Below are 60,948 nucleotides of genomic sequence, written 5' to 3' on the forward strand. Positions count from 1 at the left end.
AGAGGACAGGAGACACAGTCAGGAACTGACCCAACCACATAATGGCCTGGTCTGTACACACACACAACAGGAGAAAGAGACAGGCACTGACCCAACCACAGATGGGCTTGGTCTATACTCACACAGGACAGGAGACACAGTCAGAAACTGACACAACCACATAATGGCCTGGTCTGTACACATACAGGACAGGACAGAGAGACAGGTACTGGGACTGTGGACTGGGGGGCGTATTCAGACAGTGCCCTCTGTGTCACACACTGGTCAACTCTCAGATGGACACACTGGCGTATTCAGACGGCGCCCTCTGTACCACACCAGCCATCTCACACAGGGAGAAACTGATGTATTCAGACAATCCCCTCTGTACCACACCAGTCATCACACACAAGGACACAATGGTGTATACAGACAATCCCCTCTATACCACACTGGTAAATTTACACAGGGACACACTGGTGTATTCGGACAATCCCCTCTGTACCACACCGGTCACCTCACACAGTGACAAACCGGTGTATTTAAACAGTCCCCTCTGTACCATACATCGGTCACCTCACATAGGGACACTGGTGTATTCAGACAATCCCCTCTGTGTCATACACAGTTAACCTCACATATGGACGCACTGGCGTATTCAAACAGTGCCCTCTGTACCACACCGGTCCTCTGACACAGGAAGAAACTGATGTATTCAGACAGTGCCCTCTGAACCACATTTGTTACCTCACATGGGGACACACTGGTGTATTCAGACGATCCCCTCTGTACCACACCGGTCACCTCACACAGGTAAACACTTGTGTATTTGGAAAATCCCCTCCGTACCACACAGGTCACCTCACACAAGGAGGGACTGTTACAGTATATTCAGACAATCCCCTCTGTGTCACACACCGTTCACCTCTCAGATGGACACACTGGCGTATTCAGACAGTAACCTCTGTACCACACCGGTCATCTCACACAGGGAGAAACTGATGTATTCAGACAATCCCCTCTGTACCACATGGGTAATCACACACAGGGACACAATGGTGTATTCAGACAATCCCCTCTGTACCACACTGGTCACCTCACACAGGGGCAAACTGTTGTATTCGGACAATCCCCTCTGTACCACACCAGTCACCTCACACAGGGGCAAACTGGTGTATTCGGACAATCCCCTCTGTACCACATATAGGACACCTCACACAGGGAGTCACTGGTGGATTCAGACAATCCTCTCTGTGTCATACACCAGTCACCTCACAGATGGACACACTGGTGTATTCAGACAGTGCCCTCTGTACCACACCGGTCACCTCACAAAGGGACACAATGATGTATTCAGACATTCCCCTCTGTACCACTCCGGTCACCTCAGACAGGGAGATACTGATGTATACGGACAATCCCCTCAGTGCCACACTGGTTACCACACACAAGGACACACTAGTGTATTCGGACTATAACCTCTGTACCACACATCAGTCACCACACATAGGGACATACTGGTGTATTCGGACAATCCCCTGTGTAACACACACCGGTCACCTCACAAAGGGAGACACTGGTGTATTCAGACAATCCGCTCTGTGTCACACACCGGTCAAATCACACAGGGAGACACTGGTGTATTCAGACAGTCCCCTCTGTTCCACTCCGGTCACCTCACACATGGACACAGCAGTGTATACAGACAGTGCCCTCTGTACCACACTGGTCACCTCACAGATGGACACACTGGTGTATTCAGACAGTATCCCTCTGTACCACACCGATCATCTTACACAGGGACACACTGGTGTATTCAGACAGTGCCCTCTGTACCATACCGGTCACCTCACAAAAGGACACAATGGTTTATTCAGACATTCCCCTCTGTACCACTCCGGTCACCTCAGGCAGGGAGATACTGATGTATACGGACAATCCCCTTAGTGCCACACTGGTCACCTGACACAAGGACACACCAGTGTATTTGGTCTATAACCTCTGTACCACACTGGTCACCTCACAGATGGACACACTGGTGTATTCAGACAGTATCCCTCTGTACCACACCGGTCATCTTACACAGGGACACACTGGTGTATTTGCACAGTCCCCTCTGTACCACTCCGGTCACCTCACACAGGGACACAGTGGTGTATTCAGAGAATCCCCTTTGTACCACACCGGTCACCTTACTCGGGTTAACACTGGTGTATTCGGACAGTGCCCTCTGTACCACACCGGTCATCTTACACAGGGAGAAACTGATGTATTCGGACAATCCACTCTGTACCACACTGTTCACCTCACATAGGGATGCAGTGGTGAAATCAGACAATCCCCTCTATACCACACCAATTATCTCACAGAGGGAGAAACCAATGTATTCAGACAATCCCCTCTGTACCACACCAGTCACCTCACACAGGGAAACATTGATGTATCCGGACAGTTCCCTCTGTACCACACCGGTCTCCTCACACAGGGAAATATTGATGTATTTGGACAGTGCAATCTGTACCACACAGTGGTTACCTCACACAGGGACACACTGGTGTATTAACACATTTCCCTCTGTACCATACAGCGGTCACCTCACACAGGGACACACTGGTGTATTTACACAGTCCCCTCTGTACCACACCAGTCACCTCACACAGGGAGACACTGGTGAATTCACATAATTCCCTCTGTATCAGACATCTGTCCCATCACACAAGTAGACACTGTTGTATTCAGACAATCCGTTCTGTGCCACACCTGTCACCTCACACAGGGAGACACTGGTCGATTCAATCCCTTCTGTACCATACCGGTCACCTCACAATGGGACACACTGGTGTATTCGGACAATCCCTTGTGTTCCACACACCAGTCACCTCACACAGGGAGACACTGGTGTATTCAGACAATCCCCTCTGTACCACGCCGGTCACCTCACACAGGGAAACACTTGTGTATTCAGACAATCCCCTCAGTACCATACCGGTCACCACACACAGGGAGGCACTGGTGGATTCAGACAATCAACTCACAGATAGACACACTGCCGTATTCAGACAGTGCCCTCTGTACCACACCGGTCACCTCACACAGGGACACACTGGTGTATTCGGACAATCCCCTTTGTACCACACATCGGTCACCTCACACAGGGAGATACTGCTGTATTCGGACGATCCCCTCTGTGCCACACTGGTCACCTCACACAGTTACAAACGTGTGTATTTACACAGTCCCCTCTGTACCACACACTGGTCACCTCACATAGGGAGACACTGGTGTATTCAGACAATCCCCTCTGTGTCACACACAGTTAACCATAGTATGGACACACTGGTGTATTCAGACAATCCCCTCTGTACCACACCCGTCACTTCACACATGGAGAAACCAATGTATTCAGACAAACCCCTCTGTACCACACCGGTCACCTCACATGGGGACACACTGGGTATTCGAACAATCCCCTCTGTACCACACCAGTCACCTCACACAGGGACACACTGGTGTTTTCAGAGAATCCCCTCTGTACCACACCGGTCACCTCTCACAGGGAAACACTGGTGTATTCGAACAATCCCCTCCGTACCACACCGGTCAACTCACACAGGGACACTCTGGTATATTCAGACAATCCCCTCTATGCCACACACCAGTCACATAACACAGGGAGACACTGGTGTATTCAGACAATCCTCTCTGTCCCACACCGGTCAGCTCACAGAAGGACGCACTGGTGTATTCAGACAGTGCCTTCTGTACAACACCGGTCATCTCTCACAGGGAGACACTGGTGTATTCAGACAATCCCCTCTGTAACACATCGGTCACCTCACACAGGGACACACGAGTGTATTCAAAGAGTATTTGGACAATTGTCACGCTTGGGCTGACTGTGGAGGATTGGGATCCAATGCGGTGCTCTAGGAAGGGTAGGCGCAAGACGTAGGCGTAGTCAGAGTAAACAGGCAGGGGTCTGAGTCCAGGAAGGCGTAGAAGAGGAGTAGACGTAGAATCAGAAGGCATAGGCGTAACCGATGAAATAGGCTGGGGTCGGAGTCCGGGAAGGCGTTGAAGAGGCGTCAGAGTGGATTCAGAAAGCGGAGGCCTGATTGAGGAGACTGGCAGGGGTCGGAGTCCGGGAAGGCGTTAAAGAGGTGTTGGCGTGGAATCAGAAGGCGAAGGCAGAATCGAGGAAACAGGCTGGGGTCAGGATCCAAGAGAACATTGTAGAAGCGTAGGTACAAAATCAAGTGGCTAAGGCGTAGTTGAAAAAAGCAGGGTCAAGGTCCAGGAGAAAAACAGTTGTATCGCGAAGGAGTTGGTCGGAAGTAAGCTCAGGGAGAGAATCTCAATCATGAGCACTGACAGGGGGACTAATGAGGGTTTAAATAGAGGACTGAGTGACACGTGCAAGTTTGGTACGGGGAGAGCTCATGGGAATGCGGGAGCGCTTGCCTGCGTGAGGGAGATTCGTGACAACGATCCCCTCTGTACCACAATGGTCACCTCACAATGGGATACAGTGGTGTTTTCGGACTATCCCCTCTGTACCACACCGGTCACCTCAAGCAGGGAGATACTGGTGTATTTGGACAATCCCCTCTATGCCACACTGGTCACCTCACCCACGGACACACTGGTGTGTTCGAACCATCCCCTTTATAACACAAACCAGACAACTCACAAAGGGACACACTGGTGTATTCGGACAATTCCCTCTATGCCACACACCGGTCACCTCACACAGGGAGATTCTAGTGTATTCAGACAATCCCCTCTGTGCTACACCGGTAACATCACAGAGGGACACACTGTTGTATTCAGACAATCCCCTCTGTGCCACACCTGTCACCTCACACAGAGAGACGCTGGTGTATTCAATCAATCCCCTGTGTGCCGAACACCAGTCACTTCACACAGTGAAACACCTGTGTAATCATAAAATCCCCTCTTTACCACACCGGTCACCTCACACAGGGAGACACTGGTGTATTTGGACAATCCCCTCCATACCACACTGGTCACCTCACAATGGGAGACACTGGTGTATTCAGACTATCCCCTCTGTACCACACCGGTCACCTCAAGCAGGGAGATACTGGTGAATTTGGACAATCCCCTCTGTGCCACACCGGTCACCTCACCCGCGGACACACTGGTGTGTCCGAACCATCCCCTTTATACCACACACCGGTCAACTCACAAAGGGACACACTGGTGAATTCGGACAATGCCCTCTATGTCACACACCGGTCACCTCACACAGAGAGACACTGGTGTATTCAGACAATCAACTCACAGATGGACACACTGTGAAACACCTGTGTATTCAGACAATCCCCTCTTTACCACACTGGTCACCTCACACAGGGAAACACTGGTGTATTCAGACAATCCCCTCTGTCCCACATACCAGTCACGTTGTCATGATCGCTAACCCCTCCTCTTAAGGGCACTCCAGCCCTTCCTTGTTTTCTCCCATTGTCTGCACCTGTTCCCTATTCCCGCTCCCCCTTTAAAGCCAGACGCGGACTTCACTCCTGATTCCTCATTGAATCACGTTTCATGAGAGCCCGGGGTCCTGTCGCGTCTGGCTCCGTTATGGTTTTAACCTTCTGTTCCTGATTCCCTGCCCCACCGGTCCCGACCAGGCTCATGCTTTTAACCCTTGGATGGATCTCCTGGCCTTGGACTCTACTCTTCTGTTTGGATTCCCCGTTTGGACTTTGGCTTTGTTTGTTCGCCCGGACTCACTTCCCCAGGACATCTGCTCACCTCAGACACGCCCCCCTGTATCCAGACCCTTTCCTGCATGACTTTCTCCCTAGTGTATCTTCACAATTCCGGATCGCGTCGTCTGCGAAAGGCCAGGAAAGAACTGTTCGTGACACACGTCAGTCAGGGAGACACTGGTGTATTTGTTCAATCCCCTCTGTGCCACACCGGTCATCTCACACAGGGACACACTGGTGTTTGCAGACAATCCCCTATGTACCACACCAGTCACCTCACACAGAGACACAGGGTCACCTCACACAGAGAAAGAAAAGTGTATTTGGACAATCCCCTCTGTGCCACATACCGGTTACGTCACACAGGGAGACACTGGTGTATTTAGACAATTCCCTCTGTACCACACCGGTCATCTCACACAGAGACATACTGGTGTATTCAGACAGTGCCCTCCGTACAACACCGGTCATCTCACACAGGGAGACACTAGTGTATTTAGACAGTCCCCTCTGTATCACACCTGTCACCTCACACAGAGACACACTGGTGTATTCAGACAATCCCCTCTGTGCCACACACCGGTCACCTCACACAGGGAGATCCAGATGTATTTGTTCAATCCCCTCTGTGCCACACCGGTCATCTCACACAGGGATACACTGGTGTATTCAGACAATCCCCTCTATTCCACACACTGGTTGCTTCACTCAGGGAGACACTGGTGTATTCAGACAATCCTCTCTGTCCCACACTGGTCAGCTCACAGAAGGACGCTCTGGTGTATTCAGACAGTGCCCTCTGTACAACACCGGTCATCTCACAGTGACACACTGGTGTTTTCAGACAATCCCCTATGTATCACGCCAGTCACCTCACACAGAGACACACCGGTGTATTCAGACAATCCCCTCTGTACCACATCAATCACCTCACACAGGGACACTGTGGTGTATTCAGACAATCCCCTCTGTACCACACCGGTCACCTCACATAGGGACACACAGGTGTATTCAGACAATCCCCTCTGTGCCATACAGTGAGTTTCATTGTTTGTGCTGTTCGATGAGTGGGTGGGCAACTTCATGAAGCAGGACAAGCAAAAATGTTTGGATCATTACCCTGCAGACTGAAGAAGACTTGACTGCACCTGAAGATCTAACCCAGGCACCCATACTGTGTCTTCAGAGGGCAGGTGTGCATAGTGTATTCATAGTGTATTCTACACCAAGGACTGACCGGAAACACAAAGATGAAAGGACTGTGAGCTCATCGCTTTATGTTTGAGCATAAGATCCATGTAAATACAAACACACGTAAATGACATTTTTATTAAAGAATTCAGATATACATGTATGTTCACTTCTGTTATGTGAAAATAAAAAAATACTGCCGCGGTCCGCAGGTGTGAGATGGTGGACTTTCCAGTCTTGCTTTTCGGATGTGTTATTTACTACCCGCGACAACCTTGTACATAGTGGCCCTTAAAAAACACCCTGGTCCTTTTTCACATTGATGAATGTGCTTTGCATTAAAAGGGCAACAGCGATCTTGTCGTTTGTAAAAGTTGCAAATTCCAATCTTTTTGAATACGTGGCTCGACAGATGGGTCGAATCTACAAAGTATTAAGACTTGCTTGTTAAAGCCTGTTGGTAAGAACATGCAATTGTTTGCTAGTGTTCGCTTTTTGAGACTACACTCGCAACTCTTCTGATTAGGGTATGTGATATTCGTAACAAATTGAATTTTCCTGATCACGCAAATGCACAGAAGACACTGATATTAAATACAAAATCCACCACCGACCCCCACCTGGACAAACAGAGGAACATAATTGTAGAACTATTACTCTCGCACCGGTAACAGATGGTTGAACTCGGCAGACAGGGTCACTGGAGGTCAAAGTCACCGTACATGGTCACGTGATCACCCGATAAACAAGGCACTATATTTCAGGAGTGAAAACCGCACAAACGTTACTTCAAACGAACGAAGCACTAATGAACGAGGGGGGTTACATCACTTGTGCTGTTTGTAGGTTGACAACTTCACAGAGCTGGCACACTGCCCTGAGGAAGAGTCAGATCTTCCTCCCATCACACATACAAGCACATTTTCGCACCACACACTTACAAACAAGCATGACCATGACCATGCAGATGACCTTGTCCTGCTATCACCCACAGAACAGGGGCTGCAGTAAAGCCTGGCACTGCTGGAGCAGTACTGTCAGACCTGGGCACTGCCAGCCCACCTGGACTCAGAACAGGGGCTGCAGCAGAGCCTGGCTAATTTGCGGGGCTTAATTAGGCCAAAACCCACTATTAATAAACATACAGAACAGAGTAATCAAATACTGGTTACACCTGAGAAACAGAGACCACAATTCATACCACCACTATGCCCTGCTGATCCCAGAGTACAGCTGGTCTTGATACCAGCTAGGCTCAGGACAGCACAGCTACAGCAACACCAATCAAAACTATCCAAATCACAACACTACCTTACCCACTGAGATACACACACAAACTTAACAACACTACCTTAACCACTGGAATGCATACACAAACTTAACAACACTACCTTATCCACTGGGATGCACACAATATAAACTGGAGTGCTACAGACAGCTAAAACCACAATACACACTAGGCTAATATTTGACCAACTTAAGTAACAACAAACAGAAACAGACCCTGAGGAAGTACAGGCTCAGTGACTACAGCCTGGCCAGAAAAACTGGACACAGGCAGACATGACTGTCCAGAGAGGACAGGCTCAGTGACCACAGCCTGGCCAGAGAAACTGGACACAGGCAGACACAGGCAGACCTGACTGTCCAGAGAGGACAGGCTCAGTGACCACAACTTGGCTAGATAAACTGGACACAGACAGACCTGGCTGTGCAGAAAGGACAGGCTGTGCTCCCACTGCCAGCGGGGAGAAATAGAGACAGAGGTGCACTTCCTACTGCACTGTGACAAATATTCTGGGATTAGAGAAACATTCTTCCCCAGATTTAGACATCTAATCTCAGAATTTCACACCTGCCAGAATCAGGGTGCCTTGGTCCTGTGTAGAGAGCCATCTAAAGGTGAAAAGTGACATAACATTACAGCAGCAACAATTAAGGTGGAATGAAAAATGTGAATAAGAACACACATTAGATGTGTTCCTCAAGCTCTTTATTGTCACGTACAGTAAACTTAGCAGTCTGGTACAGTATGTGTTCTGTCCTGACGGCAAGTTCAGCAGCCAGAGGAGACCTGATACACAAGACGGAGAGGTAAGACATTGATTTCAACAGAGAGCTTTCACACCATATTACTGACAAGAGGAGGGAATAAGAGATCATCTGAACATCTGACTGAACATTGCTGATAATATCTGACTCTGTATGAAGTTCTGGTAACACTAGTTACAGTTGAATGTAAAACGGTGCACAGTAAAGTTTATTTGAGCTGAAAATGACGATTGTATTATTCTTAACATTTTTGATCATTTCTGACTCTGCATGATACACTGCCAAGCTGTACTCTCATCCTTAGCTCACACGTTAACTCAGCGAAAAGCCACATTTGGTGTTTTACACTCAGTACTTGGGTTACATAGTAGGGAATGGACAAGTGGGATCCCAGGTTGATAAAGTGAGGGTGATCCAAGAAAGGTCAGTACCAAAAAACATACAGGATATTTATCCCCCTATTTGCAGAGAGGGCGGCTCCTCTGATGGATATGACTCTGCACTCTGCCCCCAAAGTAGCACACTGGAGAACAATCTGTTAAGGCCTTTGCAGACCTGAAGGGTGCCCTCTGCCAGGATTCGATTTTAAAGGTGTCTGAATTTAATCAGCATTTCTTCCTACAAGCTGACACACCTGAGAGGGGACTTGGTGCCATTCTGTCTCAGGTGATTGATGACATTGATAATCTTGACCTCTACCTGAGTCACAAGCTCCTGAACCAAACAGTTGTAGAGAAGGAATGTCTGGTCATAAAATGGGCCTTCATTACCACCTACTCAGTAGAGAGTACACCCTGGTGATAGACCATGCCCCTATGATCTGGATTAAAAGTAATAGAGATAAGAATACCCCGGTAAACCACTGGTCTCTTGTCCCCCAGTATTGCTAGCTTTGAGAGGAATGCTTTTGGTACTTCCTGTTGGAGCTCTTCCTTTACAGGTGCATTGTGGAAACCATGTGACGTGCAGCATATTTCGGTGAATAATAAATAAGAAGGGTTTAACAATAACAGTTGGTTATTTTAACACTGCACAACATCCAATCTATAATTACTTATAGTACATAATCACATGGGCCAATACTAAATGGATATTATACAGGACATAAAGGTAGCAGCTCTGTGATAAGCAATGGATCCTCATTCCAAAAATGTTACTTCATTTCAGGATTCAGTGGTTTAAAAGCTCCAAGAGGTTTGGAACTTAATGGAATTGTAATTTGTGCAATACGGCCAGGCATTACCTAATATAAGTATAGATAATACAAGTACCTATATGATAATTTATCATATAAATAGGAAGGAGACTCGGAGACCGCTTCAGAGAACACATCAGAGCTGTGAAGATCTCTCCAAGCCCATTGTTTCTCATTTCACCTCTGACGGCCACAACCACTCTAATCCCTCCGTCTGTGTTCTCAAAGACGGTTTTCCGAACTCATACATCAGAAAGACCACCGAAACCAAAATTATTCTGCAGCTAGGATCACACATTCTCCCTTCTCTTAACGACAGACTACTGTTCTTTTAAATTATCTCCATTCATTGGAAGTTTCATTTCACACCTCTCTGCACCCATTCTGACTTCACACCTTTTGATTGGCCTCTCTTTCTGTCCCCTGCTCCTGCCTCTCACTCCTCCTCCCTCCCAACCTTTGTTCTCCCGCTACTTTACCTTTGCCTACTGCCCTGTCTCTCTCACACCTGAAGAAGGCCCCACGGCCGAAACGTTGTGTTCTCTTTCTTCTTTTGGAATAAACCTATTACTTATTCCTGACGCAGCTACTGACCTGATATGATAATTTATACTTGATATCCACTGGACCAAGCTAAATGAGACACACTATACACATTTGGAAACTATGCCCAGCACATACATTGAGAATTGATGGTGATTCATTCAGTGGTAGGGGGGTTGAGAGAAAGTTAAGTAGACATTACTAGTAAAACATTAGCATATCTGTATAACATTGTACGTGAAACATATATATGTACAGTATATATTTGAGTAATTAGGGACTCATAGGCCTATATAAACTTCTGACAGCCACAAATGGTTAAATTTAAACATTTAACAAATACTTATATTACAATTGCATTTTTTTCCTGTTTGTGGGAAATCTCAGAGCCATGTTGAGCGCAACTAAATATATTTGCCTAATAAAATGTATAAATCATACCAATACTACTAAGTAAAAACTGTTTTCCTTATGAATATACTGTACAAATTTGCACCAACAGATAGACTATATGGGTCAAATTGACTTCTTTTGTTTAGAGCGCATGGACTTGTAGTATGTTTATTAGCACAACTAATAACATTGTTTCCTTCAACAGGAACACGGCTATGAAATTGTCAGCTTTGTGAAGTTGGCACACCTACAAACAGCACAAATGATAAAAGCCATCGCATTTGTTAGTGTTGCATTTTTGCCAGTTTGTTCTGTTGAAAGTAGCGTTAATGAAGCTTTACTTTCCGATATATTATTTTTGGGGGGGCATGACATCACTCATCCTACAACGGCAAAGGAGAACCAAATAATTCTGATTCATTAGTGCTGTGCTTGTGCCAGTTTGTGCCATTGAACATAGCTTCCCAAGTGCTTTTGATATACTGTAGCTCTTTATTTTGGGGGGGGGGGGGGTGTGTGTGATGTCACCCAGCCCCCCTACAATGGTGCAGGAGAACCAAACAGGAGTGAGTAAGTGCTGTGCTTGTGCTGGTTTGTGTCATTGAAAGTAGCATTTGTGCTGCTTTCATTTCCGAGATATAGTGCTTTGTTTTTTTGGAGACGTGATGTCACTCAGATCATGGCAGGAGAATTGAACCAGTCTCATTTATTAGTGCTCCGTTTGTGCTGGTTTGTATCGTTGAAAGTAGCTTCCTGAGACATAGTGACATCTTTTTTGAGTAATCACGTGACCATGTATGGCAACTTTGACCACTAGTAACCCTGTCTGGGAAATTCAAACACTCTATTACTGAATAAACAGCAGTATAAATGCTACTTTTAATGGAACAAACCAGCACAAATGGAGCACTAATGAATGCGGTAGGTTTTGATGTTTGTGAGACAGTAAATTTCCAGTGTTGTTTTGCAGTTGTGTTATGAACTAACTAGGTCGACATAGTACATGGTCCCTTTTAAAGATTTGCATACATGTATTTATTTCAAACAGTGTAATGTAAAGTTACTGAGAAAAGGTGTTTTAACCTAAAAATGTTGTTTACGGACAGAGCTGTGCTGCAGAAGCAGCTGGATACTTAGAACAAAGTGTGATAGCACCCAACTCGTCAAGGGCACGATTAATAACGTTTATCTCTGCTGCTTGAAGAAGGGAGTATGAGAAACTATTAGAATAACTGCTCTTCTTTGCTTTAAGCAAAAACCTATAAGTAATGGAAAATTACTGCTTTGCCTGTCCTTGAAATATTGCATCAGCTTAAAAAAGATATAAAACAAGGGCTCTCCCTGCTTGCTTTTGAATCAGCTTTCACTTCTCTGCACAGACGGGTGATGGCTTTTTCCCATATTGCAATATGAATAAAGACCTTACTGAGTGAATGAGAATACCTCTCCTGGCTCTTCTTCGATAAAATTCCACGACAACAGACACAATGAGAAATCTTCAGATTTAAAAAATATTAACATAGATACGAAGTATTAAGATGTGCTGGTTAAAGTATTTTTAAAGAACATGCAATTGGTTGCTAATGTTTGCTTTTTAAGGCTAAACCCACAACTCTTGTAATTAGAGTGTGATATTGGAGACAATTGTAATTTTCCTGCTCATAGAAACACACAGAAAATAGTTAGCAATGAGGCTCTCTGGGTTCTCTCTCAGCATTTTGTGCTTGTTTGATTTCCTGGGCTGATCAGTCTTGGCTTCCCCAGCATACTGGATTACTCTCTAATTAAAAGGGCAATAAAACTATCAGTGAGCCTTCAGCAGTAGTCTCCAGCCTGTTATTCCCCACATATTCACAGAGCACTGGATCCACCACAGTGCATGTGACTTAAAACCTGAAGTGTGATACACAATCAGAATAAAATGTCTCTTAATAGAAATATCCCTACTAATATATAAAATATAATTGTTTTGTTGTGAAGCTACATAAACATGTTTTGATAAAATGCTCACGGTTGTGTGCCAATGTTAAATGGTCTGTAAGCACATTTGTGCTGAGTACCAGTGCAACCTGCACAATTGAAAGATCTGCAGTTTAGCTGTCAGGTGGCATAACAAGCATACAATTCATGGTCACATCTGACATAAAGAATAGACTCCTATCTGGTGAGAACTAATAATACTTCACAAATATATTATGCTTTCTAAGACTACATGCTTCAAAATGCATAGATGGTATAATATGTTTGCTTTGCAGCTGACAGCATGGTTGGAAATGTTTTAAATATAAACGTGGACAGAAACAGTCTGTGTTGTTTTCTTATTCTGACAATAGATTTATTTTCATTTTAGTTACTGACAAGGGATATATGCTAGTCTTGATTGTTGTGTAATTATGAGCATGTATAATCTAGAAATTGAAACTCATGACTATCTTAATCACATGTTGTTCCAGGTTCAATTAATGTCCATTGCTTGTTCTTTTCAGTATTAGACCCTGACTATGCTCAGTTATTTTAAGTTATTAGAAACACCGGAGGCCAGTGCAAGAGTGCAAACGCTTTGCATCAGTACAGAGATCTATTTTTATTGCATGAAGCCTGTAATCAAGAATACATTTGTGGAGCAAAGTTATATATAGAGTATTGATCTGTTTGTCCTGCTTTTAAAATATACCAAAGGAGGAATTGCCAATACAGTGGACATTTAATGATGATTCAAATGCATTGTCATGTTACAGTGATCATCATTATGATAAGAGTACATTGTAATACTCAAATGTATTTTGTCTTTAATGCTGCAGAGATAAGATGAAAAATCTTAATCACATAATATCAAAGCATGTTCTTTAAAGGCAATATAATCTATTATAATTTGTTTACAGCAAAGACAATTCTGACTGTACCTACTGTCATGAGACCGTATGGTATGAAACTAGTGAAACACAAAGGGATTTCAATGGCATCCACTTCTCCGACTCTAATATCTATATTCACCAGATCCATGTTTGGCTCCGCAACTAGCGGTAGTTTCCCTACAAAACTGTCCAAAACACGGCTGCACATATTGTGACGTCATGCGCAGACTAGTCTGCAGTCTAGCCAAGGGAAGTGTCGTGACACAGCCATCTACTTTGAAAACTGTACATCAGAACAGCGCAACGTCATGTTGATGCAAGCAATTGTTGGTTACCTTCCGGGTCTGTAAGGCTCTGGACGTGCATTCATACTAAAAAAGGCGTATCCTTTTCAGCTGGCGTTTGAAAGTTTGTTTTGTACATTTTAATTGTTTACGGTTTAATTTGCAGGAGGCGACAGAATTCGTTACAGAAATTTTGTAAAGAATCTGGAAGGAGAAGGACAATCACAAAGCGCCGCAGAGGTTGAGGTTGTCAGAGGGAAGTCGCCGCATCAAAATCAGGAAAAAATGGGGGACAAGGAACTGATGTGGGCCTTGAAGAATGGAGATTTGGATGTAGTGAAGGACTTTCTTGCTAAGGTAAAGGAAGATAAAACTATCTATACGGCTATATTTATCTAAAAGAGGTTCTTACCTGTGAGGGGTTCCGGGAGAATATTGTGTCTAGAGACAGCTAATGGATTTAATACTAACTGCATTTAATTGAGTTTTGGTGTTCGTATGTGGTTCGATATGAAAAACGTTAAGTGTGTAGAGACCCACGCGTTCTTTGTTTGAAATGCTGTTATGAATAAATGTTTATATAGTATGGTTATGTAAATCTTTTAAAATTTCGGTTCTTTTAACACAGTATAGCGTTGGACAGGCCCGGTTGTCGCTCTGCGGATTGAATTGTGTAGTGGAAGTATGCTGACGGCATCGTGGAAAAATAAAGAAAAAAAGCTGGTTATGACATTTTATTACTATTAAAACGGTTGTTTTTTAACGGGTTCGTTCTGTGGAAAGTTGCACTCTTCCTATTCAGTAGGCTGACTTCACATTTTTCTGATCCTTGCAAAAAGCTTTACATTATCCGTAGCTTGGCTATATGGGCCTCTGTGTGATGTTAATCCTGAAAAATAATTTTATTTGATATTGGTTAAGGTAACTTTTAAGATTTAAATTCAGAACACCGCCGAACATGACAGTCACTTTTTTGAGTGTGCTGAACCTTCAATACTCATGTATACGTATGCTTCCTAAACGTCTTTGCTTTTATTAGTCTATTAGTATGTCGGCATTAATGCTGTACGAGTGGCATCTGTGATTAGTGTTATAATGCCATAGTCGGTAAAACCACCTTTATATTTTGGTAAACCTTATAGTTCTTCAAAATACAAGCTATAATATTTTATCGGTTTTACTAATTCTGTTAACCCAATTTCTAACCCACCGACTAGATAAATTTGCCCACAAAATACGTCTATTGTGTGGTTATTTGGCAGCAGCGATATCAACCTGCAACCCAGTTGTAGAGGGGACTCCCCATTACCTTAAAGTGCTTTGAGTGGAGTGTCCAGAAAAGCGCTATATAAGTGAAAGGAATTATTTTTATTTAATCTCATAGTTGTTATAACTACCAAACATGATATGGGATAACAACTGTGCCACTGTTCTGCCATCAACATTACTGCCTCGCAGTGCAGGTATCCTGCGTTCAATTCTTGGGGTGCCATCTGCATGGAGTTTGTACAGTATGTTCTTCCCCTGTTCACGTGGTTTTCCTCTTGGTGCTCCGATTTCCTCCCACAGATATATCCTTCCAAAGATATACCAGTATGTTAACTGGCATCGGTAAAATTGGCCCTTGTGTGAGTGTGTGCATGTTTGTGATTGTGTGTCCCTTGCAGTGGACTGTTGTCCTGTCCAGGGTGCATCGTGCATTGCACCTGTTGCTTGCTGGTTTAGGCTCTGGTGTCCCTGCAACCCTTTATTGCATAAAGCAATTTGAAAATGCATTAATAGATTTATAGGTAACTGTTTCCTTAGTTATTCACATTTACTGGCTGTGAGGCACTGCTAATATAGGAAGAAAATGCTACAGAGTTAGCAGGAGATTACTTTTATATCTTAGAGCAGGAAGTTTGGTTAGGTGTTTCCCCAGTTTAGTTGCAAAGATAAAATGCTGCTAACAATACTGGCACCCACAAAAACCTCTATGTAGGACAGGCAGGCCTTAATAGTATTGTATTCCTTCTCATTCCTGGAAAATTAGGAACAAAAAATCCATCGAAGGTATGGAAACGTCTCCCATTTACAAAAAAAGACCCTGAATTGGAGGAAGCAGTTATAAGATGGTAGGAAGTATATGTGCATTGTATTTTTTACTTAATGCATTATTCTTATATAAAACATATGGATATTATGAGCATATATAATGCATATTTCTGTAAAAATGAAGATTTTTTCTTTAACTTTTTTTCTGTTGCTGTCAAATCATAAATTTTGCAAACATGTTATCACAGGAGTTAGCCATCAATAAATATAAAAAACCTGACACAATATTACAAAAAGAGTAAAGGTACTGTATTTAGTTGAAAATCTAAAGCAAACAAGGATTTTCTTCACATTACACTTTCAGATGTCAATGCCACTTCCACAAAGCCTTTTTCCTCTAAAGCTACCTCCTACTGTACAATGTTTTCTTTTCCATTGCAAGCAATATTTTCTAATGTATCAAATTGTCAATTAACTTATTATTATTGAAGTTGTTACAGACATTGTGAAAGGTATTGCAGTTTTTTGTACCTTTTTTGTTTGTGGGTTATCCAATCTTTTATACAAAAAAGATTGAAGTTTTTTGTATAAACAGTTTTAAGCACTGAGTCCAACTTTTGACCTATCTGGTAATGTGTTTGTGAGATATTAACTTGAATCCACAGTAAGAATTTAAGTTTTCCTGTGACACATGAGAAACTGTGCTACACAATGGAAGCAGAACAACAGCACAACATAGAGGGGAAAAGATGGGTACTACTAGTTCTATTTACATTTACTAATTACATTTCACAGATAGAAGCTATGGTGTACTAGTGATTCCCCATCTGGATTTTGGAGTGTTAAAATAATACACAAAAAAAGTAAGATTTCCCCAATTTGTTTCTGTGACATTGCTATAGAATGTCTAGTACCAATTTTGATGTACATGAAAATCCATGGCATACTTTTCAGATTCACAGAAGATCAGCACTTCTAGTGCTAGTGCTTGACGTTTGGAATTTAAACAACCTAAGTAGCCTAAGATATTTCCATTTATATTAATCTGTAATTCTGGATTCTGCAAATGACTGGATGTTTAGATAATAAGTAATGATAGACCATCATAAGTTTCAGTTAAATACTTGCCAAGTGTGTGTGTATGTTGTTTAATATCAGATTGCTCCTTTTCAGTAGCATTTATAACCTCACCCTCATATGAAAGACAAAATAACTAGAATGGTGCTGAACCACAGTTTTTATTTTTTTTCTTTTCTCCATGTGATTTATGAGAGCTCTTGTGTACTCAATGAATGAATAAGCTATTACAAATGAACAATAAAACTAACAATCTTTACATTAATGTGTAAGTGGGCTGCACAGTACAATAAAACTTTCATTGGCTGCTAAAAATGAAGGTTTATTAAAGTAACTACAGTATTGAAATGAGTGAATTATTAAAAAAACAGGTTTATGCTTATGTAATTATACAATTATTTGTAAAGTTATGTAACACAATTGAGAACACTTGTTAACATACTGTACTATGTTACTTGTTTCAGAAATGGAGAGAAAGCAAAATGTTTCAGGTTGTTGTAGCTGTCAGGTTAGGCATTCCTAACTTCAGCCATAGCATAGTTTCTTGTAGTGGCACCTGCTTGAATGCTGGAAAAATGTACACAGGAATCTGTATTGAAATACTATTTTATGGTAATACACTGCAGCAGCCCCGATGGCATGTAATTGCATAGCTTTCAAATCTCCTGGTCTCATGTCATGGCCTAAAACTCTTATGAATTTGCAACAAGTCTAGGTTGATTAAAAAAATAAAGTTATGAATGTTAAATTTTGATATTGTTGAAGAGACTCATGATTCTGTTAGTTAACCAATTTTTGTATGTGTATAAAATAAAGCAATACATCACAGGTTTTGATGGAAAATCTTACACATTAAGGTTTTGGAATCATGAGAGTTAGATTAGTAACTGATGTAGAAGAAACGCAGGGTTTCCTGTGCAGAATCATTGAGTCACAAACATTGCATCCCTTAATCGCTTGCAAAAGTTGGTGAGAAACTTCATTTCTAAAAGAAAACAAAAGAAGAGGAAGCCACTCAATTTTCAAAGTGAATAAATTACTGTAACATTTTGCTCCACCAGGTGTTGGACCTACCAATCACTTCCCTCTTAACTCTGACTGCATCTTTTTCTTCTACCTTTACCCTATAAAAGGGGGATCCCCCATCTTTCCTTTCTGTTTTGCCTCATCTTGCTGCAGGAGAATGTGGTCCTCTTTTTATCCTCCTTTATCTCAAGGGTAATAAACTAGGGTGCAGGGCTCATTGCATTGGTATCAAGAAGTGAGATAAATCCAGCCTTTCACCCAGTGCCAGTATAGATGATACCAGATCACAGCAAGAAGCAAGTCAAGACTGATCAACGGGGTTGAAGGAAAAGCAAGAGCATGGCTGTTTATACTGCGGTCACAGAGCAGATTCCCTTGCTTAGACAGAGAACAAAGAAGGACTGGAATTAGTTTAAAGCTTTCAGAGTGAAATTACGCCCTTAAAGAAATTAGAAAGTAGTTTGAGTCATGCAAAGTAAGGAATTTGACTGAGTCGATGATGTGTATTCAGCGAGATGGGCCATGAGCCAGGGGAGTCCTTCCGGGAGTGCAAACTGGCCTATTAGTGTTCAACATGCACTCAGCCCCCATGTCAGAAACCCATTTGTACTATCACCTCCAAGTTATGGTTGAAGGGGCCCCAAGCCAGGCACTAGTGGACATGGGATAGTTGCTCACCATTGTCCACCCTGATCTCTTGTCTCTGGGTGCACCGTTATAGCCCACTAGCCTGAAACTAAGTACGATTACTGAAGAAGAAACCCAATGCATGGGTGAACAACAGTAATCGTACAAGCAGGGAACTTGCAGGGAACTTGCACTTCAGAGGAGTGCTCCCATCCAAGATAGATATATCTTGGGGCTGGACTTTCTTAGGGCACAGCTTGACTTCTGCTAAGGTTTCATTCATTTTCTAGGGGGCCCAACAAACACCATCCATCCATACTGCATGGTGCCGGGAAAAAGCTAACGGAGTGCCGTCTCCTCTTTCTTTCACAAGCCCCTTGGCAAGACCTCCACCACCAGCGCCTCCGTCAGTGAGCCTCTTACCATCAGCACCCTTGCCAGTCAACCCCTTACCAGTTCCCCTGACACAGTGCCTTGTGTACCTGGATGGCTTGATGGTGCATGACTGCTTCTTTAACAGTGCCGTCAGCCTGGTCTTGGAGAGAATCGCTGCAGCAGGCCTGAAGCTGCATCCAGACAAATACCACCTGTTGCAGACAGAGATCTTCTTCCTGGGCCACTGTGTCAGTGGAGTCAGAGTTGTCACTGAAAAGGATAAGGTCGTAACTGTGTGGTATTGGCCAACCCCAAGCAGCTTGTGACAGATAAGGATCTGCCCCAGACAACTTTGTGGCTGACTTTGCCACCATTGCTGTCCAACAAGCTCATTAGGAAAGGAGTGACGTTTGAGTAAACTGAGGCAAGAAAGAAGACCTTGGGGACATGCTAAAATGGGTTTGTGTGATACCCTAATCCTGGCTGCAACAGACTCTAAGCTACCATTTCTCCACGAAAGTGATGCCAGAGCAGAGCTCTTGTCACAGAATACAGGTGAGGGAGAATGATTGCATACTACAGAGGAGAGCGACTACTGTGTCATCCATCTAGAGCTGCTGGCCATGGTGAATGCTGTCGAACACTTCCAACACCACATCTGCAGGCTCCTCTTTACAACTTTGCACTAACCATGCAGCCTTCCAATGGCTTCTCTCTTTCAAACAACATGAAGAATATGAAGGCAGGTTATACACTAGATCACTAAGCTACAGGCATACCAGTTTACTGTGCAATACTGTATCTGTCACTATGTAGCATTCTGCTCCCCTCCAGTGTTTGACTATCCCACTTCCTTCTCATCCTTGACCCTGACTGTGTCTGTTTCCTCTTGCATTACCCTATAAAAGGTTTGCCACATCTCTTGCTATTAGAGACTGCGGCCCCCTTCTCTTTCTATTCCCCTTTCTCTCTCCTAGTAATTAGCATGCCCACTGTAAACTTAAGGGGAATAAACCACCTATTGTTGGAACTAGAACTCCTGTCTGTAGCCTGATCTCTGCTTGTAATGAATCTCAGTAGCAAAAATAACACAATGGGTTGATGCCTACAAAACATAGCAAAAGGCAATGTGTTTCAAGTGGAAAGATTCAAGCTAGCTATTGGATAGCTAGGTTTGTGGGGGGGTGGTGTAATTTTTACATGCCACTTGCGGGAAGTTACCACTTGGCCTAAGCCTGCATAAGCTGATCCTGTTTACAGAGACTGTGCATTTCTTTCCTTGCGTGTTTTAATGTCAATAGATTTGTAGATTGTTACTAGGCTGCTGAATTTTGAAGTGCACAAGTCCTAGGCTTAAAAATCTGCCAGTTTCAGATTAATTGCTTCACTCCTACATTTTTTTTACTGTTTGCGTTTTTATTGAAAAGGTATTCTTGCTCTTCCCTGCTTTGTGCTTTAGCTCATCAAGTGTTGTTTTCTTCAAATCTTGAATTGGATTTTTCTTAGGAAATGAAATATTTGTGTATAGGCCTCTCAAGGTTCAAACTTTGTTGTCTGTAGTTTAAATGTGAAGGGAACCCAGCTGAGTTTGGTGTAAATTTGAAAGGTTTAGTCTAATATTTTCTGAATTATTCTTCTGTTTCATCGTCTATTTTCTTTTTATCCATAAATGTGACTTTATATTTGCATTGCATGACAGTATTTACTGCTACTAATCTTCATGTACCTTGAAAGAGCTTTATTCTAACAGAATGCTGCAAAAATCATGTAATGCAGTGAGTAGAATTAAAGGGATTGGGGTAGAATCTCTACCCCAATGAAGTCTGAAGCCTGGTTTACCTTTAGCCTTTAAAATTTTAAAACTTCAGTTGTGGGTGAGGGCTTCTCAGAAACATTCATCCTTCTACATATGAAAACTGATGTTACAGTTTTTAGAACATTGTGGACCCATAGGTTGCCAGCGTCTGTTCAAGGTACACATCCATCAGTATCGCGAGATACAATTTTGTATCTCTTATGCATCATCACCATAACATCACACCAGATGAACATCACAGTGTTCCAATTATTCTGTGCCATCCATTTCTGATTTTCAGGAAATATTATCTGTTCTGCAAGTGTATTTGCCTTTTTTTGCAGGGTGACGATGTAAACCGGACTCTTGAAGGAGGAAGGAAGCCACTACATTATGCTGCTGATTGTGGGCAATCTGAGATGCTTGAATTTCTTCTCTCCCAAGGAGCAGATGTCAATGTAAGTACTGAACATGTCTAAGGTTCACTTACATGTAATCAGACTCAAATTTTATTCGAACCTTGCTTACTCTTCCTTCTTCTAACCTCCAGAGGTTTACAAAAATGCTTTTGGTCCAGTATTTTAACGCTTGTCTTCCTGATCGTCTACATGTTAACTTTTATCTAGTATTGGTTTTGCTTGTTTCAGATCCATACTCCAGCAAATTAATTCCAGATTCCCCTTTCAATGAACTCCAGCTGCAGTCAGATTTATTACTTTTTTTCGAAGCTGGGCGTTTTCTGGCGACAGCTCAAATGCTCTACATTTACGTTGAGCTTTATTAGCTCCACCTGGTGGTTTCACAAGGTACTTCCGGATAATATTATCCTATTTAAAAAAACATGCGGTATGTGTATTTCTTTAAGAGAAATATGGTTTACTGTATTTAATGTGTTGCCCTGGTTTTCAGCAGAGATGCATTTTACGACCACGAAGTGACATCAGAAATGCATTAGTAGGGGAATATGGTTGTCAGAATGTGATATTCCAAGTTCTTGACAGGTGCCTGCAAAGTTCAGCACTTGCTCTGTCAGATACAGACACTGCCAGCTTTAATGAAATTTATTTTTTGCCTGCAACAACCTTGGGATCACTGTTTATGGGCTTCAGTCCAGGTAATATACCTTGAAAACTCATCTATCGCCATATTAATACATATGCCATAAGGTTTCAATTTGTTAAAGCTGTCCTTACGTCACCTATAATTGGGTCAAAGGTTGTAATACATTCTCTGTTGAATTACACATCGCCACCGTTAATTAACTCTATCATGGTCAATTACAACTTCAATCTGTCTCTTGAGTGACCACCAATCCATTTTGAATACACTTGAGATGTATCAGTTGGTATCTGTATAATCTGCAGGTACCTGCAGCTAGAGTAATGCCATATCCACAATGTCTGAATAGTGTTTACAGCAAAGTAAATTTAAACATTGTAAGGTTTGTTTTAATGTTCTTACACTGATCACCATTATAATATTTGTAGAAAAGGAGTTGTGAATATTCTGGTAACTAAGACCTGCAGTGGTGCTAGAAAGTTTGTGAACCTTTTAGATTTTTCTGAATTTCTGCAGAACTTTGATCTAAAATGTGATCAGATCTTCATCTAAGTCATAAAAATAGATAAAGAGAATCCAATAAAACAAATAACACACAAAAGGATATACTTTTTCATTAATTTATTGATCGAAATGATCCAACATTAAATGTCTTTGTCGGAAAAAGTATGTGAACCTATGCTTTCAGGAACTGGTTTGACCCCCTTGAACAGCAATGACTTCAACCAAACGTTTATGGTAATTGTTGATCATTATCGCACTTTGGCTTGGAGGACTTTTGGCCCATTCCTTTTTACAGAACTGCTTCAACTCAGTGATGCTGGTGGGCTTTCTTGCATGAACTCCCCGCTTCAGGTCCTGCCACAACATTTCTATTGGATTAGGGTCTGGACTTTGACTTGACTATTCCAAAAAGTGAAGTTTCTTCTGTTTCAGCCATTCTTTGGTAGACTGTCATGTGTGTTTAGTGTCGTTGTCTTGCTGCAAGACCCACCTTCTGTTGAGCTTCAGTTCACAGATGGATACCCCGACATTCTCCTGTAGAATTATCTGGTACAATCCAGAATTCATACTGTAGTTCTGTCAATGATGGCAAGCTGTCCTTGTCCCTTGGCAGTAAAACAGCCCCAAACCATGATACTGCCACCACTATGTTTCACGGCTGGGATGAGGTTCTTACGTTGGAATGCAGTGTTTGGTTTTTGCCCAACATAACGTTTCTCATTTAAGCCAAAAAATTATATTTTCGACTCATCTGTCCACAGAACATTCTTCCAATAGTCTTCTGGCTCATCCAGGTGGTCTTTAGCAAACTTTAAATGGGCAGCAATGTTCTTCTTGGAGAGTAGTGGCCTCCTCCTTGCTTTCCTCCCATGCACACTATTCTTGTTCAGTGTTTGCCTGATGGTGGACTCATGAACATTGACATTAGCCAGTGCAAGAGAGGCCTGCAGATCCTTAGATGTTACCCTGGGGTTCTTTGTGATCTGCCGGAATATTATACGCCTTGCTCTTGGAGTGATTTTTGTTGGACGACCACTCCTGGGGACAGCAACAATGGTGTTGAATTTTCTCTATTTGTACACTATCTGCCTGACAGTGGATTGGTGAAGCCCAAAATCTTTAGAAACCATTTTGTAACCTTTTCCAGCCCGACGAGCATCAGCAACTCTTTTTCTGAGGTCCTCAGAAATCTCCTGTGATCAAGGCATGGCATGCGTTCAAAAATCTGTGTGGTGAAGACCAGACTTTGGTAGTGAAGAGGTTTATGTTTTTGAAATAGGGCAGGGCCACCAAAACTCACACTGATTGTGATCCCATTGATTGACACTCCTGACTCTAATTATCCCCTTAACTGAATTGATAATCCTACAGGTTCACATACGTTTTCAGTATGACAAAGACATTTAATGTTGGATAATTTTGATCAATACATGAATGAAAAAGTATATCTTTTTGTGTGTTGTTTTATTGGATTCTATTTAACAATTTTTATGACTTAGATGAAGATCTGATCACATTTTAGGTCAAAGTTCTGCAGAAATTTAGAAAAATCTAAAAGGCTCACAAACGTTCTAGCACCACTGTATTTTTAAATAAGCACATACAGCCTCTTCTATCACATTCTCTTAGCCCCGAGGCCCCATCAAAATCATTGGACAATACACAAAAAAGTTCTACCTTGACTTGAAAGTCAACCTTGAAAAGTCCTACCTGTTTTCATTTATCCCCAATCTTCCAATTTTTCCTACATATCTTGGGAGTTTATTCTTTGAATGGAACACGCTTAAATATTGCACTTGGAGACTATTCCCCAGGAAATGATACAGAGATGAGAACATTTGCAAGTGAATGCAAGAGTAAAACTTGGTTTGCCAAGAACCGATAGCTCTGACATAGATATGTGACACATCATTTTCTTACAATCGGAAGTAAGAAACAATAATCCCTTCCTAAGTCGATTGGTTTAAATCCTATAAAATAGTTTGAATGGTTAGTTAATATTTTTATGCACAAAAAATATATATTTTCCTAAACTGAAAAAACATTAGATATAAAAAACACAAGAGATTGCTATTCTGATGTTCTAATTTGATGACTTAGAACACAGGTACAGGTATGCAGAAAGTCTGCAGATATCACAGCAGATATCACAAATAACATGCTCATTTAAATGTTAAATCTTTAAAAAAAATCTTTAGAAAATTACAGAATGTAATTACAGAATATAAATAACTTTAGAAAAATAGCAAAAAAAACACATTAATGGCAAATTAAGTTAAAACAAGTGTGGTTTTAAAGAAGTAGTACAACAGATTAAAATAAACTACAATAACATCTAACACAAGTGTCAACTATTCATGGTACTTGGGCGGAGCAGTGGCTCTGTGGCTAAGGATCTGCACCTGTGGCTGGAAGGTTGCCGGTTCAAATCCCGTGGCAGGCACAGGAATCCTACTCTGTTGGGCTGCTCCGGGTGCTCCGTATAAATGGCTGACCCTGCGCTCTGACCCCCTAGCTTCTCTCCCTGTTTCAGAGAGCAAGCTGGGGTATGTGAAATGACAAATTCCTAATGCAAGAAATTGTATATGGGTTATAAAATGATCTGATCGTCTTCGTCTGGTCAGTGAAAAGCTTAATTCGGCTTAATCCGTGCTGGGACTGTCCCATGCAGGGAAAGAGAGAAGGAGCTTTGTCTAGCATTGCTGAGGACAACTTATGAGAATGTTGGTCTTTAGAACAGTCTGTGCATCATCTGCTTGGATCTGGCTACTGAAGTGACTGTGGACAGGTGGATTTTCATCTTTCTATAATTCACAATCTCCAAACACTAAATCTAAATTTAGTGTTTGGAAGAGTCCTGTGAGCATCTTGGAGACTGGAAGCCAGTTAGAAGCTTAACCGCTTCTCTAACAGAAGCAGCCATATCACTCTGCAACCCACAACTGACAGCCCACTGAAACTAAGCAGGTGTGAGCCTGGTCAGTACCTGGATGGGAGACCTCCTGGGAAAAACTAAGGTTGCTGCTGGAAGAGGTGTTAGGCGCCAGCAGGGGGCACTCACCCTGTGGTCTGTGTGGGTCCTAATGCCCCAGTATAGCGATGGGGACACTATACTGTAAACAGGCGCCGTCCTTCGGATGAGACGTAAAACTGAGGTCCTGACTCTCTGTGGTCATTAAAAATCCCAGGGTGTTTCTCGAAAAGAGTAGGGGTGTAACCCCGGAGTCCTGGCCAAATTTCCCATTGGCCCTTACCAATCATGGCCTCTTAATAATCCCTATCTATGAATTGGCTTCATTACTCTGCTCTCCTCCCCACTGATAGCTGATGTGTGGTGAGCGTTCTGGCGCACTATGGCTGCCGTTGCATCATCCAGGTGGATGCTGCACATTGGTGGTGGTGGAGGGGAGTCCCCATTACCTGTAAAGCGCTTTGTGTGGAGTGTCCAGAAAAGTGCTATATAAGTGTAAGCAATTATTATTATAACAACTATTGTTAGAGGGGAACAAGTAATAGGTTTATTCCATGCTGAAAAAAAGAAGAAAGAAAACACAACGTTACGGCCGTGGAGCCTTCTTCACACCTGAAGAAGGGTCTCGCCTAAAGAAGGATCACACCTCACGCCTGAAGAAGGCTCCACGGCCATAACGTTGTTTTCTTTCTTCTTTTTTTCAGCATGGAATAAACCTATTAATTGTTCCTTTGCAGCCTACGTATGCTGATGCAGCTACCCACCTGAATTGTTAGAGGTATTGGCAAAGTTCAGTTAGGAGTTCAAATCTGTGATCCCCCGATTCAACAGCAAGGAAACCTTGTGTTTGTTTTCTATGTCAATTGCTAACATAACTCTCAAGGGTCCAAAACCCTAATGTATGAGATTTTCTGTAGAAAATTGTGATTATATACTATTTGGATTGATAGTTGATTCACATCAAAAAATGATCTTGCAGTGTATTACTACAAAACAGTATTACAGGATGGGTTCTTGTGTACAGTTTGTTGGTGTTCACAAATTTGTTTGAACAGGTGGCACCAATTTTGAGCAAGCAGACCATCTGCCCTGTATACAAATGTGGGAAACCCTGTTATCTGTGGCTCAGAGACTAGTGAGAGAACACAAGTTGACAGAGAACAGTGAATGCTATTCACATTCCAATGTTTCACACTCCACAAGTGTGCCTTCTTAAATTTCACACATGCACTTAAGACCTCAATTAGAATCAAGATCTGTAGACACACCAGGTCCCTAGGGATAGGTTTGGCTATCCCTGATGTGTACGTTTTTTTCACCATGCAAGTTAAACACTACATTCTACACAAGGCCAACATTAATAACAAAAAAAAGTGCAGTGAAACCAGTTTCAGATTTATTTAATTGTTTTTTTTTATTTTTAGGTTCATTCACAAGTTATTTCTTAATCCTCCTAAACAATGTGCCTAAATATGAAATGCTTTACTGACATCATAATGCAGGTAGAAGGTGAGCAGGTACACACATTTACAGTCACAGAATTAGTCATCCTGTTTTTTGTTTGTCATTCAAGCATTTAGGGGATCTCGTCTCAGAAGCAAAAATAACTCACAATCTTTAATATTTAAGAAGTATGAGATGACAGTGGCTATCTTACTTAACAAACCATTTGATTCCAATAAAGACTCAATTTATGAGCAAAATCTGGATGTACTGGTTGTAGTGATCTGTTCTAGTAATTTAATTTCATTTTAATTTTGGAAGATGCAGTTTTCTTGTGTAGCAGTGATTACATTTGTTGTAATTGTTATTGCTATTGTTCCATGTAACAAAAATGTGCTCTTTGCTCTTTTTGCTTTCTACAGGCACCTGATAAACATAACATCACTCCTCTCCTCTCTGCTACCTATGAGGGCCATGTTGCCTGTGTCAAGATCCTGCTATCCAAGGTACTGCTTTTCTTCTTATTCTGCATTATATATGGTAACTACCTTGCTAAGATTAAACCCTCTTTACCAAGTGATCCTTTCCTTTCCATTTGGTATAATGATAATGTGAAGGAGTCCACTCACCATATAGATTTCCTTGCAGATTAATAATTCCATACACTTGTATATCACTTTTCTGGACACACTTATCTGAAGGACGACACCTTTTTATAGTATCCCTGTCACTATAATGGGGTATTAAGATCCACATAAACTGCAGGGTGTGTGCCTTCTACTGGCCTCACTAACACCTCTTCCAGCAGCAGCCTTAGTTTCCTAGGAGGTCTCCCATCAAGGTTCACACCTTCTTAACTTCGGTGTACATACTTAATTTGTTTATATTAGACATAATAAGAAAAATGATTTTGAGACTAAGAAAACACTAAATAAAGCTACAATTTTACTATTACTGTTACTGTTACTAATGCAGTAGTTCTCAAACTTTTTGGACCAAGTACCACCCCTGATCAAACCGAAGCATCCAGGTACCATCTACAAGTCATCTTCTCATAGGAACCCCAGAAAATCTCAATGACAATCATGAGCGCACGTGCATGCACATACTCACATACACTTATAATAAGTATTATAATAATAAACTTTATTTGATATAGCGCCTTTAAAGCTGGCTTCTCTAAGCGCTTTACAGAATGACAGAACAACAACAATTAAAAATAAACAAAAAGCACTATTTCAGTGAGAGGGGTGAGCCTGTTTAGTTGAGCAAAGCAGATGTGAATTCATTGGTCAAGTCTTGATACAATTCACAACAGAGTCTAACAGATTTTATATCGTCGGGCATTTTCTTGACGGCAAAGGCCTCGCTGTGGAAGCTGCAGTTCATATCTGGAGAAACCTCTCTAATTTGTGCAACTACACCGCTGTGTCGGCTTGTCATCGCTCTAGTACTGTCTGTACAAACTCTGACGCATTTTATCCAGTCAATGCCATTTTTTCATTCAGAAGGTGAAATATGTGCTCTCCTGTAGTTCCTTTTGGTAGCGGCTTACAGAACAGCAAGTCCTCATGGGACATGCCCTCAAACTCGTATCTAACGAGCAAATTGGCCAAATGTGGCCAACATTTACAGCCTCATCTAATTGCAGTGAAAAGCATCTGCTCATCTTAACGCTCTCTATCAGTGTACGTTTGACATCATCCGCCATATCAATAATTTCATGAGTGACTGTGTCTTTCGGAGGGGGCAGCAGGTCGAGCTGTTTAGCAGCTTTTTCTCCACACATAATACATGTCAGTTCTATTGACAACGGTAAACAAAGTTCTTCACAAGTACTGTGGGGCTTACCTGCTTTAGCAGTCTGCAAGCTTGCATTTTTCCCCATTTCCATTTCAGGAGCCTGTCTCAGAAGTTAAAAGAAGTTTTTATTTCATGCACATGGGAGTGAAACAGAGATGCTCAGTGTATTTTTCTCAAATTAACCTAGATAACAGAAAAATATTTAAGAACTGTTCTATCATGTTTTCCTGTGCTTACAACATTGGCATTGTTCCAAAATCACGCACATTCTCCTACCTCCCTATTTGCTGGAGATAACTTTTTTAAAATACAATTGGCCGCTTTCGTTTGTAGCACACATTCCTTTAGAATGGTATAGAATTACATTGTAGCTCTTGTGTCCACTCAAGTATTAGCGCACGCTGTATCGTAGTACGTAGGCTGTGTATTCGACACAATCTAATTTTATTAAAATAGAAAAACCTGTCCCAATTTTTCAGTGCACACAACAAATTTCCAGGGTCATATGGCATACTACTTGGTGGCTCTCCACGTACCACAACTGGTATGCGTACCATAGTTTGAGAACCACTGATCTAATGCAACATGTGTGCCACCTACCAATCTTCTTTGAATAGTAAAGCACTAAATTTGGTATGCCAACACAGTTTTCCTTTTCTCAGTGATTATATAGGTGTCTCTATAGTCAGTTACACTCTTTGAATATTTTATTCTCCTCACAAAGGAGATTGTGAGGAGATGGTATATAAGATCCTAAAGGGTATAGATAGGGCTTTCCTAGCCATAGATGCCAAGTCTAAAATTTTAGTTTAAAGTTAAAGTTTTTTAATTTTGGACATACTGTATGGTGGAGAAGATCTGCTTGGTAGAGTCTGACCAGACTATGGTTAATCCTGAATATGCATGACTCATTTTTATGCATTTGTGTGTATGTGGGTGGGGAAGATTTAGATAATGGATCTACATCAAATGAATTAAATCAAAATCAAATGTATTTTGATACATCAAATCAAAATCATTTGTAATCAAATGTAAAATAAAATATTCCTAATTTGAATTGTGTAAAGAAGATAAAATCAGAGCCCATGTACAAAAAACTTTGATGTGAGGGATGGAACTGCTTGTGTTGAGATGAAGTTAGTGTGGAGATATTTGGGTCTATATTTGTCATTTTTAGATGTAGCTGGGGCTCCATGTCAGTAAGACGGTTTTGTTTTTTTGTCTTCATGCCAACTAGCAAAGAAAATCCAACTTCGCAAAAGTAAAAAGTAGGTAAGGGCAGAAGATACTTAACAGCCTTTTCCGACAAAGCTGGATATATAGAATTCACGTCCAACCAAAATGATGTCAGTGTATTTTGTTCAAATTTTGTTTTCAGGTAGCCATCTGAAGCCAGTTCCAAAAGCTGTTCTTCTTCTGAATGTGAGAGGTTATTTGACAATGTTTGAACACTCATAGTGAAAGGGTTCCTTATCCCTTCAAAGGTGTTGTCCGATTTAGGGAAATACTTACAAAGATCTTTCTGCAAACTTTCCAAATTTAACTTCATAGTTTGCAGCACATCGCTATCAATTTTGTTAGCCACATTTATTAGAAATTAGAATTAGAAGAGTTGGAAAGGAATCGAATTCACCACTACTAAGATGTTTATGCCACAGTTGCAATTTTGCAATTATGGCGTTCATTTTATCTTGAACGTGGAATACAGAAATGTGTGTTCCTTGCAAGGACAGATTGAGATTGTTTAAATGAGCAAAGATATCTGCAATGTATGCTAATTTACATTTCTAGTCATGTAAATGGTCCTACAGGTTAAAGGTTTCATGAAGAAAAATTCTTCCCGAAGCTCAAACAGGCTATTGAGGACTTTTCCGCGCAGAAGCGTAACAAAGGAGTTTAGTGTGATCACTGCCCATTTCATCACAAAGCTAGGAAAAAAGCCAGGCATTCAGAGGGTGGCCTTTCACAAAATTTACAATTTTAATGGCTTCATCAAGTACTTTTTTATAGATCTGCATGCATGGCGAGTGCTTCTCTGTGTATACAACAATGTGTTGATTTTGCTTCTGATGCAATAGCTTGAATACGTGGAACAAGTCCTTTCTTAGAATCAGTCAGGTCTTTTGCTCCATCTGTGCTTATTCCAACAGATTGACCTCAATCCAGTTTATTTTCTTGAATACAATCGTCAGTAACCCAGTTGTATGTCCGGGCATAGGTTGGCACAATAAAAGGTCATCACGTACTTCATTTACCTCGTATCTAAAAAACACTAAGAGATTGGCAAAATTCACAATATCAGTGGATTCATCAGCTTGTAATGCGTAGTGGACCCTGTCAGACTTGTGACAATAATACCTGAAACATAAAAGAGAGAAACTTTGTAAATTAAAAGACTGCACTTCAAGATTCACTAGTAACCAACAGCATAGTTTTGCATATCTGCTATAAAGTCAAGTGTATTTTCCGCATGCATGTAAAATATACACCTGAACAGAGCTTATCACAGAATGACCGTTAGCGACGACACCAAGCATGCAATGTCGAAACTCCTCCCTTTGAACCAAACTGTGTCTGTTGTGTAAACCCTGGGTGACACCCACGTCTCCTCCTTCTGCACTTGCAATGTAAACAAATCTGAACACGTACAAAATATAATACTTAAAATGTGAGCATTTTTCTACTGCACTGCATTCTCATATTAAATTTTAATTAATTGATTTCTGCAGCTGAAAAAACTATGATAACGAAAAATAAAAAAATCTGCTCTGTACCCCCGAAAACCTTTTGTGTACCCCACTTTGGAAAACACTGTTCTAGCCTATCACTTGGATTGCGATCTATTACGAAAGAATTAAAAATGTAAATATGATATCATTAATTATTTTATATCTATAGTTGGCTTATTTGAGTAGAACTGCATTGTTCACTAAGCTTGCGATAATAGTCTGTATGGTATTATCTTTATGGAATTTTCCTCATAAGAAATAATGGATTTTTTCATTTCGATTTACAATCTCCTGCCTTCCGAACAGATTTTCAGGAACAAATTAGGTACGATACTAGGGTATGAGTATATTTCCCGTTAGATGAAACATTAGATAATCAACATGACAAAATCATGACAGAATATGATTGGAAAAAATGTCATATTCTGTATACACCGATAAAAGAAATCGACAATAGTTTTTTTACTGTAATTATGAATGTAATTACTGATAAATCAGTTAACAGGTGCCAGTTTTTGCACAGTTAACTGTAGAAATATGTCATATTATTACACTAAGCATTAATAATCTAATAATTATTCTAGTAATCTTTCTGTTGGCTTGACCTGACAGTGTAAAGAGTCTAGTAGAACCCTCTGTGTAAAGCACAAAGCAGAATGAAGCTCAAAAAGGCCTCTCTGATAAAATTTGTAACTGTAAAACAGACCAGAAAATTATCAACTGGTTCCATTCTCAACTTTCTTAGTGAAGGATTGTCCAACATGTCTCCTCTTAGTCAAAGCAATCTTCCTGTATTCTGTATTCTTCACACCTGAAACATTGTTTTCTCTAAAAGTGTTTTCTTCCCTCTTTAGCTGATCTTCTGCAGCCTACGCATGCTGACACAGCTCCCTACGTGAATTATTGTTCTTGGCTGAGAAAGCTTTAGAGAACTTTACAACCATTTTTATTTTCAACAAATTGTAAATATGATGTTCAGTGAGTTCAACTGCAGCAGCCACAAATAAAAAAAATAAACGTTTTTTTCTGCTGATGGTAACTGTAACAAATAGTAACAAACTGTAACTGTAACAAAAATCCTTGATGTGATCCTTGATGACGTTCTCATCCAGTCAATGGTTTGATGACTTTTTATTTTGAAATCGGGATCTTGACGTGCAGGTGTGAAGTAGTTAACAGCTTCAGATTTAAAAGTTTATTAATAATATCTTCCATGTCACATTAACATTGGAATGTTCTTACAAGTGTAAAAAGAGGCGATACGCAACATGTCTCCTTTATAACCCTTCAGTTTACAGAGTTTACGAATTCCACCAGAGCCACACAGCATTGTCCAATAATACTCTTCTTGTGTCTAATTTCCAGGAAGTAACCCTGTTACAAAAGGGAACAGCGCATCAGTCCTTGACTATGGCTAAACAGTACATACGATGTCTGGTGGATTTTCAGCATTCACTTTTCTGTAATCTGTACAGAACCTCATCAATAAACGGGGGCTTCACAGACTTCTTTCTTTGAACTCAACTGCGCTCCAGTAAATAATGTACAGTTTAACATCTTCTGCAATGCTTCAAGTTTAGCAGGATTTGCGCAAAAAGCACATTCTTTAACGGGGATGACATTACCCACGTCTATATCACTATACAACACAGGTTTGAGCCGGAGTGTCTGTTAATATAATGGAGCGCCTTCCAATACATATAACTACTGCATGACTTCTTTATCCATTTCAGCTAAATGAGGGGAATTAAATAACTCAGAATCTTGGGAGTGCCAATTGTAAAAATAACCCTTCTTCCCTCCTTTGTTTAAATTTTGCAAAGAAATCCTTAATCACAAAACCATCACTTAATTTATCCAGATACACAAATTCACGCCAAAGCCATCAACAAGTTATAATAGTGGACTATGTTTACGTATTCACCATATAAGGAACAAACAAAAAGTAATACTCTGATCGCGCTTTGAAACACTGGGTGCAGTGCTTTGTCCACTACCACTACAAGGACAATAAAAGTTTTTTAAAAAGAAACAAATGTCAAAATGTTTCCAAAACGTCCACTTGTGATACTTTAGCTACTTAGTTACACAATTCCATATTCATATAACTATCAATTGATGCTGATGGAGCCTGCTAACAGCTTTTACATGCTGAACTGTGACTATCACGCCTGCTTGATCACAAAGGCTTTCCCCCCCTGTACCTACCCCCAAATGGTGAATGTTTACCCAAATGGTGAATGTTTACACTAAACTCCTGATGACAAAGGAAGGTTTATATTTCCTTGAGTTACATCAAAGACAGGAGGGGGGGGGGCGTATATATAAGTTCTGTAGGACCATATCCACTTTGAGCTACAATAGGTACTATAACTATTATGGTCCTTATTGTGGTTCCTTGTATGCTAAATCACTACAACATTTATCTTGCTTTTATAAAATATACCGACTTTTTAATGTTTAATGTTTAACATGCTGTAATACACAGTTTAATACAACATAAATTCTTAAATGTGAAAAGATTGTCCCTCAGCAGTGACCGGGATTCAAAACCAGGCATTTTCTGGTGACAGCTCAAATGCTGTACCTAAGACGTTAAGCTTTATTAGGTCTACCTGGCTGTTTTACAAGGTACTATTATCCTATTTCAAACAACGTGATATGTTGCGGTAATTTGCGCAATGTCCACCACGTTTAATTGTAGTGTACCTCACTGATTTTGAATGGCTGGATCTGTATACAAATATATATTACTGTTGTTGGTTTGCTATGCATGTTTTATTGTATTAATTAATTGAACACTGGTACCTCTTTTTATGAATGTAATTCACCCCAACTTGACTTTTTTCCACCAAATATGACAAAACAAATAATAACTAACATCCATACTGTGGTTTGTTTTTAGTAACTTCATTTGCTTTTTGTGTAATTACATATAATTATTAAAGCCCCTTAATTGTTTTATTAATTAATTTAACTGATTAGACAAAGTTAATTTGCAAAAAGAAAATGAACATTTTAAAAAAAGTTAACAGTAAAAAGTAAACAGTAAAATAAACATTTAAACAAATTGTTCATCTGGAAATATCAAATCAAGAAATTATGAACCTTATTGTGTTTTAAATGTTAAGAGATTCTCTCATTAGTAGTGAGGTAGTAAAGGCAGCAGCTTGGTGTGTTGAGGTGGAGGAGGGCGACGGCTATTGTAAGTCACTGTTGAGATTGATGTGGAGAGAAGAGAGGAGACAAGGGTAAAGAGGCATTGCTTTTGTATAACTCGCTGCTGCAGGTTCATCAATATGCAAATCTTACTCCATTTTAACACCTCTCAGGTTCCCTTATCAAGTCTTAAACACAAATATTTTGTTAAAAAGCTCACATAATAGTACGCTGAGCAAACGTTCGGAGACGACATCTGAGCCTAAATATAATTTTAAAATTTCTACAAACAAAGCAATGTAGGAAATGCGCACACAGAAATGCACAGAGAAAATAAATCCTTTCTGACATCTAAAATCAGTGTCGATCAAAGTCTCCAAAACGAACAAGAAGAAGAGTGTTCCTTTTAAAAGAAACTATTATTCCACAATGCAGAGTATTACATGGCCAGTATTTACATATGATATTTGTAATTTAAAGAAATTAACACAAGCAGCTTTTGGGGATTTAAGTGTTGGCTGAGTTATTGCAGGATATAAGACTAGAGATGTTGGTAGGAAAAAGATAATGTGGGGAAAGTTGAGTAATACACTGATAACAAGAACACTTCCTAATGGGGTTAGGCATGCTTTTGACGAAGATGATGAAGTTAACAGACTGTATGTTTACATAGATACTGAAATGAGGATTGTATTTTAGATTTTGTGTAGTTGCTAGCATTGACCTGTGTGTTGGATGCGCATGAAGGAATGGGCAAACATAGCTGATACTGATCCACAGAGCCAGCATCTTAAGATGTTTATATTTAAATGTGTTTAAATAACTAACTAGGTATGGATACTGATGTGCAAGAGAGGTGGAAAGGCTATTTCCTTAAGCCAACAGTATAAAATAATTTATCCTCAGTGAGATGCTGTCATCTCATAGTGGGTTCCTAACACTGTGTATAGTTCCATCCAAACAGTGCCTTTACTTCCATCCATTGTCTAATCTTTTTATCCAGTACAGAGGATTTGGAGCCTATCCCAGTAAGCAACAGACACAAAGCAGAATACACCCTGGACATAGCGCCTGTCAATCACAGGACAGACAAACAGACACAAACACACACACACCAGGGCCAGTTTTCCCGTAAGCCAGTTAACCTACCAGTATGTTTTGGACTGCGAGAGGAAATCATATCTCACATATGGAGAAAAACCACGGAACCCAGAGAGAACATGCAAACGCCACACACACAGGACAGCAGGAACTGAACCGAGGGCCCCAGTGCTGCAAGATAGCAACACTAACCATTTCACCACCATTAGAAATGGATGGATATCTTAGTTATCTTTCTAGTTCAGAGGTTTGCATTCATAATTTAATTTTGAAAGCCACTGAGACATCTGGTACTACAGTTGTATTTATGAAAAAGAAACAAAAAAAAAACATACTAACAACTGTGCCATCCTATTCCTTAATTAATACATTTTATTTTTATAAACAGTTAACATAGTTAGCAAAATATTTTGAATTATATTTTACCCTTTTTTTTCTTTAATTTTGTATTTAACTTATTTTATGATAGATTTAATGTATATTTAAACAATGAAAATATATTTTTACAAGATGCGGGGAAAAGTGCAACAATTTATTACAGTGCTAAATTTAATATTATTGATTACTAATAGTTTATGCTAACGCCTAACTTTCTTAATTAGATTAGATTTAAAACAATGAACTTAGTGTAACATAACATTCAGAAATACAATCAAGAATAGTTTTGTGGTATTTGTATAGATTTAACGTTTCTAAAATGTATAACAAAAGTAAAGATTAAAATTGGTAATGTTTCCTCTTGTAATGTCATTAGAAAGTATAACAAGTTTCTGCTTTGTCTAAGGATGGTATCAAAAAGTAGTCTAAGTGGTGATAAAGCTGTGCTTAATGATAATTAAAGGACTTAGAAGTCAAAGAAAATGATTTACGTTTACGTTGTTTATTTTAAACACTAAGTTATGAATCCAGACGCAATCGGTGCCATTTGCACTCCACGCTATAGAACGGCCATTTTTCAATACTGAGCTCTGCGACTCATCCCTCTCTCTGTGCCGCCTCCCCCTCTGACGGAGCGCAGTGGGCGGTACGTTATTTTCAGAGCCTCTGATTGGGGAAAAAAAGACCTGCTGATCAGTTTCACACAACAGGAAGAGAAAAGAATGGGATTTTTTCTATTCGAAACGTGTGTTGTCTTAATGTAATTCGTGTATTTTAAACATTTAATTAAGAAGTAAAAACCTTACAGCGTACACAAAGATTCTGAGCTGATCACGAGAAGAAAAATCACCCGTTTTTCGTGCATAAAAAGTGGTTATTAACTATCGAAACCTGTTTTTATAGGTGAAGTGCCATTTATATTGATCGAGAAGTGCACATAGGTGACACTTTCATGGGGACCTAACACAAAAATGGTAGTGTGATATTTGTAAGAAAACACTGCTGCAACATTATTTTATGAACACAGCATTGCAGTGTTTTCAACATAAGCCAGAAAGAAAAAATTGCCAGAAGCTTGGCAATCTTCTGATATATTTAAAATAGCCTGTGCTTGTTTTAAAAAATATTAAATCCTATTAATCATAAAAGGAACATATGACAGTATTGCAACATACATTTAAAAAGCAAACCTAAGCCATTTTCCTGTGCAGAAAGTAAAAATGGTATTACAGTTAGACAAAGGAATGTCACCCTATATTTCAGTACCATAAAGAACCATACAGAGATATGTACATTTTGATTGTTTATCTGTGTCTACCATGAAAGATATTGAACAATGTGTAATTGGAATCGGTAAATGTGGAAATGTTTCAGACTTTTATAAAAGTGACATTGACAAAAGCCCTATGCATTAACACTGTTTCTCTATTCCAAAACAGCGGACTATTCACTGTATTCACAGTGAATAATCCGCTGTTTTGGAATAGAGAAACAGTGCAAAGACATAGCGAGAAGGAAGACCAAGACAATTGCTTCAAGAGCTGCCAAAGCTGAATCTAATGAGGGCTACTGATGCATGTCACGTCTTAAACATCAGAAAGTTTTGTTTGACATCTTCTGTGAATAAAGACACCCTTGCAATGAACAATGGGCTAAGCAATACTGAATCACGTTGAATCAGATTACATTCTTTATTTAAGGAGTTTGAAAATAAGTTGCTCTTCAGTTTCTCTAGGATGAAAATTTAAAAGATCTTTAAAACAGACACATCAGGTACACAATACTGTCACACTGCAATTATAGTAATTGGGGGGCTGAGAAACACTAGTTAAGCCTAACTAAAAGTGGTGACTTTGAAGTCTGAAAATGTAGTCAGGAAGTGAGCTATAAGGTGTATATTTGTAGATTTCCTGTTAAACATAGCATTTTATTGGTAGTCTGAAGATCATTCTGTGTAGTATCTCTAATAATTCAGCAACTGTTTGAAGAATTTAATCCTGTTCCTTTCAATTGTAATTTGTTTTACTAGTTTCATGTAGCATTTTATGTAAAATGGTAATGTTTTCACTTGTGTGCAAGATGCAAGTAGACATTCCTGATCAGTCCACACTTCCAAAATGTTGTATCTTTTCTACCAAATGTGCTGGATTTGTGTTTGCAAGGCTATGTAGACTGTGAGAAAAGACTCTTCTACAAATAATATATGTCCCCTCAGGGCCAAGAGCTATAGTCAGTAAAAACATTTTTTATTGGATTAACGTCAATTACAAAGCCAAGAAATAAAGTTTATACTGAAGATAAAGCTATCATAAAATGGATTTTTGAAAAGCTCTTAGGCTGTGCTTAAAACAACTAAATGTTCTTGAATCCCTGATTTATATTTTATATATACTTATATTTTGCATTTATTTTACTTAAATGTACATCAGTTCTAAACATGACACTGATGTTGCTGTATCTGCTCTCTAATTACATCTCTGCCATAAAAACATGGATGGCTCAAAAAAACCAAGGCATTTACCTTAACTGTGCATGGTAATGTACTTTAATCTGAATTGAAGAAATTGGGGGTGATATTTGATCCAAGCTTGATGTTTGACCCACATGTGAAACATATTGTCAAAACATCTTTCTTCCACCTCAGAAATATTGCCGACTACATCTTATGTTGTTGCTAACTGGTGTTGAAAAGCTGGTCAACACTTGCGTGTTCTACTCACTGAGATATCTAAATCCACAACTACAGTATGTCCAGAACTTGGCAGCTATAATCCTGACCAGGTCTAGTGTAAATGATCACATTACTCCTATCCTGGAGCCTTTGCACTGGCTTTGTCTCGACTTAAAATCCTCTTGCTCACTTATAAGGCTCTGCGTGGCTTAGTACAGATGCAGCCATTCAAAGTGAGCGGTACAGACACGTACCGGAGGTAATTGGCTACGGTGTCACCCATTGTGACGCACGATGACACGCGGTACCGCGGTACGTGATTGGTTGACCGACAGGGGCACTCGTGGTCCGTTGGTCTGTGGTAGAAAGATTTACAGTAAACGTCTTTACTGTGCCCGTTGTAGTATTGAATATTTATATGGAATTTTACCACTGAAGGGAAATCTTAGTAGCTGAGCATAAAAAGAATAGGAGCATACTGTAACGCGTGTGAAGGCCATAAACGATATTAATTTTGGAACATAAACATACAGTATATGGCTGGTCTCGGTACTTTAAAGAAAACATACACGAAACATGGTTTCATTATGACCAGAATCGGTCTTGAGATATTTTTAACTTGATTTACAGTATTTGAGAGGTATGTCTTGACACCGATACTACGTAAATACTGCTCACGTATATGTTTCTAGGTTTATATTATGCATTTCATACGGTCAAATTACTTTTGAGCAACTGATAAGAAGCGCGAAACGGTATGCCCAGGGCGTTTTAGTTTCGTTTTGTGTGGGGACTGCTTTAACTATATCGCCGTGGATTGATTAGAGATATCAAGTACATACAAGTCATTTTTTAAATGTTGTAGTTCGTCTTGTAAAAATGTTACGCGTACATCATCTGTCAACAATTACACAGGTTCTGTTTCCATATTGCAGATTTTGGTTACGTAATATTATTTTCTAATTTCACGTTGTGAATATATGATTTGGGCAAACAGAGCCGCAAAGAAGTACATTATGGGTTGTTGTTTTTTTTTGCAGTTTTATCTAGAACAAGCGATGCTTAAACCTTTGTCTGATTCTTGTGAAACTATCCACACGACAGTTACCTAGGAGTTGACTTCAGTGATGTCACTGCTGGGATGTTTCTAAAAATCCATCCACTGTAAAACGTCTTCTCCAGTTGTCCTGCATATGTATTCGCTAATGAAGCTGTTTGTTCTGAGCCTGGTTCTCTACATTTCTGTATGAACCAGCTTAGAGGGCAAAAGACAGCTTGTGTTTAAATTGAGTGTAAGGTAATTTATGCTTCTATGTATAATGTTTCTGTAGTGCTTTTTCAGCACTCTGCATGTGACTGCGCAGGTGGCGCTGTGGGTTAGGTTCCTGACTCCCATGTCACACGGTCTGTGATCGAATCCCACTGGAAATATGACTTCTTTTTATAACAAACATTTCTTTGAAAAAATGAAACGTTTCCCTTGGTCAGAGATTAAATAAAACCTCACTCGCACCAAACAAATTTATATTTCTAAATATCACAACATGATCGAATTTAAGTCTTTTTAATAACAATGAATAGTCACCTATGCATTACAAAATAAACATTTATATTGATTTGAATCGCGTTTTGATTTAAATCGTAAACGCGTGTTTAAATATATGTGTTTAAAGGCGATATACTGTACAAAAGCACTGATTCTTATGGAATGTGTTCCGCCGGGGATTCAAAAAAATTATTTTTTTTAATCGCGTATCTAAGGAAAATTGCAGTATAACTTTGTTCATGCACATCATTATACAGTATCTCATTTTGTATTTCTATAAAAAAAATCGTTTGCCCAGCCACTATTGTTGTTATTGTTTTTATCCTGTAAAGTGCTTTGAGGAGCACAGCTTTCTCACCACTTAGATTACTTTTTGACACCATCCTTACACAAAGCAGAAACTGATTGTATTTTCCGATGACATACAAGTGCAAAGATTACAGATTTTAATCGTCTTTTTTCTGAACCAGGGAAAATCTGATCATGTTTCTCTATAACAATAATAAAAAACTTTATTTTACATATCACCTTTAAAAGTGGCATCTCAAAACAATACAGTAGATGTAAACCACAGATTACAAAGTAAGTACAAAGTAAAATACCCAGACAAACGCAAACGCGTTTTTAATAAAATGCTTTCATTTATTCAACAGAGAGAGAGCGTAAAACCTGGGTGTAACAGCTGTTCCTTTTTCTGATCACTCGCTCTCTGGATAAACGTCTCGCCTGTCCTGTTCTTTGTTTTCCTAATTTGCCGATTATGCCTGCTGCGATCCACTCCTACACTCACACCTAAAGTAGACTATTTTAAATTTCTTTGCGCATCCTTAAGGTGATATCACATAAAGGTGATATGTAAAATAATGTTTTTTTTATTATTGTTATAGAGAAACATGATCAGACTTTCCCCGGTTCAGAAAAAAAGATCTAAAGTATACTAGTTAAGAAAAATAAATCTAAATGGGGAGAAAGCTATGCTGAAAGTTTATTAAGATACTTAGAAGACAAAGATATCAATTTATTTTAGTTAAAATTTTATATATCACCTTTAAAAGTGGAATCTCAAAGCAAAGTAAATACCCAACACTGATTGTACCCATCTGTCATGCTAATAAAACACCTTGAATTGAATTGAATTGAGGGAGAGAGTTGGGGAGGGCGAGCGAGATAACCAGGACGTAAGGCAAATAAGATACACTCCACAGGCATTCACAACAGCGACATATGAAACGTTTGCACATATAGTTAAGTTATTACTTGGTTTTCAAAGTGCAATGAAATACAATATTGTTGTTGTTGCTGTTCTTGTTGTTTTTATCCTGTAAAGCGTTTTGAGAAGCCACCTTTAAAGGCGATATATACTGTAAAAGCGCTGATTCTTATGGAATGTGTTCCGCCGGGGATTCAACATTTTTTTTTAACTTTGTTCATGCACAAACAGTGGCATGTTACATTATTAATTTGGGTGTCTTAATTCGATGTATTTAAAGCAGTGAACTACTGTAGGTGTAACATAACATTCAGAAATACAATCGAGAATCGTTTTGTGGTGTTTGTTTAGATGAAACGTTCCTAAAACGTATAACGTAACCGGGCATCCATATGAATCAAGTAACAGGTTTATTCCATGCTGAAAAAAAGAAGAAAGAAAACACATTCCATAAGAATTGACTGAGCTCCGCTCTGTACCACGCAATGATCCCCCCAGAGTCTCTGCCCCGAGTTATTTGGGTTTTTAGACAGAGGGTAAAAAACTCTCTCTCTCGCTTGACCTCCCCCTCCCTGTGTATTGTCTGTATTTTTGTTAACAAGGCTCGCCAGCTAATGTGAATCGAAACCTGTCTTTCTAGCTTTTAAAGTCTTGTGATGTGTAAGCCACAATTCAAATAGAGAAAAAAGAGCTGACTGACAAGATTTAAGATGTGGCTGTCAATGTTGGATTAAAAAAAACACATTGCCCGACGTTTGTTGCATTGCTTGAAAAATAACTTTATTTCGAGAGACTGGATAAGTGTGTGTGTGTCTCTCTCTGCTGGATGTCCCTCTCACTCTCTGCTGAATGAATAAAAGCATTTTATTAAAAACGCGTTTGCGTTTGTCTGGTATTTACTTTGGTCCCTTTTAACTGTTTTTCCATCTACTGTATTGCTTTGAGATGCCACTTTTAAAGGTGATATGTAAAATAAAGTTTTTTATTATTGTTATAGAGAAACATGATCAGATTTCCCCTGGTTCAGAAAAAAAGATCTAAAGTGCTACACCTAACTTTCTTAATTCGATGTATTTAAAGCAGTGAACTACTGTAGGTGTAACATAACATTCAGAAATACAATCGAGAATAGTTTTGTGGTGTTTGTTTAGATGAAACGTTCCTAAAACGTATAACGTAACAAAATTAAAGACGATTAAAATCTGTAATCTTTCCACTTGTACTGTATGTCATCGGAAAGTTTCTGCTTTGTGTAAGGATGGTATCAAAAAGTAATCTTAAGTGGTGAGAAAGCTGTGCTCAATGTATTTAAGGGACTTAAAAGTAAAAGGAGATGCTTCCTATTGCTTGACTAATTTTAAAAACTAAGTTATAAATGCAGACGCTCCCTCGGTGCCGCGCCGGGTGTAAATATCAAAATATACATTCGTCCCGGGCAGAGGCCGAAGAGCGCCCGGCTGGGGTGCGCGGGGAAGAGCAGGACAGGAGTGAAAAGCGGGGTTTAGGAAGGCGTACAGTCTGGGCAGGTATAGATTACACTTTTCTAAAACGTATTTGAAAAATAACGATTACAATCTAATCCTTCCACGTTTGATCCCAAAATCCCAAGAAAAATAAATCTAAACGGGTAGAAAGCTATGCTGAAAGTTTATTAAGATACTTAGAAGACAAAGATACTGTATCAATTTATGTTGCATTAGTCTGATTATGATTAAAAAAACACATATAATTAAACACGCGTTTGCGATTTAAATCAAAACACGATTTAAATCAATATAAATGTTTATATTGTAACGCATACTGTCCAGCCTCCATTTCTCTATAAAAATGTACTCTATTACACACACACACACAATAGAAGCAGGAAGCAGAAGCAGGGAACGTTGTCAGAAGGGAAGAAGGTGACTATTCATTGTTATCAAAAATGACTTAGAATCGATCATGTTGTGATATTTTGAAATATAAAAGTCAATTGATTGTCCATAATATTGCTGTTTTATTTTTTCGAAGAAATGTTTGTTAAAAGAAAAGTCCAGCACCAGCTGGATTTGAACACACAACCCATGAGTTGGTAATCGGGCACGTAGACCAGTGGGCTACAAGGGAAGTCGCATGAAGAGAGAGGCGAAACAGCCCTACACAGCCCTGTCGCAGTACACGAATATAATCATATCGTTATTAAATTCTTTAGATACGCGATTCCATATTATATTAGCAGAAAAGCTTAAAACTACCACTTTTTCACACGCTATTTCACATGTTAGTTAAATACTTCGATGCTTAAAATGTTTAGGGAGAAATTGAATACCGGTGTGTATTTTTCCTTTAAAGTACCGATTCCTGGAATCTGACTGGCTGACACCCTTCTGAAGTGGTTCCATAATATCTGGTATACGGAAAAGAAAGCGTTGATAAAAAAGCCTGGATTCTCATGTATCTCATACAAGTATCTTTTAATACAGTCTTTGCTGTGCTCTTGAGGATCCTTGTGATATTTTGAGCTCTAGTTGAATGATAAGTGTCGCATTTTAAATCATTTTCGTAGTTAGAAATTATGAAATGCCCTGTTAAAAGCAAGGGAGTTTTTTATGCCCGTTGAAGTAAAACAAAATGCCTGACAAAGTAAGGCTTGGACAGATTCCAAGTGCTTGTACAAATGTGCTAAAGAAATTATACTTTGAGTATACAGCTTGTCCAAAGTCATTCATTATTAATACTATTAGTAATATCTTTGGTAAAGGCTTTGATGCATAAATATTTCTGATAAAGGTAGGTTGTGTACTTTTGTCCAACTGAGCAATCTTGCTTTCATAAAATATACCAACATTTTAATGACTGATGATTAACATGCTGTAATACACAGTTCAAATTTAAAAGCTCAAATGCTGTACATGAGAGGTTAAGCTCTCAAGTAAGGCGGTTTTACAAGGTGATGCCGGATACTTTCCAGCATGACGTCAAATGACGCGATTAACCGCGTGATACTGCGTGATACTGCGTGATACCGCGACACGCCCACCGGGGTTTGCCGCGAAATACCGCACCCATTTTGAATGGCTGCATCTGTACCTCAGACAGTACCTGTCTGAGCTACTATCGTCCTGCTTCCCTCCTTGCAGTCTTCATTTTTCAAATTCATGTCCCCTCACCTACGATCTGAACCTCACAGTGCCTTCACTTCACTCCCCATAATTTTCTATCATTTATTTCATTCTGTTGATGCATGTTTTTGCACATCTAATGTTGTTTTGCATATTGCCTGTTGTCTCTATCTTTCTTTTATTATACAGTTGTATTGTTGGTTTTTTTTGTACTACTTATAGTCTGAGAGCTAGCTAAATAGCCCATAGACTATATACCTGTATATGAGTATAATGACAATAAACTTGAACTTGAACTCCTGGGAGATAGGGCCTTCTCCTGTTATGCCCCCAAAGCTCTGGAAGTCTATCCCAAAAGATATCAGAGAGTCACCTTCCCTGAGCTGTTACTAATCAAGATCAAAATTTTTTAGAAGGGCTTTAATGAGCCCCTTGTGTATATTGTGTATACAGATGCAGCCATTCAAAATACATGGTAAAACCCCACGCCGCGTGAAATTATCTACAGTTCAGTGCGTTATACCACAGTACAGATGCAGCCATTCAAAATGCACGGTACAAACCCGCTGTACGGTAAACTACCCACAAGCCACCGCAGGGCACCGCGGTAAGTGATTGGCTGGCCAAAATGACCAACAGGGGCACTCATGGTGCATTGGTTGGTAGTAAAAAGATTTAATCATTTAATCTCTTTACTGTGCACATTTTAATCCGCTTAATATCGAATATTTATATGGAATTTTACCACTAAAGGGAAATTTTAGTAGCTTAGCATAAAAAGAAGAGGAGCATAACGCATCTGAAGGTCATAAACAATATTAATTTAGGAACATAAACATTATTGTATGTAAACTGTACTGTGAATGGCTGGTCTTGGTAGTTTAAAGAAAAAATACACACCAGTCTTCCATTTCTCCCTAAACATTTTAAGCATGAAAGTTTTATGAAACGGTACCCAAATATGCGATTGCTGTATAGAATGAATTTTAATTTAAAAAAATTATTTAACACGAAAATTAAGCTGTTTACATCTTCCGCCTGAGAACAGTCACCCATTGCTACCCAACACAGAAACACAGCCACTAACTAGCAAAGAGAGGACATTAGCTAGCCAATATGATAAAGAAATAAATTATTATTTTGTTTATTTCTTTTGCACATTTATTTGAACATTTCCATCGATTGTACAAGCACTTGGAAACTGTCCAATCCCTAGTTCATCAGGCATTTTCTTTTACGCTGCGGGCATTCTCCCGGTCTGGCGCCGGTCTGTGTCTTCTAGGATATAATGCCAGCGATTTTTTGTTAATTTTGGGTTTCCAATAACGCCGCAGCAAACTCTTGTTTTTATGTCCACTATAACAGACAATCTCCTTTGCTTTTAACCGAGCGTTTAATAATTTCCTAAAATGAAAATGATTTACTTTATTTCCCTCACGGGATCAATAAAAGTATCTATCATCTATCTAAACTATGGGACAGAATTCTGGGGTCTCCCTATACCAGAGATTATGGTAGGGCTTCAGAATGGTGATTGGCTGACACCATCTGACACCCCTCTGATTGGAGAAAAAAGACGTGCTGGTCTGCTATACATACTGTACCAGGAAGAGGATTTCTTTCTATTCGAAACTTGTATTTTAAAAGTTTAATTAAGAAGTAAAAACTTTACAGTGTACACAGATTTCTAAACTGATCAGGAGGAAGAAAAATCACCCGTGTTTCGTGCATAAAAAGTGGTTATTAACTATCGAGACCTGTTTTATTTATTTTATTTTTATTTAGATTAAGAGTTCCCGTCACCCCCATTCCCATTTAAATCACAAACCCGTGTTTAATTAAATTTCTTTTAACGTAAATCGTTATCTTTGTCTTATGTATAATAATGTTCACCACTCTGTCCAGCAAATTAATAATAAACTTTATTTTATATAGCGTTTTAAACGAATAAGTAATTAGATTGCTCATAAACCTAATCACTTATTCTACATAAACACAGCGTAATTGCTCTCTGAAAATGCTTTTTCTTTTTATTTAGGCTCAGATAGATCGTATTATTAATAACCATAATAACAACCAACCAACAAAAACAACCATATAAACATAATACCAACCAAAAACATAGATAACAACCACAATACAAAATCAAATATATCAAACCATTAAACTCTCTCAAATTCCTCCAATTATCATAATCCCGCCCCTTATGCAAAACCAAACCCTCCTCCCTTCCCAGTTTATCCTCTTTATCATAAACAAAATCCACCTCAATTTTCAACATCAGCATTACACAAAATTAATACCTCAACACTCCATGCTCAACAACGATAATTCACAAACAGCCAGAACATGTAACTCCACATTCCCAAATAGACCTCATTTCCATAGCCCCGCCCCTTATGCAAAACCAACATCCCTCCCCTGTTCTCTCTCTCCGTTGGCGTTTGTAATCGTTTTTATTTTTATATAAATTTAGCAAAGTCATGTATTTTAAAAATCTTAAGATTTCTATATTTATGTTTTTATTTAGTGGTTTCATTAGTGACAAAGGCTAAACTTTCTTGGAAAAATGTCTTTTATGTAAACCATGTTTGCTATTAATTCATTTAGGGCTAGAATATGTTCATTGTCTTCCAATGAAAGAAGGGTTCCTTTCGCCGTAGTCGGGTTGACATAAGAAGCTTGCCACGCCCGGACTGTTACACCAACGCATTAGCATGTTAAAGCGATTTCATTGAGGAGCCTAGCTTTCTTAACTAGTAAGTACTGTACTTACTGGTTTTTTGAGGGGGGACGTGTCTTTCGCTGGAAATCTCGCCCCCTTCTACTTTGAAAATACCTGTGAAACCGGTTTAATTCGTCACAGCCAGCACTCCCGCAGAGAGGGGGGTTGTACTTGCAGTGTATCGGTATACAGTAGCCAGAGCCGACCGCTACGCCGCCCACGTGTTATGCTCTTCGTTAATGTCTAAGCCGGAAGACATCATTATATCTCAGTTTGTATTTCTTAAAAAAAAAAATCGTTTGCCCAGCCTAACAGTATTGTTGTTATTGTTTTTATCCTGTAAAGCGTTTTGAGGAGCCACCTTTAAAGGTACCATATACAATAAAGTTCATTATTATTACTATTGTTAATTTGCTGGACAGAGAGGTGAACATTATTACGCAGAAGACAAAGATAGCGATTTACGTTGCATTGTGCATTGTGCTGCTGTAATACAGTTTTAAATAATTAAAAGTCTAAACAGTATCAGCTTTATTTATGGGTTTTAAATAAAGGCGATTTAAATCAATATAAATGTTTATATTGTAACGCATAGGTGACTATTTATTGTTATTAAAATGACTCAAATTCGATCATGTTGTGATATTTAGAAATATAAATTTGTTTGGTGCGAGTGAAGTTTTATTTAATCTCTGAGCCAGGGAAACGTTTTATTTTTTCAAAGAAATAAAAAACTAAAAATAAGATATAATAATATAAACATTTACTGCAATACATTTACTTTGGTGGGTAGCCGCGTCAGCCTGCAACGTTTCGGCTGTGAATCCTTTTTCAGGTCTGAGGGTCTTCAGTTCAAAATGAAACGCTTGGAGTTTGTAATGTAGGGCGCTCTGAACGAGTTCAACTTTAATGCAGGAAAAATGTATTTCCCAGAAGCTATACTGATTCTTATGGAAGCCAGTTTCCGCCAGGGAGTAAAAAAAAAAACACACTATGGTATTCTCTCCGATGCAGTGCAGTTAAAAACATATCTCTGATGCTGTTCCTAAATGAATATCATTTATGACCATCAGACGCTTTATGCTCCTTTTCTTTTTTCCAGTGGATTGAACAGGGAGAGGCATTTCATGATGTACTTTTCACTGATGAAACAACAGTGGCTCTGGAACAGTTTTCAACCATGTCGTTTTATAAAAAAGGGAGATATGTGAACAAGCAAAGCCCAAAACAAACATGTATGCCATACGGCGTATGCGTTACTGAAGCTAAAAGTTTAGCCTTTGTCACTAATGTAACCACTAAATAAAGACATATAGAAATCCCTACGCTACAGACTGTATATGGCTGGTATTGGTAGTTTAAAGAAAAAATACACACCAGTATTCCACTTTCTCCCTAAACATTTTAAGCATCAGAGTCTTACATGTGGTTATTTCGGAAACGTTTGTACGTGCTCCTTCTGACCATGTTATTGTTTACTGTTACTGACCACATTAAGTTTAAGTGCCTGTGGGCACTTTTCCTGTCTGGGGGGGTGGACCATCTTTCATTAGAAGGTTAGTCTGTTCTACTCTGAGAATGTAGAGGGGGTGGAAAGTGCCCGCGGTCATTTAATTAGTATTAAAATTCGCACTGATTCCCTTGCGAAGATACGGACATAGGAATATTCGTGCGTGGTCAAAATAATGGCATAAAAACGACAAAGTCAAGGCTGTGAAAACATTCACAATGTACTTTATACACAAAGCAAGTGTTCTCACAACTCTAGGAGGTTTCGTAAAAATGCTACATGCGTGCCAAAATCGTTTTTTTTAAATTCAAGGTGACTTTACCGTGGTATTCATTTTCAGATTGTGAATCAAAAAAGCATTTAATTAAACATGCGATTGCGATTTTAATCAATTACTGTATTGATTGAAACACACATTCTGTACAGATACAGTACAGTCCTGTCGTCCAGTGGTGTAAAACGAATTAGCAGGTGATTGAGATAACAATGCACCGCCCACTGAGTGGAATATTCTCATTTGTTCTCAAGTGTAAAAAGAAGTGATAATTCTTAATAATTCCGTGTCGCATTAACTAACCTCTTCAGTTTATTCCGCATGACAGTACATGAATATAATTATATCGTTATTAATTTGTTTAGATACGCAATTCCATATTATATTCCCTGTTAATCAAATTCTAAAAGTATGCATTTGTTAGATAACAAGCGAATTCACAGAAAAGGTTAAAAGACTATCACTTTTCACAAAGTATATAATCCTAATATGGTCAGAAGGATTGTTAGATAACAAGCGAATTCACAGGAAAGGTTAAAAGACTATCACTTTTCACAAAGTATATAATCCTGATATGGTCAGAAGGAGTATGTAAAAACATTTCCCAAATAACAACATGTAAGACATTGATGCTTAAAATGTTTAGGGAGAAATGGAATACTGGTGTGTATTTTTTCTTTAAACTACCAAGACCAGCAATATACAGTACAGTTTACGTACAGTAATATGTTTATGTTCCTAAATTAATATCGTTTATGAGCATGTGAAAGGCATGGTGAATCGGAGATTCTCAAGAATTACTTTGTATGATTGGAAATGAATGCGTGATCGGATCAACTAAATGCTGTGGTGTTACTTTTTGTCAATGAAAAAATAAACTCTTTTCGTTTACAAAGACGGTTACAAAGAATGTGGACCAGGGTAATACTTTGAGCTTACAGCTTGTCCAAGGTCATTCATTATTAATACTATTAGTAATATCTTCAGTAAAGACTTTGATGCATAAAATATTCCTGCATAATTAAAATATTTATGATAAAGGTGGTAGGTTGTGTACTTTTGTCCAACAGAACAATCTTGCTTTTATAAAATATACCGTCTTTTTAATGTTTAATGATTAACATGCTGTGATACACTGTTTAAATTTAAAAGTCTAAAGAGTATACAACTTAAATTCTTAATTGAATAAAGATTGTCCCTCAGCAGTGATCAGGATTCGAAACCGACGTTTTCTGGTGACAGCTCAAATGCTGTACAGGAGAGGTTAACCTTTATTAGCTCCACCTGGCGGTTTTACAAGGTGATTCCGGATACTATTAACATAATCTAATTTGCATACGGTATGATGCAGTATACTGCGACACGCCCACCGTGTTATACCGCAGTATACCCCGCTTGTTTTGAATGGCTGCATCTGTATGTGACCGACAGGCGGCACTCGTGGTGCATTGCTTGTTAGTAAAACAATTGCTTAATTTAATCACTTTACTGTGCATGTTTAAATCTGCTTAATATTTATTATTAATATGGAATTTTACAGCTAAAGGGAAATTTTAGTAGCTGAGCATAAAAAGAAGAGGAGCATAACGTGTCTGAAGGTCTTAAAATATATTAATTTAGGAACATAAACATATTATGTAAACTGTATATGGCTGTATTGGTAGTTTAAATAAAAAATACACACCAGCATTTCACTTTCTTCATAAAAATTTTAAGCATCAAAGTCTTTCATTCGGTTACATACTGTGGTTATTTTAGAAAAGTTTTTATGTGCTTCTTCTGACTCTATTAAGTTTATGTACTTCATAAAAAGTTATAATGTTTTAATAAGCTCCCGCACCTGAAGAAGGCTCCATGGCCGAAATGTTGTATTGTTTTTCTTCTCTTTTCAGAATGGAATAAACCTATTACTTGTTCCTATGTATTAACATAGCTGGAAGTATTACTGTAATCTACTTTCTTTGTAAACATGTTTTATTTTTTATTTGACTCATTCATGCATGATTAGTTTCGAAACATTTTTAAGCTGTTCGTCTCAGCCATGTTTCTGAGAAGCCCGTTGGTGCAGCGGGTTTGTCAATAGAGGTTCTGTTTAGGCGATCCGGGTTCAATACCTGCTTACTGCACAGGTTTTCTTCTAACAAATACTTTTTAAAAAATAAAATAGTAAATATTATGTACACTATATTAACATGTTTTAGTTTTTTAGTATATATATATATTATAACATATTCAATATTAAGTTATATTAATAATGAAATAAAATTTGAATTAGCAAACGTGAATACTGTCAACTATTCAATCGGTTTAATTCAAAACACTTTATTCAGTGGGGCAATTTAACAGACGCCTCAAGCCTTAAAATAAAAGCATATAAACTGTAATTTGAATTGAGAATAACAAAGCGGTATTAAAAATATCACTAAAACTATAATAATGTGTCTGGTCAGTATTATTTTAATAATAATTTCAAGTATCTTTTTCAGAGTCATTTTTTTCTTCGGTTTTCATAAGCTTCACTTATTACAATACCTGTTTATGAGACACAACATTTCAGATGTCAGTAACTTTGTGAACAAATGACACAGAGCCATAAAGATTACGATTTGTGAAAAATTTCACAGCTTTTATTTAAACAATAGCTAGTACCTGGTTGTGTTTTAAAAAACCTTAGTTTGAATAAAGCGGATTCCAGGTGCAAGTGACTTCATAACCCGAGAAGGCATTATGCTATATTTTTTATGCATCAGTTGAAGGGTTCTGAAGTCTCTCAGAAACATAAAAATGTAACATAATATTGTGTGGCTCGATGGGCATCCAATTCTTTTAATTTTAAAGAAAATCAAAAATAGGAAACAAAAAAGTGTGTGCCTCAGATAGACATTGCATTTATTGAAATCGGTTTCAATAAAAATATTAAATCCACAAAAAATGGGTGGTTTTTCTTCCTTGTGGTAACCTTAGAATCTTGGTGTCAGCTGTAAGTTTCTTTTAACTTTTTAATTAAACATCCTAAACACAAACTAAGTTTGTAAACACAACACGCATTTTGTACAGATACGGTACAATCACATTCCCCTGTCTTCTCCAGGTGTGAAATGAATTAGCAGGTGATTTGAGAAAACAGCACACCGCCCACTGAGCTCAGTCAGAGAAGAGGTGGTGCCGATTGTATTTCTGACTGTTATGTCACAGTTCAATATTTTATATACATCTAAATAAAGTCAGGCATAAGGTGCATAAACTATTAATAATCAATAATTAGTATTACAATTCGCAATGTGATAAATTGTTGCCCTTCCATATCTTGTAAACTTGTAAATCTTGACTATCACAAAAACAGGGTTCACTTTTTTTCTGTCTCTCCCTACTCTCTCTCACCCGCTGCGATTCGGACACAGAATGGTTAAAAATGGGAACAGGCAAGGTAAGCAGAGGGAAGGGGGAGGGGGGAGGCGTCTTCCCACCTCTATAACTAAAGAAAGTGTCAAAAAGAAATGGCTTTGAGCGATGTACAGAGCCGAAAAAGTTTGCTCAACATATTTACTAAAACTATCTATCTCGGTAATCTCACTGTGTTAATCTCACTTTACGCCCCAGTGCTCGCTCAATGTTCACACTCCCAGTAAAATAAAATACCAGTTTTCCGCATTGTCATGTTGTACCAGGGGGGAAGGAAAAGTGCCTGCGGTCATTTTTTTCACTGACAGAAAGTTAATTAAAACTCATTTAAAGGGTGTGGTGTGTTAACGCCAACTCTGCTTAACAAAGCCACTTGTAAGAGCAAGGTGAATTTCTGCTCAATTAAATAAAGCTTCAGTATGGACAGATTTTAAATTCTTCAAGCAAAATTAGCTGTTTGTCAAAACCTGCTACTTTGCAAGCAGTACACGACTTCTCAAAAGGTACCTTTTGTCTCTTCTGAAAACTCCACAAAGTTTGTTTTTTATAATTCTGAAATTTGAACGGTATGGCTCAGGGACTCATTATAGTATTGTAGGGAATACGGTTCATGCAAGAAAATCAAAATACTGTGCCCCCTCCCAGCCAGGTCTCGCCACCCTCTGTTCCATAGCCGAATGGACTATTTTTATATGTTCACTATGTAAGAAACAAAGTAATTCTCTGATCGGGCTTTGAACCGTCTGGGTGTAGCGCACTACATGGCAGTCCATTGCTTATTACCACTATAAGGACAATAATATATATTTTTTTAAAAACGAACGTCATATGTTTCCCAAATTTGATTCAATTTATTTTTATACAGCGCCTTTCATAATAAGGTGGCCCCAAGGCGCTTAACAATGCAAGTAACCATACATTTTGTGAATACAGAACAGAAGACCAGAAGACAACGGAAGGAGAGGAACCAAAAACTCCTTAGGAGAAAAAAACCTCTAGGGGTCCAAGGTCAACTGGCTGCCCAACCACTTTGGGCATGCTCCCATTATATAATTTAAAATAAAGGGAATAAATGAATGAAGGTATTCATCCATCCATCATGTCTTCTCTTTGTCAGTACTCCATGCAGATCTCTGTAGACCAGCAAAATCCTTCTAAACGATAGCTATATCCATGTCTCTCTTGGATCCATGGCAGTGATGTAGCATCCAACTCGGATGGTGCCCAGCCCGGACATGTGGGGAGGAGAATAGGATAGTTTGGTCAGAATAGATGTATCTACCAGGTGGGCCAACATAGAGACACACAATGGCATGTACAGCAGAACCAGCAGCCATGGTTGCAGCAGGCTATAATGTAAGGTGTGAGTAGGCTAGGCTGAAGTAATAGTCTGGATTTGAATACTGAGATTGACTTGGCATCCCGAATATGGGGTGGAAGACTGTTCCATAAGCTAAGGGCTCTGTAACTAAAGCCTTTACTGCCAACTGTTTTGTTATTAATGCGTAGAAAATGTCCACTTGTGATATTTTAGCTGCTCAACTTCATATTAATATTACTATAGAGAGGGATTAAATCAGTACAACCATTTTTTACAACTTTTAAAGTCATGCAGTGTTTGAGTTAGGCAGGAAAACGTCATTTTATCTTATTTTTAATTTCATTTTTAATAATTAAAAAAATTGTTTTTCCCATTGTGGTGATAAGCTGTTCCCTGATTACTGGCAATAATAATGTAACGTTTTCGGGTTCTTGTGGGGCTCAAACCTGTGTCACTGAACAGGGAACCAGCCAGCTGAGCTAAAGGGACATCTCTTCTCAGCCTGGGTGCTAAGGTCCCTGCTGTTCACAGGGAAGGGTAGTGACGTCATTGTGCTGGCTACCGGCTCGCACAACCTGTGATGTTGGCCATATCTGTAACAATAATTCATCCAGCTGGTTCCCTGTTGAATGACGCTGATGGACCAGGTTCAGTTCCAGGCGGTGTGCTATATAGTACAGTTTAAACTTTTTTTAATTCCAAGTTAAATTGTTGGCTGATTACTGGCTGCTGACCTTTGGATTAGCACAAAATATAGATTTTCTCAATTCGGGTGTAAACCTGAAAGAGACACATCATGTTCACAATAAGCTATAATAGTGTACTATTTTCTGCATTTGGCTCTATGAGAAACAGTAAAATAATGCTCTGATCGTGCTTTGAACTGCCTGGGTGCAGCTCGTTACATTACAGTGTTCATTACCACTACAAGAACAAAATAAGTTTTTTTTAAAAAAGAAACAAATGTCAAAATGTTTCCAACACATCCACTTGTGATACTTTAGCTGCTTAGTTACACAATTCCATTTTAATATAACTACCAAGTGATGTTAAATCACTACAACATTTATCTTCTTACAATCACAGCAAGTGGTGTTCTTACTACGTATTCTTAGAAAAGGATAAAACGTTATAACTTTTTATGAAGTACAGAATATAAGCTTAATAATGTTAGAACAAGCACGTTAAAACCAGAACCCATGTAAGTTACCAAGTAAAAGACTTTGATGCATAAAATATGTATGCATAATTAAAATATTTATGATGAAGGTGGAATATTGTGTACAGCTGAGCAATCTTGCTTTTATAAAATATACTTTTATAAACTGGGCGTTTCCTGGCGACAGCTCAAATGCTGTGCATGAGATGTTAAGCTTTATTAGCTCCATCTGGCGGTTTTACAAGGTGCTTCCAGATACTGTTATCATATTTCAGTTAACATGCCGTATGATGCAGTATATTGTACCACCATGTTTTGACCTCGCACATTTTGAATGGCTGGATTTGTATTTAATGTTTTTTGTTGTTGTTGTTGTAATGCAAAGCATTTTGAAAAGCCACTATTAAAGGTGCTCTATAAAAAAACATTAAAGATGTATTGAAGTGTAGGTTTTCATAGTTTAGCATTTGAAACTGAACATGCTTGAATTGGGGCAGCATGGTGGTGCAGTGGTTGATATTACTGCCTTGCTGCTCTGGGGCTGTGGGTTTAGTTCCTGGGGTGCTGTCTGCTTGGTATTTCCATGTTCTCCCTGTGTTCATGTGTGTTTCCTCTGAGTGCTCAGATTTCATCCCTCTGTCCAAAGACATACTGGTAGGTTAATCTGTTTCTTGGAAAAAACTTGGCCTTTATGCAGGGTGTTTTCTGCCTTGTACCCTTTGCCAGGTTATGCTCCGGTGTCCTGCAATGGATTAAGCTGTTAGAAAATAAATGGATATTTGAATTGGACAACCCATTCAACAACTGAACACCTGCACTGACGACTAAGCTTGTGTTCTTCTAGAATTATCAATATTACAAAAAAACACTGACCCCTCACCCCCACAGTGTGGCTTTGATATTTTTAAATACTGTTAGCGCGCAGCCTGATATTTCCAATGATAAATAATTAACGTGCCAGTGTGATAATCTTTCTTGGCAAACTGGGTCATGAATTGTTTTTTGTGGAATTTGTCTTAAATAATAACTTTGCTGTTCTCTGGTAAACTTTTACTTGACACTAAAAAGTAGTTAAGAAGCTATTTTTGCAATGTGAGGTTTTGTAGCATGGAGCCTGATTTTTTCATTATTCTGTTTTTTTACTTGTTTTGAAATTTAACAATTTTTAAAATTATTTCCAGGCTTTTTAAAGACAAGAACTTTGCATTTCCTTCCTACTTACAGCAATCCTTACATTATCCTGTAGGTTAATGAACTACAAAGTTAATTTAACTTAAGGTTTTGTCCTCCCTGCTCATTTTATTTAATTATAGTAAAATATTAGTCTAGCAATAGAATGAACCAAGACCACTGAAAAACAGATTCATTTAGTGCCAATACATTACAAGAAAAATTAAGAAGACCCTAAGTTTTGTTTCTAAGTGTAAAACAAATTGTATGATTTTTAGTAGAAATTACAGTGCAGTATTTAAGAAATGATTTCCAGCATAGTCTAAATTTATGCAGTTCACAGGTAAATACTGAGATATTTTACAGCTATTTCTCATTTATGCCAATTAGATCTCTGACTTTTTATTTATTTAGGAACAGGAGTGGATAAATTATGATTTGGAAAGCATCCTGATTTCCTTTCGTCATTTACAGTTAAAATAAAAAAACTATTGTATAAGGTTTTCTGGTACTTAAATATTGTTTCAAGTACTTACCTTACTTTTACAGATCAGTATTGAATTATTGAATTATTTGCAGCACATTTCAAAATGCTGTATCATAAAGGAGAATAGAGTGAGAAAATCCCTAGGTAAATGAAACTAGTTGAATCATTGGAATACAAGACTGTCCTCATCTTTCCAATTTCATATTCATGACTTGTCTAGTTCTTTTGTTGAAAGTAATCCAAAAATTCTTACCAGACTTATGGTTTAACGGACAAAATCTACTATATGAAAATCTGCTGTATTATAATTACAAGGATTCCATCTATTAGGGTTTGAAAAGACTAATTAGTAAGAGGGACAGAATTCCACAGTTCCATGGTCTTAGATGCAAGTGGGTTTAGTGTTTGCAAATATTTCTGACCTATTTGGGATTTACAGAGGGTTTTGTTCCCACTGAGCTCTCTATTAGCTAATTCAACATTTTGTTTAAACTTTAAAATGTATTCTGTTACTAACCATTTTTACATTTCCAAGCAAAAAAAAATTCAATCTATTAACAAGTTAAGATCATTCTTTTTGAATTAAAGATTTTCATTAATGTCACTTGGACTAAATTGAATCTAGTAAAATGTCATTAATTTATTAATTCTTAAAAATTAGCTTTGGGACATGATAAAGCAGTATTAATACTAATAAGTAAATGTACTGATTATTTTTAGTATTTAAAGTTTTATTTTGTAGTCCTTATTAGGTGCGAATTTTTTTTGTGTTCGCATCTTGAACATCTAAAAATGTCAGCACAAGGCTATTATTTTATATCAGTGTAGCTAGGCTTTCATCTAAAAAAAGGACAGTTCACAATTGTTAATGCTGTTTTTTTAAAATGACAGTTAAAGAGACATCTTTTAATATCCAGTCTGGCATGTCATTCAACATTATAGACGGACAGGTGCCTTGAAATCTAGCTCCGTAAAGTTGACCCCCCCTACAGACAGCACAAACGATGAAACCCACCTCATTCGTTAGTGCTACGTTTGTGCTGGTTTATGCCGTTGAAAGTAGCATTTGTGCTGCTTTCATTTCCAAGATATAGCACCTTGTTTTTTCGGGGTCGTGATATCACTCAGCACCCCTACAACGTCGTAGAGAAACCAAACCGGTCTCATTCGTTAGTGCTGTATTTGTGCCGTTTTTTGCTGTTGAAAGTAACTTCCCAGCTTCTTTCTTTTCCGAGGGTCAAATCTTTAAACGGTCCTTGATTTACATATTAATTTTAAAATGACACAATGAGAAACCGATTACTTCTTCAGATTTTTAAAGAAGAACACAGCTATGAAATATTGAAACATGTTAGTTAAAACACTGCAGAACATGCAGTTTTTTGCTAATGTTCGCCTTTTAAGGCTACATCCGCAACTGTTCTGATAAGGGTATGATATTGGTGACAATTTTTAATTTTCCTGATCACACAAATGCACAGAAGATACTGGTACTAAAAGCAAAATCAGCCGCCGCCCCCCACCTGGATAAACAGAGAAATACAATTGCAGAACTGTTACTCTCGCTCCAGTAACAGAACGCTTGAACTCGGCAGATGGGGTCACTGGAGGTCAAAGTCACTGTACATGGTCACATGATCACCCGAAAAACAAGGCGCTATATCTCGGGAACGAAAGCAGCTAGGAAGTTACTTTCAATGACACAATCCGGCACAAATACAGCACTAACGAATGAGACCAGCACGGTTCCCCTATGATGTTGTAGGGGGGCTGAGTGATGTCACGACCCCGAAAAAACAAGGCGCTATATCGCGGAAATGAAAGCAGTACAAATGCTGCTCAACGACACAAACTGGCAAAAACGTAGCACTAATGAATGAGGTGGGTTTCATCATTTGTGCTGTCTATAGGGGGCCAACATCACGGAGTCTGCTGCATTATTCATTTTATAAGTTCCGCTTGTGTTTAGTTTTGACATGAAGATTGGAGTTTTTTTCACCTTTCTGATGATCTCTGTTTTGGAGTTGTGTGTATGAAACTGCAAATGTTCTAAATTTTGCCTAAATTGATGCCCAATTTAATATCTATTAAAATATCTATAAATTTAATATCCCAATTTATATCTATAAAAATAGCCCAATTTAAGATCTATTAAATTGGTCATTAGACCTGTGATAAGTGGGATTTCCATTTAAGCCTTCTTCTGAGTTTCACATTGCTGAATAATAACTTATAGTAGAGAAGAAATGTTGTTGTATATGTTAATTCAAGATTGAAATTCTGCAGGGGAAACTATTTTCCTCTAGTTATTTTTTTAGAATGAAGACTTGAGGACAGAAGGAATATCTGTGGATGTCATTTTTAATCCCTCTTTTGTTTTGTCTTTTTTTACAGGGTGCTGACAAGGAAATGAAAGGACCAGATGGAATGAATGCCTTTGAAGCAGCTGAGAGCGCAGACATCAAAGCTTTACTGAAGTGAAAAAAGAGACGGACAGAGTAGTGGAAAGGTGGACAGGCATCTTTCCTTAGCCACAGTCTTCTACCTGCTTCGCCTCCTTTTTCTTATTTTTTTTTGCTTACATTACCTCCTCCTCTTCAATTGTGTCTCCCTTCAGGACCAAAACCAAGGAACAAAAACTACCCAGCAGTGGATTTCATCAAGAAAACATTTTCATAGAGACTGAGCTACACTTCTTAGGTGTTAGCTTTGCAGTTCTGCACCAGATCAAGTTCTAATATGAGGGAAAGAAATTAAGTAGTTTTCTTTTTTAATAATGAACTGTAGTGATCAATTAATTAATATTAAGAATCTGAAAACTCTGGTAGCATATGCATGTGAAGTATTTTCTCTGTGATCACCTCGTATATGTCAAGAGGCACAGTCTGCTTGGCAGTGGTGGCTGCTGTTGGTATTGGCAACTAAGCAAAAATCTTTCAACGTTTGATTAAAATCCCTTATTTGTGTTTGTAAAACCTTTATTTAGTCCCTATTTTTTACAAATAGCCTGACAGACTGGTGTAACTCAGTTCTGAATAGGGAAAAGCCAGATTTTTTGATGGTTAGTAGAATAAAGTATGCAAATTTTTATCCTCTTCACTTTATAAAGAAAACAATGGTCTCAATGCATGCACAACCTGCTATTAATGCTATGCTTTCTATATTATCTATCCTGCTTAGTAAAATAAGTGTTATATATGACATTGTTGTTGGGGAGCAAAGGGGATAATCCAGACAAGTCATTTTTTTTAAATAGTGTATATTTTATTGCCTCGAAACTTTATCAAAAACCTAGCATCCATTATTTGAGCATATAGATAATGAAGCCTTGTATCTGGAAAAAACGTAATTGTTTTGCTTTATTGCTTTACCTTTGAGTTTTCTTCCTCTGCATTATTTTATTTTTGCATGATAAGGAGGTTCAGAAATTGTGTGTGGATGGAGAAAGTTATAGGCCCATGGTGTCATTGCCTCTAGTACATTGAGTATTAAAAATGGATCAATGGATCACTTAAAAAGTGAAGACTAGGATTTTGAAGCCAGTCTGCAGTTCCAGCTGTAATTTGTGTGCTGATTCAGACTCCCAAGTGCTTGTTTCTGGTAGAAAAGAACTGTTTGACTAAAATAAGTTTTATTGTTCCAATAAAAGTTACTGCCAACATCCTCCAAAATTCCATGATTTGTGGTTAACTGGAATTCATTGCTGCTATTATACGAATATTAATAAGTGGGACATTTTTTTCTTAACATAGATTGCAGAATTGCCATAGTTGTTTTGGTGGTGAGTGTTTTAGATCTTTAGGCTTAAAATGGCATTTTTTTCTTGTGGTATATGATTTGAAATTAGGAAGTTAAGCTACCTGACACAAAAATGTTCCTTTTACATGACATTCAAAAGCTGCCCTGATGTCCTAGCTTTGTACAATACTAAATTCAAGTAGCAATACTTGGCAGAAAAACATACTTTTTTAGGTATTAATAAATTAGAGATTGTCCGTAAACATGACTCCTAAAAAGAGAGATCTTTGCCAAAGTTTGTTTAGTATAGGGGAGAACACCTT

At 38.8% G+C, this 60,948-nt stretch overlaps 1 protein-coding gene across 2 annotated transcripts; it reads left to right on the forward strand.

Annotated features, from left to right (window-relative positions):
* Positions 1 to 14,199: 14,199 nt before the first annotated feature.
* Positions 14,200 to 60,558, forward strand: mtpn (myotrophin). Of its 2 annotated transcripts, XM_088922760.1 has the most exons (5): positions 14,202 to 14,587; positions 21,509 to 21,622; positions 27,564 to 27,647; positions 59,282 to 59,396; positions 59,505 to 60,558. In XM_088922760.1, exons 1-4 carry the CDS (start codon positions 14,516 to 14,518, stop codon positions 59,366 to 59,368), a joined length of 357 nt encoding a protein of 118 aa, XP_088778886.1. In that variant the 5' UTR covers positions 14,202 to 14,515; the 3' UTR covers positions 59,369 to 59,396; positions 59,505 to 60,558. The 2 variants fall into 2 exon arrangements, with proteins under 2 accessions (XP_088778885.1, XP_088778886.1); XM_088922759.1 differs by having other exon boundaries at positions 14,200 to 14,587; positions 59,282 to 60,558.
* Positions 60,559 to 60,948: the final 390 nt, after the last annotated feature.

Source organism: Atractosteus spatula, chromosome 8, assembly GCF_055471065.1.
Source record: "Atractosteus spatula isolate fAtrSpa1 chromosome 8, fAtrSpa1.hap1, whole genome shotgun sequence".
NCBI lineage: Eukaryota > Metazoa > Chordata > Actinopteri > Semionotiformes > Lepisosteidae > Atractosteus > Atractosteus spatula.

Excerpts from the sequence above, each read along its gene's own strand:
- mtpn (XM_088922759.1), top strand. The coding sequence starts at position 14,516 with ATGGGGGACAAGGAACTGATGTGGGCCTTGAAGAATGGAGATTTGGAT. Across the intron at positions 14,588-21,508 it reads TGAAGGACTTTCTTGCTAAG|GGTGACGATGTAAACCGGAC; the intron begins GTAAAGGAAGAT and ends CTTTTTTTGCAG. Across the intron at positions 21,623-27,563 it reads CCCAAGGAGCAGATGTCAAT|GCACCTGATAAACATAACAT; the intron begins GTAAGTACTGAA and ends TGCTTTCTACAG.